Source organism: Heptranchias perlo, chromosome 26, assembly GCF_035084215.1.
Source record: "Heptranchias perlo isolate sHepPer1 chromosome 26, sHepPer1.hap1, whole genome shotgun sequence".
In the NCBI taxonomy this organism is placed as follows: domain Eukaryota; kingdom Metazoa; phylum Chordata; class Chondrichthyes; order Hexanchiformes; family Hexanchidae; genus Heptranchias; species Heptranchias perlo.
In genome coordinates this window covers 21,126,464-21,198,552 of record NC_090350.1, presented here as the reverse complement: position 1 = coordinate 21,198,552, position 72,089 = coordinate 21,126,464, and positions in this window count along the sequence as shown.

Sequence of the window (72,089 nt, the reverse complement as noted above, 5' to 3'; positions counted from 1 at the left end):
TACTGAGAATGTAGTCCTTTGACATCCTCAATTGCTCTACTATTGCTCAGATGGCCTCAAGATGGGGGGAGGGCCCCTCAGATTTTGAACTAATCTTATGATAAATAAAATAGTAGTTATAAATCTTATTTAAGTAGATGGACATTCACTGCAGATGAAGTACTATTTTTAATTATCTATTGACAAGTACATGGTGCATTAACTACAACAACGGCTTACATTTACATAGCGTCTTTAGTGTAGTAAAATGTCCCAAGGCCTGTCACAGGGACGTAAGCAGAAAATGGACACTGTCAAAGGAGGAGAGATTTGGGGTTGGGTCATCAAAAGAGATGGGTTTTAAGGAAGGTCTTAAAGGAGAAGAGGGAAGTGGAGAGGCAGAGAGGTTTAGGGAGAGAAATCCAGACCATGGAGCCTACGCAGCTGAAGGCATAGCTGCCAGTGGTGGGGCGATGGGGGAGGGAGTGTTCAAGAGGCTAGAGTCAGAGAAATGGTGAGTTCGGGGTGGGGGATGGACCCCTTGAGGAGGTTACAGAGATAGGGGTGAGACCAAGGAGAGATTTGAACACAAAGATGAGAATTTTAAATTGGAGGCTAAGGGGACTGGGAGTTAAGTTAGGTCAGTGGGGACAGAGGTGATGGATGAGTGGGACTCTCAGCCAGGAAACTAATGGCAGCAGCAGTGGTCTTGAAGAGGGTAATGGTGGACTTTGGGAGGGCAATGCTGGACAAAACTACTGGAAAGGATTAAAAAGCAGGACCTTAACAGTAGTTATCTCAGATTACTCCCAGTGGTGTACACTTAGCTAAATAGGGAGCTCCACATTAGACACATCAATACATGGTTTGGAAGATGATTTTCTGTTCAGAACACTCATTTTTCAGTTATAAAATGGTTATACTGATTGAAAAATTGGGCGGGAATCCAATACATCAGATCTCGGCCCATTTTGTATGTTGCAATTGTCCAATTAGACTTGGTGCAGGAAGCATCCACCAATTTGTGGGTGGAACGGTTTAAATTAGTGCATGATGACACCATTCATGCAATTCTATGTCTTTTCCACTCATTCCATGCTGCTTTCTTTTCCATCCCTATAAATTATTCAGGGTTGTTAGGTGCTGTGCTCCATGCAGAAATCAGTTTAAAGGAATGAGGAGATTGGAACTTTGTCAGCCGATTGCTGAAATTTTTCTCTTTTTTTCCCCCCCATTTGCCACTTGGGTGTTTGAAGACCCTTTGTGACCATTTCTGTGATGTTGCCTTCTTTCTGCTCCTGCTACCAGAATGTGTTTTCCACTGGGAATTCTCCTACATTTCTATTTTATCGGAGGAAGAAGAGGAGGAACCAATAGAGGGATGCTGGGCATTAGCTGCACTTGAGGCTAATGGAATGCTGGCCTTTATATCTAGAGGACTAGAGTACAAGGGGGCAGAAGTTATGCTGCAGCTATACAAAACCCTGGTTAGACCAGTACTGTGAGCAGCGTAGGTTTACTAGAATGATACCCAGACTTCAAGGGTTAAGTTACGAGGAGAGATTACACAAATTGGGGTTGTATTCTCTAGCGTTTCGAAGGTTAAGGGGTGATCTGATCGAAGTTTATAAGATATTAAGGGGAACAGATAGGGTGGATAGAGAGAAACTATTTCTGCTGGTTGGGGATTCTAGGAGTAGGGGGCACAGTCTAAAAATTAGAGCCAGACCTTTCAGGAGTGAGATTAGAAAACATTTCTACACACAAAGGGTGGTAGAAGTTTGGAACGCTCTTCCGCAAATGGCAATTGATACTAGCTCAATTGCTAAATTTATATCTGAGATAGATAGCTTTTTGGCAACCAAAGATATTAAGAGATATGGGCCAAAGGTGGGTATATGGAGTTAGATCACAGATCAGCCATGATCTTATCAAATGGCGGAGCAGGCATGAGGGGCTGAATGGCCTACTCCTGTTCCTATGTTCCTATCTGCAACTCTCTACCAGTACCCCCACCATAGAATATTCAGGCAGAGGTCCACCTAGTTCCACTTGTTCAAAGAACAGTACCTATGCAGGCTTTGATTCACCAGGTAAGCTGTGAAAGAGTTAGAAGACACATTGCAAGTAAAAGATAGAAGTTGTATTTATGTAGAGCTTTTCAGGGCATCCCAAAGTGCTTCACAGCCAATTAGGTATTTTTGAAGTGTAGTCACTGTTGTTATGTAGGGAAATGCAGCCACTAATTTGTGCACAGCAAGGTCCTACAAACAGCAATGAGGTAAATGACCAGATAATCTGTTTTAATAATGTTGGTTGAGGGATTAATGTTGGACTGGACACCGGAAGAACTCCCCTGCTCTTCTTCAAATAGTGCCCTGGGATCTTTTCCGAGCACCTGCGGGGCCTTGATTTAACATCTCATCCAAAAGGTAGCACTTCTGTCACTGCAGCACTCCCTCAGTACTGCGCTGAAGTGTCAGCCTAGATTATGTGCTTAAGTCACTGGAGTGGGGCTTGAACTGATGATCTTCTGACCCAGAGGCAAGAATGCTACCCACTGAGCCACAGCTAACACTTCCAAGCTCTACATAGGCGTGGTACTGTTATGTGGTTGTAAAAGTCACAAACTGCACTGAGTTTTTATGTGTCAACATTGTTTCAAGCTGTCATTAGGAACTTTGTAAATAACAGCCAATCAGCTGTGCACAGATGTGTGAAGCAAGTCACAGATGCATTTTTGCTTGAGCATTACAGCTGATCTCCTTCCCCATGGACAACTGACAGTAACATGAGAAAATTGAACAGTTTTAGAGAGTGGCAGAATACAAGATGCCGAGGTTACAGATTGCACCCACATGATCCTACATGCTTCATCACACAATGCCACTACCTAAATGAATCGGAAAGGATTCCACTCTCAATATTCAGCTCGTGTGCAGCCACCAGCACTGTTCTATGTAAGTACTTGTTCGTTTCCCTGACAGCTGTCACAATGCCTTCATTATAGGTCAGTCTACAATCCCACCAATATTTGACCCAAAAAACAAGTCTAGGGATGGCTCCTGAGGCTATAGCTCAGGATACCTCCACGGTTTCCCAGCTGAATATATGTTTCATGGAGACGTGCCGCCACCGGAATGATCATTGAGCACACCTTTGGTATGTTGAGGCAGTGCTTCAGATGCCTGGATTGATCTGGGGACATTCTGCAATACTATACATTGAGAGTGTCAAGGATTGTTGTTGTCTGATGCATGCTGCACAACTGTACCCTACAAAGAGGTATTAAGGAGGCTGCAGAGAAGGATGGTCCCCAGACACATTTAGGCCACCAGCAAGAGGAGCTGGAGCAGCACAAAGATGCAGCTCATTGCTGACTGCGAGAGAAATTCATACATCTCTCATACAGGAGAACTTCTTATCTCTAACTTGCAAATGTGCCCACTGCATTAAAGACCTGTCAACATCTTCTTTGTGCCATCTGCACATTTGCCTTTCCCAACATCCCTTTCCTTTTCTGTGCTACTCACAAATATGCCACTCATGCCACCTGATGAAACCTGTGCCCAACCCTTGGCAAGAATACTCACTGCACAAGCAAATATATAGTGTGACCATATTTTTACTGGTTGTGTGTGTGCTTATTGTTCTCTACCATGACACTTTATGCTGGTGACAATATGTGAAATAAGTCCACTTTACTTTAATCTGGTGCTAGTACATTGGCAGGGATATGTGAAGTGGCTGTCTGCTGTGTTAATAGGGCCTCTTGGAATTGAGGTAGCCGTTGGCGGCTCAGCGCTGAGAGGGACCTGCAGGCTGCAATAGTTACAGTACTGTGTGAACAGCCTGGGTCTGCACTGATTCCGCCACCTGCGCTGGTTTTGGAGGAATGGCTGAAGGGTCTAGTTTTCTCATTGTACCGAGGGACAGCAACAGCATCTTTTTTTTATTCGTTCATGGGATGTGGGCATCGCTGGTGAGGCCAGCATTTATTGCCCATCCCTAATTGCGCTTGAGAAGGTGGTGGTGAGCCGCCTTCTTGAACCGCCGCAGTCCGTGTGGTGACGGTTCTCCCACAGTGCTGTTAGGAAGGGAGTTCCAGGATTTTGACCCAGCGACGATGAAGGAACGGCGATATATTTCCAAGTCGGGATGGTGTGTGACTTGGAGGGGAACGTGCAGGTGGTTTTGTTCCCATGTGCCTGCTGCCCTTGTCCTTCTAGGTGGTAGAGGTCGTGGGTTTGGGAGGTGCTGTTGAAGATGCCTTGGCGAGTTGCTGCAGTGCATCCTGTGGATGGTACACACTGCAGCCACAGTGCGCCGGTGGTGGAGGGAGTGAATGTTTAGGGTGGTGGATGGGGTGCCAATCAAACGGGCTGCTTTGTCCTGGATGGTGTCAAGCTTCTTGAGTGTTGTTGGAGCTGCACTCATTCAGGCAAGTGGAGAGTGTTCCATCACACTCCTGACTTGTGCCTTGTAGATGGTGGAAAGGCTTTGGGGAGTCAAGAGGTGAGTCACTCGCTGCAGAATACCCAGCCTCTGACCTGCTCTTGTAGCCACAGTATTTATATGGCTGGTCCTCTGTGCCTATTTCAGCCTTGCCCCTGCTATTGGGCACTGCCTTATCATGGCAATGCACAGATCAGCATGACAATAGATTTAACAGTGAATGAGGTTCTCTTCCAGAGTTCTCTGTAGCATCACCAATCCTATCAAGGTCGATGGACATAGCCAGTTCCACGTGTATTTTGTGTTTTACCCTGTGCAGTCTCCTCTAGCTAAATATCTAAATCCTCAGGGATGGATTTATCTGAGTGCTTGGAGTGAGAGTGAGTGACACTGTGTGCTGTGATACACCAGCATAGCTGGGTACACTGGGGCTTGGATCACTGTTGTCTGGTACATCTAGAGAAAGAGAAGAGGATGACAGATTACAATGGTGTCCCAAAGAGCAACCTTCATCTACAGCCCTTTGAAGAAGGTGTGACCTAGCTTAGTATATGCTCTGCTAGCAGTTAACGAATAAGAGAATAGAAACAGCAGCAGAAGTTAAGCTTGAAAGCCTCCCTCTTACGTCTCTCCATCTCTGGCACCCTCCATGGTCTCCCAAGGATTTCGAGGACTTCTTCCTCATGCAGGAGATCCGCTGTCATTGATTTCTGCTGGTCATGTGGGCTGTCTTATCCCTTAAGAACAAGGCTACGAGAACTGAGAAATTGCAGTTGTTAAGATGACATGCAGTAACACCAATGTGTCAGCATACATCCCATAGTAAATATGATGACTTGTATATGCAACAATCGGTTAGACTATTAGATGGAAGGATTCTTTGGGGCTGAATACATGCAAGGCTGTGAGTGTAGGAACACTCTAGATGAAGGCTGGGGGTGTAAAGTGTATTCTGCTGCCTCATGAGAATTTATGGTAAGGTTTATAAATTCTTTGAGTCCCTATGTTAGGGAGAATTAATTGTAAGTGGGAAACATATTTAGTGTACTTGTTATGTGTTTGAGTCTTTTTTACTCTTATCCTAGATTATTTTGTTTCTCGTATCTTAAATCAGTCTCATGGATGAGTCCCAACTCCTCATACCTTCAAAGTGTCCACCCTTATAAGAACATAAGAAATGGGAACAGGAGTAGGCCATACGGCCTCTCGAGCCTGCTCCGCCATTCAATCAGATTATGGCTGATCTTCAACCTCAGCTCCACTTTCCCTGCCCGATCCCCATAAACCTTGATTCCCCTAGAGTCCAAAAATCTATCTATCTCAACCTTGAATATATTCAATGACTCTGTATCCACAGCCCTCTGGGGTAGAGAATTCCAAAGATTCACAACCCTCTGAGTGAAGAAATTCCTCCTCATCTCAGTCTTGAATGGCTGCCCCCTTATCCTGTGACAATGCCCCCTAGTTCTAGACTTTCCAGCCAGAGAAAACAATCTCTCAACATCTACTCTGTCAAGCCCCCTCATAATCTTATACGTTTCAATGATGTGGAGATGCCGGTGATGGACTGGGGTTGACAATTGTAAACAATTTTACAACACCAAGTTATAGTCCAACAATTTTATTTTTAATCCCACAAGCTTTCGGAGGCTTCCCCCTTCCTCAGGTGGTGTGGAAGGGGGAAGCCTCCGAAAGCTTGTGGGATTAAAAATAAAATTGTTGGACTATAACTTGGTGTTGTAAAATTGTTTACAAACGTTTCAATGAGATCACCTCTCATTCTTCTAAACTCCAGAGAATATAGGCCCATTCTACTCAACCTTTCTTCATAGGACAGCCCTATCATCCCAGGAATTAATCTAGTGAGCCTTCATTGCACCGCCTCCAAGGCAAGTATATCCTTCCTTAGATAAGGAGATCAAAACTTTATGCAGCACTCCAAGTAAGGTCTCACTAGAGCCCTGTACAACTGTAGTAAGACTTCCTTACTCTTGTACTCCAACCCTCTTGGAATAAAGGCCAACATGCCATTTGCTTTCCTAATTGCCTGCTATACCTTCATACTAACTTTGTGTGTTTCTTGTACGAGGACACCCAAGTCTCTCTGAACACCAACATTTTCTCACCATTAAAAAATATTCTGTTTTTCTATTCTTCCTACCAAAGTGAATAACCTTACATTTCCCCACATTATACTCCATCTGCCACCTTCTTGCCCACTCACTTAATCTGTCTATATCTATTTGCAGACTCTTTGTGTCCTCCTCACAGCTTACTTTCCCACTTAACTTTGTATCATCAGCAAACTTGGATACATTACACTTGCTCCCTTCATCTAAGTCATTAATATAGATTGTAAATGGCTGAAGCCCAAGCACCGATCCTTCCGGCACCCCACTAGTTACAGCCTACCAACCTGAGAATGACTCGTTAATCCCTACTCTCTGTTTTCTGTCCTTTAATCAATCCTCTATCTATGCTAATATATTACCCCCAACCCCATGAACCCTTACCTTATGTAACAACCTTTTTTGTGTCACCTTATTGAATGCCTTTTGAAAATCCAAATATACTACATCCACTGGTTCCCCTTTATCCACCCTGCTAGTTACATCCTCAAAAAACTCTAATAAATTTGTCAAACACGATTTCCCTTTCATAAAACCATGTCGACTTTGCCTAATCATATTATGATTTTCTAAGTGCCCTGTTAGCACTTCCTTAAATAATGGATTCCAGCATTTTCTTGGCGACCAATGTCAGGCTAACTGGCTTGTAGATTCCTGTTTTCTCTCTCCCTCCCTTCTTAAATAGCGGGGTAACATTTGCTACCTTCCAGTCCACGAGGACCATTCCAGAATCTAGAGAATTTTGGAAGATCATAACCAATGCATCCACTATCTCTGCATCCACCTCTTTTAGAACCCTAGGATGTTGGCCATCAGGTCCAGGGGATTTGTCGGCTTTTAGTCCCATTAGTTTGTCCTGTACTTTTTCTCTACTGACATCAATTGTTTTAAGTTCCTCACTCTCATTTACCCCTTGGGATCTAGATAAGCTTCCGGTAATGTTCCCTGGGAAACAGGGACGGAATTGCCATATAATTTATCTGACCCTGGAAATTCTGACAGTGCAAGGAGTTCACCCCATTTGGACCGGATTCTGGTTAAATTCTGGTTCAAGGGGGGGCCATTGATGGATTTATCACCTGCCCCTGCCAACTCGCCACCCCCCCCAAACCATGTCAATGGGGCATCTCATGGGAGTTCTCAGGCTACCTCAGGAATTGAAGGCCTCAATGGAACTCATCCCAGTTGCTTTAAGGCCTTTTAAAAGTTCCAAACCTTTACATTAATAGGGTAATCGATCCTAGAGGGAATCAATTACCTTCTCTAGCGTTGAGTGGTTCCAGTGGGAACTAAAGAGTTTTTTTGAAATAACATTTTCTTTAGCCTATTTAGGGGTTGGGGGTCTTCAAGCGGAGCAGGACTCAGGAATTTTGAGTATTGTATTTAAACCAATGCTTGGAGTATATCAAACAAACTAAAGGAATTAGAAGCATGAATCCTGCCCGAAGGTTAAATTGTGACCAGGCTGCAGCTTCAACAAGACTGGAAACTAAACATACAAAGACAGAAGGGTTGATTTTAACCTCCACCCCACAAGAACGGGGCGTATGAGGAGTAAAATAGAGGCAGCGTCCTGCCCTCCGGCTTGGTGCTGCACACGTGCTGGCCGGTATTTTAACTCCGGGTTTTTGGAGACGTGGGAGGCCCTCACCGCAGGCAGCCGAAGGCCTCATTAAATACAGAAGTTGGGTTCTGTTGACGGGTAATTCAGATTCTGACACCATTTTAACGTGCATTCGGTGTCTGATGCTGGCCTTGCCAGCAACACCGGGTGCCACAGAGCAGCAGGCCTGAAGAGGGCCGATAAGGTTAGTCAATTTTATTTTTTGAACGTTCCTGTGGGCCCCAGCGGTCTGCCGGCGCCATCCCGTTGACTCCGGGTTCAAGCGGGATTCAGGCCAAACTTATTTAAATGAGGCCTGGGAGTTAAAATGGCGTAGGCCTCAGGTTGGTGATCCAGAGTGAGCCTAACACTGGCCCCATGCTCGCCCCTCGCCCACAATCAAAATCGAGGATTCAGAATTCATAGGAAAGGAAAAATGGTAAAAGGAAAGGGCTGGGTGGCAGTATTAATGATCAACACCATCATGGCAGTAGAAAGAAGGGATCCATGTGTGTAATTAGCAGGTTGAATTATAATGGATAAAATTAAGGAACAGGAAAGGATGCAAAACACTGGTGGGAGTACTTTATAGTTATCCTAATTGCAATAATTTGATGGAGGAATGTTTGTATATGCTGATCAGGGAGCTGTAAGAAGAAAATGTGAGATTTTAATGTGTGCATAGATTGGGAGAGAAATAGTAACACAAATAGGAAAGGGAATAGATTAATAGAATGTATTCAAAATGGTTCCAAAAGGAATACGTCTTCACCCCGACAAGGGACCAGATGATGCTCAATTTAGTTACGATAACTGCCATGGCTAACAGAATGGCTGTCTCAGGAGGCTAATGTTATTCCTGAGGGATGGCAATGGTGGCCTCAGGGACATTGTGATGGCCCTGGAAGGGTAGTGCGGCCTTGAGAACATAGCAGTGGCTGTGGGAGGGTACTGATAACCTTGGAGAAGGTAATGGTGGGGAGCATCATCACAGTTTGAAATGGTTAGCAGCAATAGTTTATGGAGAATAGAGACAAAATGTGAGCTGAAACATTAGCAGAGAATCTGATCCTATTCAAATTAGCTTGTTTAGTTTCTAATATGAAATCTCCCCAGAAAAAAAGATAATCTCTCTCTGAATTTGCATTACACAAATTATTCCACCTAAATTTATTTTAATAACTGACAAATGATCAATTGCTCCCACTGAATAGACATGGAATATGTAAAACCATTTTCTTTTTAAGCCTATTTATTTTTCTTCCAAGTTCACTGACACAGGAGGTGGGTGGGAGTTGAAAATAGTTGTTTTTTTGGGTCGCAACCGCAACATTTTCAGACTTTGTATTCCCAGCGGGAAGCCTGTACTTTTATGCGCCGATGTTAAACCCGGAAATAAAGCCGGGTTGTGATCGTGACCCAGAAAACAACTATTTTCAACTCCAACCCGCCCCCAATTCACCCGTTCTTGGGGTTTTAAAATTACCCCCATGAAATTGGTGATTCTCCACAACTGTCGGTGTTACTTTGTGATCTCCTAACAGAAGGTGCAATTCAAGGAGAGTGAGATCCATCATCTGTGGAATTGGTGAGGAATATTCACTCCATGAAAGATACAGATGACTCACAGAGAACATGTTCAGTCAGGGTGTGAGCTACATGGCTGAGGGAGGTGATATAATGAATATCCACATTCTTTGAAGACGTTTCTTCACATCTCCCTTAAATCCAACCAACAAATAGCACCTTTGAATGGTGCCACTCTTATCTATTGATATTCTTAACCTCACTGCTTCCTCCATTATTGAAGTTGCCTTCATGTTTCCTCTTTTTTGGTATTTTCCTTTCAACAGCTCTTAAACAGACTTGGGCATTTAAAAAAAGTTAAGACTTGAATACTGGTTCCATATCTGGGGAGGGTCCTCTAACATCTCTCTTGTGCTCTGAACAGGACACAAGGAAAGCATTATCATCTGACAGTCGATTCTCCTCTCATCTCTAGCCTCCAACTTTTCTCTCTCTCTGTTACAGTCTTGGCATACATTTTCTGATTACCTGACTACCGGTGCTGGAGTGGAACATGTGTTGGGGGATTGGAAAACCGGAGAAGATAGGCCTCGTTGGATTTCCTCTTGTTCTAAGCCACATACTAATTTCCAGTTGGGCCTAAGAACTTCATTTTAATATGTGGTTGTATTATAACAGGATTAATACTAGATATTAACACAACTTCCTGTGATTCTTGCTGGGAATATGTTGCGTGCTAAGTTTCCCCTTGCAAAAGAGTGATGGGTAGAGACATGTTCTAAGCTGACATGAAGTTTGCATTCAGAGGTGGACCTGGTATGTTTTGAGAAGAATGTCAGAGAGTGGCATTTTTCTTGAGCTTAGGGAGGGGCGTTATTTTCAGTGTTCATTTTTGTCAAGTTATTTTCAAGGCTGCCATATTTTTAGTTGCTGGATTAAATTAAAGGAAGGGTCTGCAGCAGGTCACATTGCATCAGAAGTGGATTGCCTTTATCCAAAAAGCTGTATCTACAGGAAGACACATAACTATTTTGAAATGTCAGAGGAAAATAGCCTTCGCCAGGGCTGGCAGCAGAATGAAAGGGCTTTGCCATTTCGTTCGGATAGCAGGATTCTTCAAGGTTCAGGGCAGCATTGATGGCATCCTGCGCACATTCCCATGACCTCTATAAGCCACATAGGTTTTCACTCCATCAATGTACAGGTTGTCTGTGACATCAAAACAGGATCATATAAGTGAATGCCCACTTTCCGGGCAGAAGTCATGATGGCCCTGAAAATCCATGAGCCTTTTGGCACACTCCTGCTGTAACTCTAGTGGGAGCACACCAGAAGGCCTGAAAGTAGGCTGGGACCTGGATACATTGGGTGGAGGCTGGTATGCCCAGTGGGATGAGGTGTACTGACTTCCAGAAGGACATAAGAGTCCAGGACAAGGAAGCATCCTGGTCCCCCCAAAAATATTAATTATTTGCCCCTTTGTGAAGACAGCTTTTTTGGGATGTTGGAGGATGAGGTGCTAGCAGGTGAAAGGAAGTACTAGCAATTTCATGTGGTAAGCAGAACGTTCTCTTTCCTATGAAGCAAATACAACAAAATATACAGGGAATGAAAAGGCCCCTAGAAAAATATTCTACTAAATAAATATTTCAATAAACAGGATGCCCATTAACTGGATTGTTTTTGTATTCAGATAATCTTAAATTCATATTTGGCATATCCCCTGACCCTTTGAGGACAGTAGGAGCACTTTTGCATCAAAATCAAACGAAAGATTTTATTTCATGCCAAGAGCATTATGAATTGTTTAATTTGCTGCAGTTCTCCAACTCTGATTATAATCAGCATTAGAAATTGATTCGTTTTTGAAGATGAATGAAAGAAAAAGTACACACTTATTTTGAAGATTCAAATAGTCTAAGTACTCAGAGTGCTAATAAATAACCAGCACTTATCTTTTGAAATGTAAAACCATTCATTCTTTGAACATAGTGTTCCAACGTAATCAGGAAACAGCACTAGAGGTTTAAAAAGCTGCCTTTGTGAATAAAATTTTACAGCAGAACCAAAGGATCCAATACAATTTCTCTCTAAGTGTGGTAGACAATGATTTTAAAATGATTTTGTCATGGAGATTGGGAAGTGCCAATAGGGAATATTTTACTTATGGTCAAAGAGCATGAGTTTAGATAGCAGAGCAGCATGTAGGGATGAGTGCCAAACTGAACTGAAAACCCAAAGCAGTCTGAAGGTGATCCAACTAAGCCAGATAGCATAGTTTTGAGTTCTTTCAGATGCATCTGTCCCTAAAGAACACTGATGCACACAAGGGCACCGTTCTCTGTGCCCAGCCACTGAAGTGCCCATATGCAGAGGAGTGCCATTTCCTATCCTTACCATTTGAATCTTCATGGGAAGAGGGGGATGATTTTTTGTGCCCACCATTGCAACAATCAGCTCCAGGGAGACACTGTTTCCTGTGCCTACCATGTTCACATAGAGAAGGATAAAACATCTGGGTCCCGAAATTCACCAGGACGTAAATCAAGCGAAAGGGCCAGAAATAGGGGGCAGTACCCAGTTTCACAGGGTCTCTGCATTTTTTCATTAAGTTCTCTAATTCTAACAGGAAGGGAGGCTTCTTGGGCCTGCCAACTCTGTCATGACATCACTCAAAGAGCCGAGACTGGTGAGATGATGTCTCACCAACAAAATTCCTATCAGTTCTGCTTTCACTGTGGCCAAGGTAACGTACGCCTGCATGAAGCAGATGTACTTGCTGCATCAATATGGCGATGGGGTCCTATTAGCGAGCAATTGGAATTAAGAAACGACACCAGATAAATTCCAAGCACTTTTCTTTAGATATTAAAATCTTCAGCTGAAATTGCCATCCCCACCATAGGAGTGGCAAAATGCTGCTCCAAAATTCTTGGCACATCACAGGGTGGACGCCTAGAGAATGCCATAAATGGCATGGATGTTCACTATATTTATGCAAACGATACCATCCCTGTGATCTGGGATGCAGGCAGAGCGGACATCCAGGAATTTCAGGCCCTGAGTCATTAACTTTCATCGTGGCGGTTAGTGATTGAATAGAATGTATCTAGTGTCTGAGGCTGGACCCAAATCAACAAGTCCCCTCCAAGTCACACACCATCCCGACTTGACATCAAGGCAGCATTTGACCGAGTGTGGCACCAAGGAGCCCTAGTAAAATTGAAGTCAATGGGAATCAGGGGGAAAACTCTCCAATGGCTGGAGTCATACCTAGCACAAAGGAAGATGGTAGTGGTTGTTGAAGGCCAATCATCTCAGCCTCGGGACATTGCTGCAGGAGTTCCTCAGGGCAGTGTCCTAGGCCCAACCATCTTCAGCTGCTTCATCAATGACTTTCCTTTCATCATAAGGTCAGAAATGGGGATGCTCGCTGATGATTGCACAGTGTTCAGTTCCATTCGCAACCCCTCAGATAATGAAGCAGTCCGTGTCCGCATGCAGCAAGACCTGGACAACATCCAGGCTTGGGCTCATAAGTGGCAAGTAACATTTGCACCAGACAAGTGCCAGGCAATGACCATCTCCAACAAGAGAGAGTCTAACCACTTCCCCTTGAACTTCAACGGCATTATCGTCGCCGAATCCCCCACCATCAACATCCTGGGAGTCACCATTGACTAGAAACTTAACTGGACCAGCCATATAAATACTGTGGCTACAAGAGCAGGTCAGAGGCTGGGTATTCTGTGGCAAGTGACTCACCTCCTGACGCCCCAAAGCCTCTCCACCATCTACAAGGCGCAAGTCAGGAGTGTGATGGAATACTCTCCACTTGCCTGGATGAGTGCAGCTCCAACAACACTCAAGAAGCTCGACACCATCCAGAACAAAGCAGCCCGCTTGATTGGCACCCCATCCACCACCCTAAACATTCACTCCCTTCACCACCGGCGCACCATGGCTACATTGTGTACCATCCACAGGATGCACTGCAGCAACTCGCCAAGGCTTGTTCGACAGCACCTCCCAAACCTGCAACCTCTACCACCTAGAAGGACAAGGGTGGCAGGCATATGGGAACAGCACCACCTGCACGTTCCCCTCCAAGTCACACACCATCCCAACTTGGAAATATATCACCGGTCCTTCATCGTCACTGGGTCAAAATCCTGGAACTCCCTTCCTAACAGCACTGTGGGAGAACCTTCACCACACGGATTGCAGCGGTTCAAGAAGGCAGCTCACCACCACCTTCTCGAGGGCAATTAGGGATGGGCAATAAATTCTGGCCCATGAACGAATAAAAAGCTTTCTATTTCTGAAAGTAAAGTAATTTTTAAAACTGAACTCAGATGCTCTGGTGCTAAGTGTGCACTCAGAGCGCTTGGTAGTTTAAGAAATCTATTTGAGTTGGTATGAAACCTAGTTTGGACAAAAGGGAGAGCTCCTGTATGTTCTGGGAGGTCCAGCTTGGGTTTGGGGAAGGGGGGTGGGGAGAGGTTTCTGTACTCAATTGCGTTCGAGGATATCCAGTTCATGAGAGCACAGGGAGAGGATGGTGGGGTCTACGTTCCCAAGCAGGCTAGGAAATCTCATGCACTGGCTTGCATTAACCTTTGGTTTCACACAGACCTAAATTTTAGGGCGTCCAGATTTAAAACCCTAAAAGGTTTGAATGATTATCGCTAACTGCCGCCATATTACTTGAGTTCACGTACTGATATCTCAATCAGGTGAGCTATGAATGTTCAAAAGCAAAACACTGCAGATGCTGGAGATCTGGAATAAAAGCAGAAAATGCTGGAGATGCTCAGCAAGTCAGGTAGCAAATCTGTGGAGAAAGAAACAGAGATAACGTTTTAGGTCGAAGAAAAGGTTAACTCTGTTTCTTTCTCCACAGATGCTGCCTGACTTGCTGAGCTTCTCCAGCATTTTGAGCTTTGAACGTTCCCAGCTGACACTCAATGGGATGCTGGTGTGCATGAAAACAAAGAAATGGACATTGTCCGGAATTATGTCCCTGGCTAGCTAACTGGCTAAAGAATATAAACGCTACTCACAGAGATGTCTGCACTGTAGACTGCCCCTGTAGACTGTAGACTAAATACTGAAAACCTGGACTGTTATGCTAATGAAATAATAAAATGCCAGATTTCATTCAACAAAGAAGTATTGAAGAAGGTAAAATAAAGTTAGCAAAGTCTTATATCATTGCAAAAATATTCCCAGAATCATTTTAAAAACATTTCTATGTATTAGTCAAAGTTGCATTGAGTGACATTTCATTGCTATTATTATTAAAATGTTTGGGTAGTCTGAAACCATAAATAAATGGAATCCTCAAAATGTAAAGATTTCAGTAACTTCTAATTTACGTAGTTTGACACTTTATTTGATAAAAGAGCACTGAATTGTTCCCATACTGATTTTCAGGTCTGGAAAGGTTTTAATGTATGTTACATATTTTCAGAAAAAATGATTTACTCAGCAAAATTATTACTGCCCTGTGCTTCTGTGAAAAAGCACAGATATAAAAAAACATAATATAAGGCAATGGATTACCCAGCACAGACGTAGAATCCGAATGGGGTTTAGCTAAGGACTTTGTTAACTAGGGAGAAAGTTGGCTAATGTTATATTATAATCCACTGCACATATATCAGCCTCTCACCACTCTTAGACAGGACACACAATGTTCATAGAAGGAGTCTTGCCATCAGCAGCCTGTTAAAGTAAAAAATGTAAAAATGGTGATTATCATTAACATACTTTTTGTCCTTTATCTCTCCCTTTTTTTACTTAAACACAGTGCTGATGACAATGTAGGGCTAATTAGCTTGAAGGAGCTGCTAAATGTGACTATAACGAAGTTGAACAATCATTTGTAGTGGAACAACATTTAAACCCGGAGATGATTCAACATTTAACTTCTGCTCTCTCACACTGATGGGCTTAGTAAGTCTTCCAGGCAGGCACCCCAGTCCTTTCACCAGCTCTTATCGTTTAAAGAAAAAGATTTTAAAATATCAAGTTAAATGAACCGAACAGAACAAAAGGGTGTTAATCACAATTCTTTGTAAATATTTGATTTTTACAAGGTTCCCTGACAGTAAGGAGGGGTGTCTGTGCTCATTTGCGTTCGAAGATATCTAGTTCACGGGAACACAGGGAGAGGACGGTGGGGTCTACGTTCCCAAGCAGGCTAGGAAATCTCATGCACTGGCTTGCATTAGTCTTTGGTTTCACACAGACATAAATTTTAGGGCGTCCAGATTTAAAACCCTAAAAGGTTTGAACGATTATCGCTAACTGCCGCCATATCACTTAGGTTCACGTACTCATATCTCAATCAGGTGAGCTTCCTCCTTTTGCCTTCCTCACCAATGATAGGAAGGGAGTAGGCCCTAAGGATACGGCCCCCTGGACTTTTTCTTTTAACCATTAGATGATGGGACTGAAACTAACATACGAACATTTACTGAATTTGTCTGAATTAGTGTCTACACTATTTTAGTGGAGGGGGTTAACCCACTCATTCTAAACTGATTAATGCTGCTGTTAAAATAATAGAGAGGGACATCAGACACACACATTAATGGTTCATACACTAGTATCCCATGGTGCAATTTCATGGGAAATGTGCAATTTCATGCAATTTTGGATGGATATTTTCTGACAGAAAATATTTTGAAACTGAAACAGGTGAATAGGAAAGCAAAGATAGCACATACAGGATTGGGGAAAGGGACTGATGTGAGCAAAGCAATCACAACTGCACACCATGGGTTTCCGTTGGATTGGTAATGAGTTTGAATGTACATGGAGGAGTTGAGGCGAATTGCATAGATGCATTTAAAGGGAAGCAAGAGGGAGAAAGAATAGAAGGTTTTTCTGATTGGGTGAGAGCAAGTACGGTGGAAGGAGGCTCATGTGGAGCATAAACATCGAATGGCCTGTTTCTGTGCTGTAATTCTATGTACCGATTCACCCTCAAATCAGGTACAGTATCACGGGAATAGAGAGTTGTAGGGCTCATTTTGACTTATCTGAGGACAAAGGGCAGAAAAGACTGGCCAATTTTCTACCTGAAGATTTTTAAATGTTAAAAAAAACTTTAGCAAAATGACTAAGTGCTTTGGACACAAAAAAAGGAACAGAGTGCGGCACTCACTCTCCCTCCCCCAAAACTCTTGGTGAGCTGCTGCGTCAGTGCAGGGGCAGGTGCATAACTGGATTAAGAATTCTTGGAGCCCTGGGCCCTGAGAAAGTTTGGGGCCTCTCCGACATCCCTCCCCCCATGCATTAAAACACAAACGTGAAGTAAAATGCATGAAGAAATAGGCTCATACAATGTCTACACACTGCATTAATAATAAAGCAAATTATTTCACAATATAATATGCTTAAATGAAACTGATCCAGTGGTAATATGGAGCTTTTCTGCAGCATGGAGAGTTTTACTGGGGGGGCCCCAAGTTTGGCTGGGGCCTCTGGGCATGGGCCCCGTAGGCCTGTGCATAAATCAACCTTCGGCTGTCAGCCTGGTCCCAGCATTGACTCCCCTCTTAAATCCAGGGGATAGGGTAATTTACAACAAGGGGTGGTTGCCCATATCATTTACCTAGCCAGCCAATCAGGGAAGCAGGCCAATGCAACCAAGACAGAAAGAAATCTTTGAAAAAGGTATCCAGTGTTATGTGGCTGCTTTCCTAACAGCAATCAATGCTCTCCCCTACTTGTGCATTCCTGCAGCAAGCACATCTGAATCATGCAGGTATACTTTATGATGCCACAGGAAAGATGGAACTGGTAGGATATCTGGTAAACAATGTCATCCTGTCAGTCCCGCCTCTTTCAATGGCATCAGGATGAAGGCAGGCAGTCACAGGAAGAATCAGAATTTTGAATCTTTGGTAGAAAGAGCTCCCCCAAATTCCTCTCCCTCCGTCCAAATTGCATGATTTTCAAGCTCCAAAAGCCATGTTGTTTTGGGGCTAATAGTGTAGAGGGGTTAGGGAAGTGCAGGTACACAGGCTAGCTGTTAGAAAAGTTCTAAATCGAACTCTTCCAGTAATCTGTAAAATGGTCAACAGTGGTTTGAATTGTTTTGTTTGTTAGTTGTAGAGGAACCATCTACAGACTTAAAACCATCGACTGAAATCAGTAATCATTCCAGGAGGAGCAAAGGTGGCTGAACCTGATACTTGGATTAAACTATAAACTGAATGTGAAAATATTAATTTGATGTTACTGAGCTGTAAGAATAGCAGATATTTGTTGAATGAAATATTTGTGTGAATTAAACTCTTTTCCTATGCATTACGAATGGTATGGTTTTTTTTTTAATAGTTTTGATATTGGGTTCAGCTCAGGCTTTTGGGATTCTACACAAATAGATTCAAAAGAGATGCACAGTGAGACATTTTGGAATCTACAGATATGCACACAGATCTGTTTGGACTTAGATTTGGATTCTTTTTCACCCTGGCGTATCAAAGTAAAACGTTTGGCCTGTTCCCCACCTGAATTCATATCATTGAAACAATCCATTATTGGTATTCAAACAACTGATGAGAATACTCCTGTTTTCCACCTGGAAACTGATGACCGAGACAGATGTCCCTTCTCTGTCTCTCTTACCATCAGGCAAACTGGTCCGAACACAAGTGAAACCACCAACCCCTTTGCTCCGACCACCCTTGATAAACAGGCCCCAGGTCACTTGGGAAATAGAAGCCTCTGACCTGCAACAATATCAGAGAAACTGACCTATTAGTTAGACTCTGGATTTCTTAAACAGGTAGCCTCTCCCAGTTCACCAAGGAAACAGAAGGGAAAAATAAATACATTACCACCAGATCATCACGTGAATCAGATGGAATAGATGCATTGGACAGCCATATCAACACCAAACAAGTAGAAAAACATCTCTGCTTGTCAACTCTTCCATCCAACTGTGATATTAGAGACACATAATTGGCCCATTATTGCCAGTATGACAATGCATGTGCAGAATGGACTAAACAACTGCAAAATGTTTTGTTGTGCATGTAGACCATTTTATTAAAAGAAAAAGTTGCATCTGAATATTAATTGTGCAAATTGTGCCAAAATTTAGTTCTTCTGAACTAATTGGTCCAATTCAGTGTGGGTTGGATTCTCAACTCAGACTTTAGGATGATAGTGTAGCAAAAAGTGATTCCATTGCAAAATATAAGGCTATTGTTGTCGATTTACTCGTTATTCAACATTCACACTTCACACAGAAATGGGTAAAGATATAAATATTCTTAAATATTCTGTATCATAATGAAACAGAAAGGGCTTCAGAAATAAAAGCTTAAAAAGAACGGTTAAAAACATTTAGAATGGCAAATAAAAGCTATTTGGAAGATAACAGTTTTTTAAAAAAATTATTAATTGGTTGCTAACCTTTTAATCTGCACACCCATTCTCACGCTCAGATGTTTACACACAAAAGTCATTACTGGCAACGACATTGTGGCTCGATCTGTCTCCAAGGTAGCTGTCAATCACAGTCTTTCTCTTTCCCAGAGGAATTAATTTTGCCTGGAGACAGTTGCTGAATGTGTGCTCTCCGGCTGCAGTGCAGCAGATGGACCATACCTGTCAATCATTGTCACTAATTATTAACTTCTGCCACTTACCAGATCGCAATGTATTTTCCCCTGATCCTTGGCGATTTGATGTTATAAGCTGCCACAGAAATAGATACGTGATCGTTTTACTATGTGTCACACACAGCACTCCAGGAGGTCAGAACCCCGATCTCGCTGGGTGACTATAATTACTTTTTTGCTTCTAAGTAGAATACGAGAAACATTTTCTAACAAAAATGATGTGCAGTTAAGGTATAAAATAAAAGTTTTAATTAATTATTAGCTCCTTGAAAATTTGCAACATTTTTACAGTGGAGCTGTGATTTATTTTTCAACATGGTACTCTGCAAATTGATCCTGTATATATTAAAGGGGAGGTGTCAGCATATTAGTTTGCTTTGCTCTGGCACAGTTTCTGGAACAGCTATGGACCACCGCCTCAAAGAATTCTGTTGCAATGTTGCCACCTTGGTCACATACAAATTCTTGCTGCGGTTGATGTAACACCTGCAACACGATGAACATTTGCAGTGTGGTTTTCTGTCGTTTCAGCTTTTTCAAAGCAAAAACTCTGTTCAAAAGTAACAAATCCATGGTGTCATAATGTAATTGCATCAATGACCATCATGCTCACCGTGGTACATAAGTGCGTTACAATGTCTTGCAAGAACCACTACTTTAATAAGATTGATTATGTAGGCTGCTGAATGGGTGCACTTTCTTGGGTGGGGAGCTAAGGGGAAGAATTGAGACAAATATCTCGCCTTGCCTGGTCATTCTGGAAGCAGAGCACATGTCACCCAATCTTAGTGACACTGAGAATTGTGTAGAGAAGCATACAATACTCAGCATCGCCGCCTCCCTTCCAGCTAAAGGAAGCAGCAAGCAGTTCCCGTGGGGATAAAAAGGGAGAAACTGCATATATTAAGCAAGATTAATTTAAAAAATGGAGTCAAGAAAACTGTGCAGGTTTCTCAATCTTTTGTAAGCTGTCCATAGATCCAAGCACAACATTTCCTTTCAAACTAATGGGCCACTTATCAGAATTAATATTAGAGTTTAAAATAATTGATGAGAATAATTTAACTTTATAAATGATAAAATTTTCTCCATCTTCATAATTCTAAAATATTGCTTGATAAACAGTTTTGTAAAGACCAGAAAGTTAACTCATTTGATTCTAAGATGGACTTTCTGCAGAGATACTCTAGTTCGATTAAGCACTCAATTAAGTCACACTTTAATAACTCACTGCCGATGGTTTATTATCTGATTTATTACACCGATGGAACATCTCACCAACAGCACTGGTCAGAGAATAATCTTGCTCATATAGAACTGTATAACTAAGCTCCTGGGGTTATCTGGCATAGATTTTCTAATTCTACAGTTTTATATATATATTCCAAAGCAATTCAAATAGTTTTCTATCACAAAAAGAACTGTTTCTTACAGTACTGCTATAAATTGACAGTGCTTTTTATCACTTTCCCCCCCCCCCAACTGGTTATTAGCAAATTCTCCATTATACGTGTCATTGCTCTGTGCATAGTGCAACAGGAAGGAAATTACACATGCTGCTGGTGATAGAAAGAACCAAAGCTCACTCATACCACTGTTGATCATCTCCAAAGCTGATAGCTCAGCCAGCTGGACTGCAGGTAATTCGAATCTACTTTATGTTTTTGGTGAGAGACATGATGGTCCAGTCCTTGGACGTTATCAATGCTTCTCCTTAGTCATGCTGGCAGGAAGGATGGCTGAGCTGTGTGGTTTGGGGATTTTTCTTCCCTCTCTTCCACTAGATGACCCAGCTGAGACCAGCATTCTCGCTGTATGGGAAACCCATGTGTCATTGTTAATCAAAATGTGCATTTACACTCCATTGCCCTTTCACTTCACTGCAATGATGAAGTTGGTATGCAAACAGGGCCTGATGCAAACAATATCAGAGTGAATTGCACTGCAGTTGCTGAAGTGAAACTCCCTGGACTGCAGATCACAATGTAAATGCAGCCTTCCGCAGTTTGGGTTCAATTCTGGTCACTACACTACAAAATAGACATACATGTGTTGAGGGTGGAAAGAAGAGCAACAAGTGCATTGTAAAGCTTACAATCTCTGAGATCTCTATCTTCAATAGAGTCATCTCTGATCACTACTTTGTCTCTCTTAATACTCACATTGCTTTGCTTGCTTCAAATTTCCCCACAATCATCTTCTGCTCCAGAGGAAGCTATCACCCTGCTCCTTTTTCAACACCATCACAAACTTCCAACACCCTTTTCTCTGGCTGTCCACTTATCTCGACTTGCTTAACAGCTTCCTTACCTCTGCTTTTGATGCCTTTGTCTTCTCCAATTCCCTCACTATCTCCTATTCTCAAAGATCCCCTGCTACAATTTTCATCTCAGCACCCTTAAAGCAGATAGCTACAGATTACAGTGCACTTGGCTGGCCAGGTTGCTCAATACCAAATCTGGCTTGACCAGCTAAGGCAATATCATGTTTTGCTTTCTTCATTAAAATACTCCTATTATTCTATGATTATCTTAGCAGGTAGGGAAAATCCTAGGCTTCACTTCTCAATGATTAACCACCTCCCTTGACTGATGAGGAACTCATGGATTTTTTTTTCATCTCAAAGATTGAGATCATTTGCTCACCTACTTTATCTGTCTCCTACCCCACCTTGTATTCCCCTCAGCACTCCCAGATCTTTGCTCCCACCCCACGCCCTTAACTACCTCCTAACCCCTTATCTCACAACTATCCTGGCTTTCTGACATCATCAGCTACTTCCTCTTTTTAGAGTCTGCCCCACCACCTTTTATGATTGCTGTCATCACCTCACAAAACCCTCCCTCCAAATACTGCCTTATCTCCAAACTTCCCTCCCCCTTAAGTCATCGAACATGCAGTCACCGCCCAGCTCCATGCCCATCTCTCTCACCACTCCCTCTCTGAATCCCTTCAATCGTTTCTGCCCTGACCACAGTCTGAGACTGTCCACGTCTCCTGTAGTTTTCTTTATCCTGCAACCCATGCATTTACATTGGATATGCTCCAAAGCTTCAATCTTGGTCTCTTTCTTTTCCTTGTCTACATGTTGCCACTTGGTGACATTATTCATAGGCATGGGGCCAACTTTCACACATATACTGACGACACCCAACTTTAGCTTTCTGCCACCACTCTTGAGTCTATGTGCTGTTTGACTGCTTAGGTGATATCAAGTCCTGGATGAGCAAGAATTTTCTTCATATCAACACTGGCAAAACCAAAACCATCATGCTCAGTTTCTACCTAAAACTCTGCACCTTAGCACTAGACTCCCTTGCAAACTGTGGCTGCTCCCTCAGATTAAGCCAATTGATGTATCACCTCAATGTCCTGTTTGACTCTGAGCTAACACTTCTATGCAGTAATGAGGGAGCACTACATTATCAGAGATGCCATCATTCAGATGAGACATTAAACCGAAGCCCCAGCTACCTACTCACATGGATGTAAAAGATCCTATGGTACCATTCAAAGAAGAGCAGGGAGTTCTCCCAAGGGCATGATCAACATTTCTTCCTGAACCGTCATTACCAAAACATATCACCTGGTCATTCATTCATTTGATATTTGTGGGGTCTTACTGTGTGCAACCTGTCTCCCATGTCTGACTACATAGTAACAGTGACTATATTACAAAAAGTAATCCATTGGTTGTAAAGCTTCTGAGGTATCCTGAGGACATGATAAGGTGCTATATGAATGCAAGTTCTTTCTTTCAGAATAATATGATAGCTGTTAGCTTTGAGTTAGTTCAGCCCAGTTCAACCGAATGTCCAGGTCATTGTGGTGAGGTGGACCTCCATGAGTAGAAAGGCATGAATTTATGCAAAAAGCTCATTAAAGGGACTGCTGTGATTTTAGTATTAGAAAATGGTTTTAAAATATTTGTGAGAATTAAGAACTATATTGCTATTTTCACATGCCGTGCTTTTTTCTTCTATGCATACAGCTTTCTCGCAGTAAAGACAAATGAATAGTTTTATCTGGAGCTCCAAGGCCTATCAGCATGGAATTTTTCCATCTACCGGAGAGATCAGTAGAGTATAGTAGACAGCCATACTCTAATCGAAGAGTTCATTATTTTCCATAGAGCGTGCTATTCCATTCATTTCATCCCTACAATCAAGTTTTACTTAATAGGAAGTCCGAGCAGAAAGGAAAAAGCATTGGAAGAGTTGCCCAAATTATAATGACTACAACCTCAGAGGGAACACACGGTATGTATAGTTCCCTCATTAATAGAGTCTGTATTTAAAACACATTTACAGCTATAATAATATTGTTTGTACCGTTCTCATAGACAATGTTGCGGTGTAATTGGACTTCAGCCTCTGTAACCTTGTCCCACTTATTTGATTTTGGTGATTCCAACATCTTGGAAAAACTGCACAAGCTCTGTTTAATCATTGCCTAATTTGAATACTCAGTTAATGACAATTTGAATGATTCATGAAAAAATACTGATGGTAACACTGCTATGTGCTTGGGAGCCTCATTTCCACAATAGTGCAAGTTGTATTTCGATAAGTTGTCAAGCGTGTTAATTTTTTTAAATGATTAAAAATACATAGTATATTAAAATAATATGAAGCTGAAAGAAAATAATATTGGTACTTATTAGAACTCCTGGACCTTGACAAAAATATACAGCATCATTCATCCTCAGGCTATAAGCTTTGAGAAGCATAGTGCATAGGTTTTTATTATAAACATACTCTATTTCCTATCACCTTGAAAACCACAAAAACCTTGTGCTGGATTATGGATACTGATAGATGTCAACTCTCAGGAATTTGACTCCCATTATAAGGATTCCAGGATACTGTCAGTGATCTCGGCAATTTGGCAGTGATGGTACACACTCTTGACTCTCTGAATAATGTCACTTCAAGATCGATAAATTAGCATTGGCAGCAGAGCATAGAGCCTTGCATGCCTTCTAGTGCCATTTCCAGAACTCTAACAACAACACAAGCACATCATTTTTAATCTACATTATTTAACAAATTGTTTTAAATGTATTACATTAATGTTAGATTTATTTTTATTTATTTTTTCTTTATCAAGGTGAATGATATGAGACTAATAATGCTTGCATCCGAAAGCTGCAATTAATTTATGACAGTGGGTAATTTTGACAAAAAACAATTAGAAGTTGCCATTAATAAGGCAACCACACTTGGAATGTCCCGTTATTTCTTAATTGTTAACCACTTGGGCTACTTATTCCTGAAGTTGAGCAGCCCCATAACTTACAGTTTGTGCAAATATTTGTATTAAAGTCCTTTGTCCACTATTTAAACAAAGTGTTAATCCATTTATTTCCCTACAGTGTAATTTCAAGGACTATGTGTAGCCTGAATTGAATGATCATAAGCAACTCTGTTTAAATATCCTGGTCTCCCTCCGTCTGCTCTAAATGCTGTATTCATTTCCACCTGGAGAAAACATGACAAACTCCAGCAGATCTTGTCTGAAGATCTATTTCAATGATATACGGTAGTGAAACTCCATTCCCATGTCCCTCTGGTAAAAGCATGGTGTATTTCAGCAAATATGACATATGGATATCAGAGAAGACATTTGCTCTAACTGAGGATCTTTGTATGGTACAGACAGCTAACTGTACTCCTAACCTTTGAAATTGTGTAATACTTTTCTAATCAGGCCTGAGTTCTCCACAAAGTTACAGATATGTGGAATAGACTCCAAGCAAAGTGAATTAATATTATGATGAGTGGTAAAAATTGTGGCACTCTTCATTTTTTGTGGAGAAATTGCTATTACTGAACCAGATTGTAGGGTATTGTGAATACATTCCAGTGCTCTCTAATACTGAACCAGATTGCAGGTTATTGTGAATCTGGTTCATATCTGTATATTTCAAAAGGGAACTGGATAAGTACTTGAAAGGAAAAAATTTGCAGGGCTACGGGGATAGGGCGGGGGAGTGGAACTAGTTGGATTGCTCTTGCATAGAACCAGCGCAGACTCGATGGGCCAAATGGCCTCCTTCCGTGCTGTAACCTTTCTATGATTCTGTGATTCTATGAATAAATTCCGGTGCTCCCTAATACTGAACCAGATTGCAGGCTATTGGGAATATATTCCAGTGCTCACTGTTATAAACCAGATCGCAGGGTACTGGTGCTCGCTGTTACTGAAGCAGATTGTTAAGTTTGTTGTACCATTGGCACAGTGACATGGAGGAGCTGTTTTCTCTACTCCCTCAAGTTCATGGAGGCATTTGTCCTCTCCCCCTTGGCCCCGGTTTTCACTGGCACTCTTCAACCCATCCCCTCTATTGATGCTAGCACTCTTCTCCCTGAAGCTGCAGTAGGCCGGAGCTGGAAGCAGTGCTGAGGGGTGGAATTGGGAACCATCCCAGTGGATGAAAAGTGCGTGTGTGTCTGCAGACAATACAAAGACCTGACTATATCCTTAACATGGAGAGATCATTGACATGAATGTGCATGCTATACTGAAGGGGACAGCTGCACTCGCCATCTATCTTTGCTGCCACAGAGCACTGGGAATATTTTTTCCTTTTTCTTTTTTTGCCTCTTCTCTCATGCAAATTAGCTGAACCTGTTGGCCCAGCCAAGTCAGAAATAATATAACAGTCTGAAGTTGAAAGAGTTTAACTAAAATTAAAATTCAGCCGCTTCATTAAAAATTTATATCGACCATAGGCCACCTCCCTGTTGCAGTACCCTGAATGATCCTTATGCGCAGGTGCTATTCCCAAGCAGGTGGGATCCTGCACGTGAGTGCAAACCAGTCCATAGCAGTCTATATTAAGATAGGACCTTCTCTTTGCTACACTGAAGTGTGGGAATCTGGATCCTCCAAAGATGTGAGATTGCAGTCGTAGGCATGGAACTCTCACCAGGTGTGGCTTAGTGCCCAGAGAAGCAGCAGTAATCGCTCAGAGCTGGAATATTATTATTATATTAATATTTCAGGTGGAATCCCACATCAGAACTGTTAATCCACATTTCCAGCACTTATGGTTTGTCTTTTTATACTTTGAATTAATAAATATTACTCGCTGACTATTTTGCAGTTTTTCTCTTCACTGCCTCTGGAGTCAAGTATGAATTTTTCCTGTCTTGAATGTGTGTTTACTTTTCTTTGCTTTGCTCAAGAAATAACATCAATTGGGAGAGTCCATGACAGTTCACATTGTACATGGTGTTTCAGAAGGAATAGCCTTGATGGATTGCATGGCCAATCCTCAGGTCCTCTTTCTTATGTTCTTATAATAGCTTTTACAAACAATTTATTTTATCATAATGTCAAACATACGTTAACTACAGTTCACATTATATTAACAACAACAACTTGTATTTATATAGCTCCTTTAACGTAGTAAAACATCCCAAAGCGCTTCACAGGGGCAATTTTCAAACAAAATTTGACACCGAGCCACATGAGATATTAGGACAGGTGACCAAAATATTGGTCAAAGAGGTAGGTTTTAAGGAGCATATTAATGGAGGAGAGAGAGGTAGAGAGGCGGAGAGGCGGAGAGGTTTAGGGAGGGAATCCCAGAGCTTAGGACTTAGGCAGTATAATAGTATGGGGGCTGTACACCATTTATACAGGAGATAAACATCATGGGTGCAGCCATTTAGACAGAACTGTTGTACCTGTCTGAGATAGTGGACAAATGAATGGTTGCTCGGGAGGTAAGCAGGATCTCTCTCAAAGTTTACCAAGTTGGTAGACTTGGTAATCCAATACTTGAGTCAGACAGGTTTGCATGGCACTGTTCATGATTGACCAGCCAGCCTGGCTCACTAATGGGACCCGAAGGCTTGGATTCTTCCCACTGAGCTCCAAATAACAATGCCTTAACAGGGTAGTCTTAGCTTCACAAGCAACAGGAATCAGCACAGCTCGTCTCCAAGGTCAGATATTTTTCAATGATTGATAATTTAAAAAAAAACTTATCTGGTTTACACATCTACAGGAGCTGGTACAGAGACCTGAATGAGTTGTACAGTATGCGGGTCGAGGGGTTTGGCAGCTTTTACTTCATATATGAGCTGCACATGCTCAAATCTGCAGAAAAGAACAAGTTTAACCCTTTCAGGACTGAATATCCTGCAAATTTCCCTTTGAGAATAACATCAGCAGCAAGACTGATTATCATTACCTCTTAAAAAAAATCTGGGTTGTTATAAATTAGAAAGAAAAAGGGAGCTTTGAGGTGCCAATGTGCTGTACCACAATGTTAAACTGAAACTGGGTATCTAGTTGGTATCTAGTTGGGTGTGCCAACAGGGCAGATATTCAGCAGAGGGTGGATGTTTCCCAGCAGCAAGGAGAGGATATAGAAGGGCGAATTGCGCAAGGCTACTTTCATACACTTTCAAGTTGTTGGTCTTGAGGGCAACATTGATAAACTTGACAGTACATTCACCCTCAGCCACTCAGCCAGCAAATGGGCACCTATAAGGAAAAGAACTAATCCCGTCTGGGCCAGACTCTAGTATATTCTGGTCCTGGATTGTATGAAAAATCAAACTCTGAACAGCTGATTCTAATGTTTTTAGAAACCAGAAGACTCAAAACCCTGGCAGAGACACAATCATATAGCACTTTTTTTCAGGGCTAAAGGGGCAACAGGGGTGCACACTCCACCCTGCCAACACTACAGCATTTAAATTTCCTCCCTAACTCTGTCTCCACTTTGAACCATTGAAAATCATGGAAATTTCTCAAATGCTTAAAATTAATCTGTGGTTGAATATAGGATAACATTTCATTCACTTAAAATAAAGGCTTCTATCAGGAACTCTGAAGGATTTATTAGAGGTGAGGGCAAAGAATGAAAAGCTATCCTTGCTAATAAATTCCAGGAACTTATACATGGTATATCCCTGTACCATCTATCTTTCAGACCCCCGCCCCATTTCATAACTTCGCTCTCTGTAAGTTGTGGATTTATTTATAACTTTATGCTCATTATAAGATTGCATCACCCAAAAGATTCCTAATTTTATATTTTTTATTTAAAATTCCATAACTTTGAGTTACATCAAAGATTTTTTTCAGGTGTTGGCAGCTTTGGAGAATATTCCAGTTTATATTGCCTTACACAAATATATACTCATGCCTGTTAGCACTGGAAGCCAAGTCTTGTTAAGGTTCTGGTTGCAAGCACACTGGGAGTGCTTCATCAGTCTTTGAACAGTGCTTCTGTCATCCTAGCTGACAAGTACAAGCAGCGGCATGCCTCGCAGAAAAAGCGTGTGATAACTTCCCTGTACATGATATATTCTAGACATCAGGAGTCAGAACGCACCTCACCTCAGAACATTTCATCTCAGCTGTCCAAAGTGACACACTGTAACAGGATGAGACAGACGTGATCATTCGAGCACAGATGCGTCTATCCATCAGTTTGGGTCAATATTGGAATGGGGGGGGAGGGTTAAAACAAGACATTGTACCTTTTCTAATTTATCTTCCATTCCCACTTCCCCCCCCAACCTCGACACACACATTTTATCCGTGATACTGCTCATCAAGCTGAGGGATGACATTCCTGGGAGATTGAACGTCCACTTTGCATTCCCTTGACAGTATCATGTGCCTTTGCTTGGGCTATAGGAATAGGTCAGACATTTAACAAAACCCACTCAGCAATCCGATTCTTTTCCACAAGAGAGTGTTCCCCATAAGAGTTCAGACTCAGTGCCAATTCTGCCAAAGTTTCAGTGCCATGTGCGGTATGCTTAAAATGTTATTTCATTTCTAAAATAGTCTTTTTTGGGTAAAATTCCTGCATATCTGATTATCACAGTATTTAAATTAAGAAATGATCACAGGATGTGCAGCAAGGCCTTGGTATCAACATACTCTGCCAAGGAATGGTAGGACGTGGCTTATGCCAATCATTCTGTATGTGACAAATTCTTATACTTGGCCAGATTGGCATGGAGAGGCACAAAGCACATGGTGCAGAGTGGGAGAAAAAAAATCAGAGGACAAGTCAGTTTGGGCTGGTTACACAGCAGTGGAGCAAATTTCTCCCAGTTGTGGAATGATGTAGAGGGGGAAGCACAGTTAAGTAGGAATAATTGGAGGAGGAAAATACAAATTTATAACATGAGAGCTAAGGTTTCCTTAATGATCTTCTGGGTAAAGGCACCACCTATGTAGTACTATCCCATCAAGATCAGGCAGGCCTGGGGACAATCTCCAGTCTGGGTTGAGCTCAGTGATCTCAGCTGGGACTACAGTGGATGCTACAATTGGCTTCAGGGCCCTCGGGCTAGGGAGGGAGCAGGGGGGGGGGGGCAGTGGGAGGGTAGAGGGGGAGGGAGGAATCACCCAGGCTTTCTATTCTCAGATTCTATTGATCCCTGGCTGCAAAGTGTGTTTGTTGGAGTGTTGAATAAGTGTGGAATTGGACTCAAATTTGGTGCCCTCCAAAGTCAAATAGCTTGATGTCACTTACTGCCTAAGCTCACACGAAGAATGACTCATGGGTGAAGTATTGTATGCTAGTACCTTTACAACCATAACCCAGCAAGAGTCAGCACTGTCAGGAGAGGAAGGAGAAAAATGAGCAGAATGGTGTGCTGCAATCTGGTTGTTATGATCTGGAATGCACTGCCTGAAAGGGTGGTGGAAGCAGATTCAATAGTAACTTTCAAAAGAGAATTGGATAAATATTTGAAAAATAAAAATTTGCAGGGCTATGGAGAAAGAGCAGGGGAGTGGGACTAATTGGGTAGCTCTTGCAAAGAGTTGGTGCAGGCATGGTGGGCTGAATGGCCTCATTCTGTGCTGTAAGAGTCTATGATTTTATAAGAATATTTGAAACTGCTTAATATACATGATGATATGGAGCAGCAGTGAGGCAGCTCCTTTACTAATTTGTAACCGGCATCTTTGCAGTGAATGGCTAAAATCTGATTAAATTTAATTACAATGAGAATATTTAAAGATTATCTGGATTAACAAACATTAATATTTTTACTCAGAATCTAAATAGCAAATAATTTTAAAGCTTCTCTACCGTATCATCTATTTTCTTGTTTGCATGAAGGTTTGTAAATAGTTTAAGGGAGGTGATGATGCTTGCCACTGAGGTCATCATCAGGTTGGCTTGTGTGGATATTGTCATGTGAGATAAAGTTAAGCTCAACTGTCACTCAGCAGCAACAATACAATTACAGTGCACCAGCTCCCACAGCTTATGAACCCAAGTGTACAGTACAAAAACACTGCTATATAAATACATGAAAGCCAGACTCACTGCTTTCCCCCATAGCAGATCTGCATCAATCTGCACTGTGCTACATTGGGCTGGTTCTTGCTGGAAAAATGATACTGAGTTAATGATGCACGCCATTATTAATGTGTAAATCGGTTAACAAGTTCTGGGGATTAAGAGATATGCGAATTTCCAAAACTTGCTGGTCGATTTACACCGCCAACGATGTTCGCTTCGCACAAACAACATCTCGCCCTTAGCCTTCCTGTTATTTTTAAGAACTTGCTGGATTCGCACATTAATTATCCATTAAACTTGCTAAGTTAAGCCTAGTAATTAACAGCGCAAGTACCTTTTTAGCAACGTGCTAATTGTTAATGCATTGCTAATTAATCTCTCTGGCCCAGAAATTGAACAATTTAAACAGTGGAGTCTCATTCCTTCTGGTGGTAAATTGATCTTGGAGATTTTAAAAATGTTATATTTTAAATGTTTTTATTATTGTCTTACTTTTCCTTTCTGTCTCTTTTTTCTCTCTCTCTTAATTCAATCTTTATTTCACTCTCTTTATTTCTCTTTCTGTACCTGGTTTGACTTTAATTCAGCCTCCTCCTCTGTCGCTCCTCTATTTCTTTCTCAATCCTTCAATCTCACTGGTTAAGAAGATACACTGTGGATCCCACCGTTCACTGAGCTCCCAAATGCTCCATTGCCCTCCCCACGCTGTTATCAGCTCACACTTGCAGCAAGTTACAGCGCAAAAAATTTTGAGCTGAAGGATGCAGAAAAAAATCTGACAGGGCCACATCGCAAGATGCCCCACTCCAACAAGATCCAGCCCAATTATTCCACATCATCTTGCATTACGGTTGCACTACCCTGTAAGATGCCCTGTACCCATCATAAGAAAGCATGGGACAAGAGGTCAGCTTGCTCATCAGGATTGCTCTTTCTTACACAGCATGTACAAGATACCCTCTCATGACCTACACCCCAGCAATTTAATTTGCATAAATACTCCCTGAACTGTAGAGATCGATGCCTCAATTTAAACAATTGTAAACAATTTTACAACACCAAGTTATAGTCCAGCAATTTTATTTTAAATTCACAAGCTTTCGGAGGCTACCTCCTTCGTCGAAGGAGGTAGCCTCCGAAAGCTTGTGAATTTAAAATAAAATTGCTGGACTATAACTTGGTGTTGTAAAATTGTTTACAATTGTCAACCCCAGTCCATCACCGGCATCTCCACATCAATTTAAACAGACAATAGTTTACACAAAGGAGAGACTGGCTAATCACCTCGGCTATGGGGTCTATAGTATAAGCAGAATTACAACCGTTTGCCCAATTTTACAGGTTTTTCAAACAAAAAAATAGAATACAGTCGTTCTTTTCACCATTCTATACTTCCCATAGTTAAACCGCACAAATTTACATTCGATTAACTCGAGCAGAGAGAGGAACAGGCTGTTGCATCCTGTTCCTATCCATTTATAGCTTAGACCTATCTATTTCCATGGAAAGACTACCGAACGCTCGTTTTAGTAAAATTATCGTTCCCATTTATTAATGCAATATCGTAGAATGGATACCTGTAATGTTACAATCATTTTGCATACAGCTTCTTAATATGGTAAACCTAACACCGTGACCCTCTACTTAGCCCTATGCACTGCAAGTGTTTAAACTGATTATCCTCCAGTGTGTTCCTGTTCCATATTACCCATTTTATATTCCGTGTCATGGTCTCGGATATTGTTCCAGGTTCATCGTGTGTCGAGATTATCAAAGGCTAAAACGTACACCCCGAGCTCATTAGGAGACTCAGTTATAGAACCTCCCGACCTCTGCTACAAGGGTAGTGAACTGTAGCTTCCAACTTTCCCATGACCCACTTAATGCTGTTATTAGATGTTCACCACTGTACACGATTCTCCTGCAACTATTTGGCGCCCCCAGATTCCGTTTTAATGGGGGATTGTGTAGCTTTCGTTGTGCAGAAGTCGTTTTGCTGCAGTCGCTCCATTAAGTATTACACAGTAGAATCTCATTATAAAGCTATTTAATCAGGATCTGAGAGTCTGTCACTTGTGCTACGGAGAACAGATTTAGTGATATAAACGGGGGAAACCAGCTCACAGACATCCCCAAATCCGGATTAAATGAACAACACACAAGCAATTTAAAAGACCCAGTATAAATCCCTTATTAAAGCAAACCTCATTATAACCATCTCCTCGCCTTAACAAAGTCAGTTACTGCAATGCCCTCATTGTTGCTGGAAATCCCTCCTCATAACACTCAGTTACTGGAAATCCCTCACTATAACAAACTTAAATGTTGCAAATTCCTCATTATAACAAACCCAGTTATTGGAAACTACTTTGGCATGATCTGGTAATTGTAAAAAGTTCTTTTTGGAATGTGAAGATATCACCTGCAGTGATATCTGTGATAAGGTAATCTGTGGAGATGACATCATTACATGTGACAAATAAATAAGGAATAGTTGAATGCTGGGCAATTGGCTGAAATACATTCAGTGCTAAGGATGTCAAATTTAGGCTATATTGCGTTACTAGTCTGAGACTGGTAGGTGGGGAATGTGAAGTGCAGCCATATCGAGAGTAGGGATGGAAATGGTTTCTTATACCATTAAAAACTATTCTGCAGTAAGTTTATAAGTTGTCCAGAAGATCTAACAGATCTCATGAGCGCTCTATAAACTGGATGACACTGTGCTGGGATTATACTCCCCGCACTTGCAAGCGAGACAGCCTCCCTAAGAGGGATCCTTAATGCTGCATTTTGAAGTTTGAACAGAGCCTGGAGTAATGTTATAGTGTCAATGTAAAGCAGAAAGTGGCATTAAATTGCACTCTGAGATTATGTTTTTCTTGCAACCACAAAGAAATTAGTCAGCTCTGTACGGGTTTAGGATGTTTGATTTGTTTGACTGTAGATTTGGAATGTAAATCTGCACAACTTCTTCCCACCCATTGGTGCTGACTGCACAGCAGTTACCACAACCTGGGAATGGGGAGATGGAATCAGTCTGAGTCTCCACACAAAGACTCAATTTATATAGTTACTACAATTAAACACTGCAAATACACACTAATAAAGAGGGGGTGATTTATCATTACATTAAAATAGATTTTTCTAATTAACCAGTAGAAATGTGATATTCATAATTAGCACCTTGGAACAACTTAGTCAGATACAATTCAGCAGATTTATAGAAACCATGAATGTGTTTTTAAAGACACAGTGGGAACATTGTGCAGTCCAGTGGTTGCCCTTAACTCATACACAATTCAACAAGCATCACAGAGGGGTTGGTCAGTTCAAAATGCAGATTTATTCTCTAATAAGAACAGTATTGAAGATGCAGGAGTTTCCCTGATGCTTCAGATGGTACAACTGTGAGTAGTGGAGCCATGCAGACTAGGACTAGCCCAGATTTGATCCCCGGTCTGTGCTGTGTTACCTAATCTCAGCTGAGTAGTGGAAGGAACACTTGAATTAAGGAGAGGAAAGTTATCTAGGATTCCTACCCATGATTGCTATCCAGCTGGAAGTGGACATATGAAAACGTCAATTGAGGATATGATTGAGCTTGGCTGTACTGTTCCCATGAATAGGCTGCCAATACTCACTGCCTAGGATCAAACATGAAGAGCAACTTGGGAAAGGTAACAGCAGAGGGGGAGGGGGCATCACCTATTGAACAAAAAGGAGCCTTCAGGAGAAAAAGTAGTGAGGGGAGACTGGAAGCAGATAGCACAATAAAAGTAAGTGGAAGAGAATGTCATTTTAAATGGAGCCCATGTTAACAACATGGTGGAAATATTTCTCACCGGTTTATAAGTACAGTAAAGGTGCATCATCCAAGTTGCTGTGTCATATTTCATGTCTGAGAAACTTTGCTTTTGACTCTTCCTCCTATTAGTGGGATTTTTAAAATTCATTCTCGGGATGTGGGCCGGGGCAGCAATTATTGGCCATCCCTAGTTGTCCTTGAGAAGGTGGTGGTGAGCCGCCTTCTTGAACTGATACAGACCCACAGTGCTGTTAGGTTGGGAGTTCCAGGATTTTGACTCAGCAACCATGAAGGAACGGCGATATATGTCCAACTTAGGATGGTGTGTGACTTGAAAGGGAACTTGGAGGTGATGGTGTTCCCATACGCCTGCTGCCCTTGTCTTTCTAGGAGGCGGAGGTCGCGGGTTTGAGAGGTGCTGTCAAAGAAGCCGTAGCGAGTTGCTGCAGTGTATCTTGTTTGTATATTCATCAAAATCAGACCTTTGCAAAACTTAGAATGTATGAGGAAAACAGTGACTGAGACTGGCTGCCAAACCATTGATATTTGTAAACAATTTTACAACACCAAGTTATAGTCCAGCAATTTTATTTTAAATTCACAAGCTTTCGGAGGCTTCCCCCTTCGTCAGGTGAACCATTGATATGCATAGGGATGTATTTATTTTATTTAAATTCTCTTAAACCAGTGATCTGCATTGAAAGTAAAGCAGCTTTTATATATTGGCTTTATGCTGTGTTGGTGCTGCTGGATCCCGACATGAATATCTTGTGCAGCTGGCAGCAATCCCAATGTATACTTGCTGAATTTGCTAATGCCAGCAGCCAGGAAGATCCAATTTTTACTGCGTATTCCTAGCCACCAACCTTTGTTACCAACCTGGTAAGTTTACTATGGGGGTTGTTGCCTACTGTGCAAAACCTGTGCACGTGGACACCAGCACAGCAGAAAACTAATATAAAAGCAGTTTAAATGAGCCCCAGCTTTGTTCAGGCACATAAAGTATAGGAGTTCAGCAAACCAAGAAAAGGGACCTCAAATGGAGGCAGGTGATGGGCAGCTTTTCTTCACGTTTCTGGAGGAAGGTTTACATTTCCCTGAGGTTTGTATACAAACTCAATATCCTGAGGAAATTAGGACAGCCTTGAAACTCCAAATGAACCCCAGAATATGATCCTATTTTAACATTTACAAATAGCTAATGCTTGTTTTGTTGCAACATTTTCAGTAAAACAAGAGCCGTATAACTAGATTAAAAGGGTATACAATACAGAATGAAGCCTGGCATAATCCCCAGTCCTGTGTCGGCACAATCCCTAGTCCTGCCTGCATAATCCCAATTCTATTTTTGCACAAATCAGATGCTGCTTTGGCACAAATCCCAGTCCTATTGTGGCACAAACCAAATTTGATCCTAGCACAACCCGAGTCCCGTCCTGATAGGATCCTGATTTTATTCGAGCATAATTGCCATCCTATCCTGGCACATGCCCGCATTGGTTGGCTCAGTGATATTCGGATTACTTTATGCTGTGTTGGTGACACTTATAATTGATCAGTTAGTAGAACCCTAGATATGGGGTAGAATTGGACTATGTAAATCCACAGACCATCTCTTCTGTAACAATAGACCGAGTAAACCAAAACAAAACTGTAACTTTTTTTCTTTATTTTGGCTAATTTTTTTTCGAATAAAGGAAAGGGATGACGTACTTTGCAAATTGCACGAATACATAATTAATCAACGGCTTGTATAATATATTTATGTTTAAAGCTAATGTACTGCCTGTTTGTTCCTTTTAATAAGAGTTTTGAATTGCAGGTGAATGCAATCTGCATCCCTGTTCCTATAAGTCTGCAAAGAGCCAGATACTTCATTTCTGTGTATTATGCAAAACTCAACATCAGGTCCATGCTTCGTTTGATCACGATACCCCAAAAACAAAAGGCTTCTTTTTTTTTCAGTCGAGGCCGACTGATAAAAGATCATTTATTAAAAATAAAAGCCCAAATCTTCCATGTAACGGAGATATTAACCTTGTGTGTGTGCTTATTTATATGGAGATGAAAGCTCGTCCGCCCTCCACAACAGCAACTCTGCGAGCGAACAAAGCATCAAATGGAGCACATCAAAGGTGCTGCCCAGATTGTTAGCCTTTCCTATCAGGAAAACGGTCTCATTAATGGGCGCAAAGGTACACTGTTTGTGTTCGCTGCCCTTGATTAACGGTGCGCTGTGACCGCTGTATTTATGTCACTTTTACGCTTTGCTACAGCACAAAGCCACTCGAGTCCCTTTGAAGTGCGAACACTGCCGATAGGTAGCACACTGAAAGTGTTTCTCCCCAGCTTTTTTTCTAAATCCGTATTTCGATTTTCGCTAATTAGAGCCGAGCAAGGAATAATTTCCCTTGCAATCATTTGGGCCGTGATTATCTTAATTAAGAGGATGAAAGCAGCACTAAAAAACACCCTAGTAACTGATCGCTTTTTTTTCCCGGCTGCTGAGACTTAAAGGTACAATGTCCCTGGCACCAGTTATATTTGTCTTTAGAACTGAATCATATATACTTTTACCTGAGCCTGGCATATGCAGAAATCAGAATGTTTTAGACAATATGTATTGTACACCTAAAATTTGTACTGGTAGGAGGGAAGTGTGGGGTCAGTTCAGAGAGGCTACATTGGCCAAACTCTTGATTCTGACATTTTTCTATAGCTCAGTGCATCTGATGCTCCTGTGTATGTTCCATGGAATTTTAGAATTATATTAAAGTTACAAAAATTGATTTCATAGAAGGAAGATCCCAGATCTGATCCCCAATCTATGTCAATTAGCTGATCTCTTCTGAAGCATTGGCTTCAGCCCTCCATGGGCTAGGAAATCAGCCAGGACCCCACGCCTGATTGATATTCAGTGATCCCAGGAAATGGGTGTGTGTGGATGTTGGATAGGACAGGAATTGGTTGGGCTGTGATGCTCCACAACCAGTCAAGGTTCATACATAAAGAATGATCATTGAGTGAGGAATCACAGTGTGATTGCTGTCCATTGAATTGTAACCCAACAAGGGGCCAACATCTAGAGTGGAGAGAGTTAAAAGTAAAAACTTGGTGATTATAAATAATGATCAACATTATATCTTGCCAGTATTAAATTATTTTACGTGTACACGTAGACTGACACTGTATGTGATTATATTCCATCCACAACGTGAGACACTGAGAGCATCCCACCCTCCTCACTCTGCTCTGGAACTAGTTGACTGATTTTCCCACTTCCTTCTGTGTAACTTTCATTCACGATTCTTTTCCATCCACTTCTTTCATTTCCTCCTGAACTGCTGCTCACTTCAAAATATTTATTTAATCAGGAATTCAATGAGCTGACACATTTGTTTTATGTTGAGGCCCCTGGAGAATGGTACCTTGAATTATTTGGAGGAAGGAGGGCTTTGGTTGGATACAGGGATGATCTGGATAACGATGTGATATCTTTATCCTCTGCCAGATCAGACAATTGGGATCATGGTTTAATATCAAATTTGAAGGGAAAAAACCCATGCCTGTTCCTCTCCACTGATTCTAAAGTGCAGTTTTCTCCCTTTTCTTGGTGCCCTATTCATCTAGATAATTTCCAAAACAAAAGCCTGTTCTCAGACCTCTTCCAAAGGCAGTGTGTAAGCATCTGTTAAGATAATATGAATCGACTCACCCTGTGGGGTAGCGTCACACCAGACATCCTGGCTGAGATCAGAAACTCGCTGGGTGGGAAACATGTCTGTAAGCTGGAGTCTTATTGCTACCATTTTGTTTCAAATACAAACAGAAGTAGCTTCGTCCCTGAGTCAGATAATGAAGGTACTTGAGTGTGAGTGTGAGAGTGCAATCTCAATTCTTTCAGTTGGAGCTTAAACCCAAAGTCAAGAGCATTGCTGTCCAACCCAACAGAGCTGCTTTAGCTGAAGAGAGGGATGGGCCAGTCCTCAGCATTTGCCATAATTGTTATCAATGCCACGGTTTCATTATTTGTCAGTTGACCACTTTACTGTCCTGAAATATGTCTCCTAGAATTGGCATATTAGAGCTGGGGCAGGGAGATTGCAAAATATGGTGACCACAGAAGTCAAATGTAAAGAACGTGGACTCATTGCTACATCATTTAGAAACTGCTGCCTTCTAATGAACACAACAAGGTAAACTAAAATTTCCTGCAGTAATGAATAAGACAGGAAAATAAAGTGAAACTCTAATAAATATACCCTAAGATCAATATTTTTCACCCAGATAAAAAGTAAAACATTTATTCACCTAAATTTTAAAAAAAGGGTTTTGAGTTATACTTGCACTATTTTAAACCTAGATTATTGTGTCTGTGACAAAATATTTTTTCAAAAATCTGTCTTTAGCTTCAATAAATCCTCACTTCCTAATCTACCTATAAACCACGGCCACACAATACAGGGTGGATGGCTTTACGTTACAAGAGCATTATGCCCCCAAAACAATAACTCGCTGGCAATATGATTTCTGAAGGGGGCCTGGGGCATTTCTTTCATAATTTTAATAACCTTCTTGGAATTAGATCGCTTGACATTCATCACATTTCTGTGTCATTTATCTTCTGGTCAGGTCATTACATTACCTCACACGCTCCCAGATCCTGTGACATAATATTTACATATTCTTTTGACAGCCATGCTGAGGATAGTAAATTTAGCGATTTAAGGAAGGAGTGAAGAGGGCGATTGAGGATCAATGACTTATTTAATGGTATGGTGAGAAAAATAAGGGAGGAGATTTGCCGGAACCTTGAAAGATCCAACAGTGTTTTAACCATTCTGATTGGCTTTGATGCTTTTAAAAATGTCACAGCTAGTACTTTGAAAAGGCTTCTGAGCAGTCCCACAGACATCCAGCTGGGCACCGATGTTATAATATTTCAGTTAACTAATAGTTACTTATTTCTTCCAAACATTTCAATGTATCTTTTTAACTCCCTTCTTGAGGTCTCCTTGTGCCCGGTCCCATTTCCTATTGGAGAAAACTTGTCCACATCTGCCCATGTTACTCTGAAACCTGCTGTTTGGAGCCCCTCAAGGGTGGTTCTGGGTTACATGCTCTTGGTTTGGTGACTCTTATCCATGGTATGAGTGTGGAATCATGGACTCAAACCTACATTTGACCTCTTATTTGATAGTGTGTCTAATTTGTTATTTTCTTTTGTTGTATGAATATAAGCCTAAAGTTAAACAGGCAATATTAATGTACATTAAATCCTTATGACATTTTAGCAGACACATGTTTTAACAATTTTTAAAATTTTAAACAGGTTAACAACCCATTAAAATAGTGAACAAAGTAATGTCATGTGAATGCATTAAACATTTGCATGCTAATATTACACACAATCATTTCCAGGTTCTAATATCCTAGGTGATTTGTCAGTGTAGTGTGTTGGCTCATTAACTCACTACAATAACAATTGGTATGCTGGTAGTTCTCCCTGTGAGGTACTGGTCTCAGTCGCATGTTGTGGGGAGGTGTGACACAGAGGTGGGCACATCCCTGAAACAGGCTAGAGCAGGGAATTCAGAGGGTGAGTCCTATCCATGAGCTCAAGAACGACACAGGTGTGGCCAGGCCCTACCTCCCCAGCGAACGGCAGATTAAGTCAGAAGACTTTGGAAGGTGGAAAAATTTGCTCATACCATGGACTGTTCAACAGATGACATAACATTCATAAGACAAGGTACAGTTTTAACAGGGTTCATTTCTCTCCTTATATGGGCATAGCAGCATGTGTGGAACATTAGCTGAGTGTTACAGAAAATAGCACCATAAACAACAAATGTTCCCTTAGCAACTAGGATGCCACCAAGGATAAGAAATCTCGAATAACCAAGTATCTTGTTACATTTTTGGGGTTCATCGTGGTGAGGGATGCTAGTGCTGGGGAATTTAAATATTCCCATTTCAGGTATCAAATGTCAGCACTCCTAGATCAGGTATAGCACAACTAGATGCAGAGGTCAGTTGCCTCTACTCAGCCACTGCCCAAACCTCATAAGAGCAGGCCCTAGAGCATCAGTGTGACATTTTATCCGTTTCCCACAGCAGCCATCTGTGGCCTCTCTGAATGAGATTGACAACTTGTACCAACTTAGGGGGTAGTTTTTGCTGTAGGCCAATGCCCACTAGGAATTGATTGAGACCGTACAAACCCATTTGATAAATGACCCCTATAGCCAGCAGACAGAGGATAGATACTTTCATTCCATCGGATTTGAACTCAGGTCCCTGAGGAGAAAGTGCTGCTTCTATTTCACTACTTAGTTCCCCATAAATAAGGAATTAAAACAAATTCTAGTTTTTTGTTGCTATAAAAATGTGTCACATCTTCTAGAACAACACAATACTTCCGTGCGGCAGAGCACCTTAATCTGAGGTAACTCCACTGCCTTTTTATGATTATTTACTAATGTATTCTAAGTTCTATGGACCAGAAATTTCATGAGGGTTTTACTGGTTTCCCACCATAACTCTAGCAGTTTATCTCTTTATACATCCATGATATAATCACACACTGGGTGAATTATTGGATACTATACTTACCCAAAGGACAAACCCAATGAACATACGGACATGTGGAAACAAAGGACAGAAAAAGATCTGCTGGTCCATTGAGCCTGTCCTAAACTGTCATGGTGTAACTTCTGCTCACCGAGCGAGTGCGAGGACGGGGTGATTTTAACTCCCGTGCCTCATTTTAATATGATTGATGGGCTGCCCACCCGACCGCGCTGAGAAACGGGCAGCCCACCCACTTTCACTGCACCATTTCCGGCAAGCCACCCGAGGCCTATTTAAAGTGATAATGCACCTCTTAAAGCAAGATTTCATTCCCTGAGCAGGCCTGGGCAGAGGTGGCTGACAGGTTCAGTCCAGTGCCAGTACAGTTCTTCATCTCTCCATCTCTCTCAATAACAGTCCTTTCACCCCCTCCTCCAACACTCTCAATATTTCCCTTCCCTCCATCACATCCTTCAACATACAATCATCAGGCCAGAGTGCAACACCTCTCTCATTCCAAACACACTCAACTCTTTCTTTGCTCTCTTCACACCACACAATAACAACATTCTCTTCTCACACCATAGCGCTTGCACAATCACCAACTCCTCCCACTCCTTCTTCACTTCACATTTCACATGCTTGGCTTTACATATATCACCTCCCCATCTTCATTCCATCTTGCTTCTTCTCCAGCTCTCAGCACATGCACCATATTCACAAGCCCTACACATCTCCACTTACCTTTTCAACAGCCACTCATTTACTCTCACCCTCTCTTTCTGCAGGACAAAACGGCACATAATGCCAGAAAGAGGACCCAACATCGTAGTCCTCACTCATGGAGCATGAAGCCCTAGAGATTAATGGCCTGGGTAAAGCCATGAGCATCGGGGAAGGCGATGCTGCCGGCTTATCTCTGCATGGTGTTTGTATATTACTTGTAACCCTTCATGTATCTTGGCAAATATTCAGAAATCTTCAAGCTGCATTCTCCAGACTGTCACCTGCTAATGTCCAGGCTCCCAGTGCCATACTAAATCTTGTCCATTTTCTCTTTCCTCTAGGTCACTCTCAGCACCTGGACCCCACAGAAGAAGACACCTCAGAGGAGAACAATCCTCCTGAAGATGCATCATCGCATGCTTCATTTCTCCCAAGCACCAGCACAGACACACTCCATGTCAGTTGTTAGGCAGAGGGGTCTGCACATGGTAAAACACCCAGCACGAGTGAGCAGCAGATAGTATTGGTGGAAGGGACAGTCCAGGAGAGAGCTCACCGGAGCCGAAGTACAGCAGCCCGCAGTCAGGCTTGAGCACCATAAGTCATCTACCACGAGCATCTCATGGGTCTCACCATGAGCAACAGCAGCCTTCCACCAGCTTTGCTGAGGCCACTGGGGAGCACTTCGTAAGAATGGTAGAGTTAGGGATCCCACTTATAAGAAAGGCACCATGGGTTGACACTTGGGGGAGAAATGAATGGAATGCAAATATTGTGTTGGGATTTAAATTCATCACCTTTATCATATTTGGCACCTTGGTCTGCAGTGTGCTGTTATAGCAGCTTCTGATTCTCTACTGTCAGTATGTCATAGATATAGAAGTTGGCTGATTGGTTTCAATGTTCTTCAATGCAGGATTAAAGGAGCGGTGGAGGATGTAACAAGGATTACTAAAGTGGTGTAAGAGGAATTGTGGAGTGGCGTCAGGAGCCACATCTGTGGGGGGTATTCCTTGTCCCCCAGCAGCCATCCTGCCACGTTCCTGGAAGGGTCAAATATTGGGGGGAATCATTGATCGTCGCAGGATAAATGAATTGTGACTCTCTGCATGGGAGGGAAGCCAGCCACTGCTGCAAATCCCCCAGCTCTCTCGTGTTAACTGTTGAGGTCAATGGGGAGGGAGATGTGCTGGTTAGACATGGTGAACAGGGCATCGGTGACCTGCTTAATACAGCCGAGTACTGCAGACTGGGAGATGTGGGTGATGCCCCCCTGTAGCAGACTGGAAGGAGCCAGTGGCAAAGACATGGTGACTTTGAGGGGCACTGGCAAAGCATGACCCCCTGGTCCAGCAGGCAGCAGGTTCTGTTGCTGGAGGCTGCCTTCTGATGCACTGCTCTTCAAGAAAGTGACCCTTGGCCCATACATCCCGTGTGCTGGGTACGGCCAGGAGGCAGCCCCCTCACCTGCTGTCTTTTTAGGCCCAGCTGCTGCTGGTGCTCATTGCTGTTGCTCCTGTTCCTCTTCCTCCAACTGTTGCTTGTTAGCTGCTTATCCTGGATCAAAATAGCACCCATGATAAGCAGCTAAAGCTTACTGAGGGTAAGTAAGGCAGAAAATATCAGAAAGAAATGACCTGGAAGCTGGAAACACTCCTGACAATCTAAACTGCACAATGACACACAGCTCATATGATCTACCTACCTGCAGGTTGGTGTCACTTTAAATACTGCTTCAGTGGCTCTGACAGACCAGTTCCGCTAGGTTTCACTGGCGGTTTGGGCACTGGGTGGGACTTCTGCGATCTCATGTTAAAATGGCATTGGGGTCCTAGCTGCATCATAGCACCCTGATTTGCATGTATTTATGAGGCCCCCACCTGCCTCTGGCAAGCGCCTGGGACGACTCAGAAAACTGTGCGGTTAAGATGGCGGCAGGTGGGCGAGCATCGGGAAAACAGCGGTAGGTAATCTACCATGGATTTAACCATTCGCCCGACCCATACCCGTCGGGTGCAGTGAGTTAAAGTCAGTCCTATGGATATCATTACCAAGTCCCAATCTTAACACACTCTCAATATTATTAATAGTTGGACCCAGTTATGAGTTCAGTTATATATAACTTTTTCTGTTCCTTAGCTATTCAATTTAGATCACAGCTTAAAGGTAAATATTTGGGTAATAGCTATGAAGTGGAGTGCAGGTACATGTTAATACAAAAGTTGCCACATTACCAGAGAATTTACAAGATGCTGACACAAAATGGCTATAAAATATTTATGATAAGTAATACATTTTTAACTAAATGTCTCAGAGCTTGCAGTTATTGAAACTGTGTTGAAATGATGCATTCTGTAAAATTGGGTTTTCTATTACAGGCTGTAATGTGGAACAATCACCAAAGCACAGGGCTAGAATTTTCAAAAAATGGACAAAATATTCGCTTTTCATCATAACTTACTTGCCACTAACGCAATTACAGGAACATGTGCTTTTGAAATGATCACATTGTAAAAATGTGATTCTGTTAGAAGTAAAGAAAATAGTACCCATCCCCAATGTACCTGCAGTAACAATCATTTGACAGTTATTGAAACCACTTAATCAGTGTTAATGTCTGCAAGTTGTTGGTGCAGCTGTGGGGTGCACAATATTAGTGGTTAATATCTTAACAACAATTGAGAATAGCCTAATTTACCAACCAACTCCTTCATGTATTGGTAACCTCATCAATGGAGCACTGCAGTCTGATTTTTGCCTGGAATGGAGATAGACAGATGACCCCTAAATATACCAAGGAGACAACAAGCATGACAATTTGTCACTGAAAGATGAACTGCTTTCCACCTACTTGGGAAGTCTTGGCAGAAGGTCCAGGAAAAAAATGTATAACTTAAAGAAGAGCGTAAGGGCACAACATGAACTTTACTGTAAAGTGGCAGCACAAGGGCCTATATGGACATGGTGGAAAGTACTAGCTGTTAAAAATGTATTCAAAAACAGTGCACTAACACAGAGAAAGTTACTAAGGAAGTAGCAAGTGAGGTGGTAGAAGTGAATATAGTAGAGTTATGCAAATTGCATTATTTATGCTCTGATGGAAAAGAGACTGTATTGTAGGGAGGAACTTTCACAGGTCAAATCACCATGTCTCAATCCCCTCTGCTCTTATGTTTAAAGGGAAAACTGACTCACAAAAGGAGGATGCAGCGTTCCATATGACTGGATGGAGCTTATTCTTAATAATCAAGTTCATCAATTTGGGAGGGAGAGTCTCAAAGGTGCTGGGGCTGTGCAGATGAGAGGTGTGCACACTATATATATATATATATATATACACATTAGATGAAACGTGCTGCTCACACTCTCATCTGCACAGAAGTCGCAGCAAGTTTCATCTAATGTATATATATATATGTCACTTTTCAGACTGCTTTGATACTTCAAAATGTCAAAACTTTATTTTAAAAAAATCCAGTTATTTCACACTTTTTTTTTCTCCTTTTGATAGCCTGGCCACACCCTAAGGGCAGCAACTGGAGATCTATAAGAAGCTGCCAATCTACAGAATCTTCCCTCAACAATTAACTGCTAAATGACCTCAGGATTTGCCTATTTAGACCACTTCTCCACTTGGTACACCTGTGCAGTGACCTTACCGGGACAGGTCAGTTTAAACATAGTTTCATCTTAGTAGCAAAACATCATAACAGTGCTCCAGACACCAGATTGCATGTAAGCAGTGAGATGGGAGATTGACTTGTATTGATCAGTTGACTTCTAGATTTACACAATAAATGTGTCACATCAATGCATCCATACAACATGTGCACAAGCTTACAATAGTGCATGTAACAATTGCTGCTATGGAGTCCAAACTCTAAGGTGCAATCATGGCTGGCTCCAACTCACTCGGTGAACAGTTACAGACAACCATGTGGAAAGAATTGTGAAGCCTCATAGTGACCACTGTTATATGCTCACACAGATCATTGGGCATCCTGAGAAGATGCCCTCCAGGAGTGACATGCATGGAGCAGCACAGTTGCAGCTGGTTCAACCCTCATCATTTAGCCCTGCATGAATGATAGACATTGCCTCTGAAAGAAATGAGTCCACAGCAAAGGAGACCCATGGCACCGAAGAGGACCAATCGTGAATACAGATAGCCGGTCTTCTGTATTCCCTGTAGCTTGCCAGCTGGCTATGCTGTCATCCATCAGTGCAATTCCCTCAACTGAGGAAGTACTTAGTAATAATAAGTCATATCCACAGGCAACATGGAGAAGGCGCAAACATAGCAGCAAAAACACATGGAACACGTACTCCACAAGCTATGAAGAACTTAATAGAATGAATATATCTTGAATATATCATGAATCATCTTTTCACTAAGGGTCAGTTGTCCAAAAGTCAATGAAGTTGCTGACTTCTGAGATGTCCCTGCTGGGTGCCTGGAAAGTTCCTGTGACAAAAAGGGTTGAGGACAGTGGTCACCTGCACTACCACCAGTAGTGAATTGTTTATGATTGACCATCCCTGACACACCTCAGTCACAGCCTCCCTGGTAAGCTGAGACTCCTCAATCATTGCTTCTTTGCCATACTCGGGTAGCTGACTCTATTGTGGCATACCTGGGGTAGTACCTGCTGTGAGTCACACACTTCTGTGCTCCCAGGTCACCCGCTCCTCCTTTATTTCTACTGCGATATACCTGCCAACGACCTGCTAAGCACATGCTCTAAGCCAGAAAACCCCTCTGAACCATGCACTTCTTTCACTGCTGCGGTGATGCTCCAAAATCTTTCCTTTTCTTAAACTCACTATTGCCTAATGTGGAGTAAAATACCCACTTTTTGATTTGCCTGTGCACTTGTGGAATGCTGCATGAGCTTATCGTCAACTACTTTAACAATGACTGAACAGACGAAAGTTGACTTTTTTGTCTCTTTTTGTTTATGTTTAATAACCTAGTTTTGGAGGGATAAGTCCTCAAAGCAGTGTTGATTAGTCCATTAGCATTTTCTACTACTTTCTAATCGTCTATTTTTTTGGTGAAGTCAGTGAAGACAAAAAAAAGACCCTGAAAATGCTATCTTATAGCTCGTGGCCAGGCACACATTATACTGACTTGTCATACTGACTTACATTGCACAGACCAGTGTGACCAATGGGCTGCTGCAGGTCACTGTAAATATTTTTTTAAACTTTCAATAAAGTAAGTTAACTTATAAGAAGGGAGGGTACTTAATTTTATTATACACAAAAATATTTAAAATTGAGATTGAGTTTTTTATTATTTTATTTGATCTGTTACAACTGTGGCCTAGTTTTTCCATTTTTTGGATCAATTTTGTGGCTTCCTATTTTTCATCTGTGGCTTGTTCACTGGCGCAATTTAAGTTGCCACAACTACAATTCTGAGATGGGCATTGGCTGGATATACTTCTCTAACTGCTTACTTTGGAGCCTAGGTGGTATAAAAATGAGCTGCTTTTACACCTTCTCCAACCACCATACTGACAGTTAAAGGAGTAACTAATTTGACATATTTTAGAAGTTCTACCATTGCCACTTATGTTTCAGTATGGAGGCAGCCATAGAAATGTGCCACCTTCTCAAGCTAGATATTCAGACTAGTTCCAGGACAGGGACAAGTCTACAGGTGGCTGTCAAGCTGATTGTAGTCTTGAACTCATACAATACTGGATTGTTTCAAGCAACATCAGGGGATATATGCAGGATTTCACAAGCAGCAGTGCGCTGATGCATTATGTAGGTAACAGATGCCTTGTTTACCTGGGTTAACTCATCACTTTCCCCATGAAAAGTAGCCAGAAGCACAAGAGAAGCACATTTTTGCTCCACATGAGGCCACCTCAATTAGGTGGCTATTAATTTTCCCAACATAGAACCATAGAAGTTTACAGCACAGAAGAAGACTCCCATTTGGACCACCATGTCTGTATTGACAATCCTTTAAGTGCTGTTGGTCTTCCCAACCCTTCTATTGGGTGAGCTCAGTGCGAGATGTAGACCTGAGCTTTTAATGATCTGACCTTGCCATGTCCGTCAATACCAGCCTTTAAAAAACGTACACAGAGGGTGTAGTGACCGTATCCTGCCAATTATGTGCCAGGACAGGAATATCTATCTCTGATTGCAAGGCAGGAAGCTCACTGAGGGTTCAGGTAAGGGAGCCTGCTTTTTAAGCTTTCAAGATGGTAATGGTCAGTTTGTGATCTGTAAGTCTCTAAAGCATCCCTTTCTGTAAAACTTGTTTGATATGAAGATAGGTTTGGAGGTCACAAAATATTCATCTCACTATGGTTTGGGTCATGCTGACTACTAACATCTGAAAAATAATTGAGAAGCTGGTAATAATTTTTCAGGATGGCCACTCTGTGTGAAGCTTCTGTGTTATTTACTGAATTCTGCATGTCACTGCTGCCTTAAGCAGTTGGTAAAACTTCCCTCAATCGTCCTTCATTCCTATTTTACCCTTGCAACATTATCCTGCCTTAATGCTATGACCACTGAAGACTTTCATTACGATTCAGACCATGCACCCAGGCCGAACTGATGTGGTGTGTCTGAAGACCCAGGAAGAGCATGGTGCTTCAATGATATCATAGGAACAATAGGAAGAGGAGTAGGCCATTCAGGCTGCTCTGCCAATCAATTAGAGCATGGCTGATCTGGATCTCAACTCCATTTTCCCACCTTTGTTCCATACCCTTACCTAACAGAAATTTATCTCTCTCAGTCTTGAAGGTTCTAATTGACCCAACAACCACAGCCTTTTTGGGGAGAGAGTTCCAAATTTCTACTACCCTTTGTGTGAAAATGTGCTTCCTGATTTCGCTCCTGAATCGCCTGGCTCTAATCTTAAGATTATGGGGGTGATTTTAAACCCCAAGAACGGGGGGGTTGGGGGTGGGTGGGAGTTGAAAATAGTTGTTTTTTTGGGTCGCAACCGCAAAATATTTGGACTTGGCATTCTCAGTGGGAAGCCTGGACTTCTATACGCCAACGTTAAACCCGTAAATAAAGCCGGGTTGCAGTTGCGACCCAAAAAACAACTATTTTCAACTCCCACCCGCCCCCAACCCACCCGTTTTTGGGGTTTAAAATCACCCCCTATGTCTCCTTGTTCTTGATTCCCCCACTGAACAACTGCCATGAGTCTTTGTCGATCGCAGACTGCAGGGCAGTCCTGAGCAGAGCTGTGGGAAAGGCTGACAGCTCTACTGTGAGATGCTGGAGTCAGGGAATTTGGGGATCAGCTCTAATTCCTTAGTTAGAAAAGACACTTGCTGCTTACAGGGCATCTCAATGGACTGCTGATAAAGCAAAGACTGACCTAACAAAGTGCAGCTGCCTCAGGCCGCAGGAACACTGGATATTTCTATATCTTTCTGCATAAGCTATACAAAAAGAAACTTTCTCACAAAACATTAGGTCAATTTGGTATTGGCTTCTATATCTGAAAATGATATTATGGGAAATTATGGTTATAAGTAATGAAAAAAATAATAAAAAATCCTGTAGCAGGAACATTTTTATAATAATGCATTAGGATTTTATGAGTAAGATGAAAAGGACTAATCTTGTTATAATTTGGTAGTCAACAGCAGAAATACTCAAAGGGGTTAAAGTAATAAGACTTAAAGGATTCATTTAATAAAGCTTTGGAATTTAGTGTCATCAACTGAACCTTTAAGTATTGAGGTTCAATATTGCTATGAGTAAAAAACAGTTTGTACTTCAGGTGAAATTGGATTTTTGTCAAAATTGTCAATGCTTTATTTATAACTAGCTTTGAAAAACACTTTGCGGCCCCGTAGCTAGGAGAAGGAAGCCTGACGGCTCCATACACTTGGTGCCGTCCTCTACTTGTTGCAAGCAGCCTTATTCCTAAATCTGGATTGTCAGCTCAGCTAATACTAATGTCAAATATTTCCAACACATTTTTATATAAACATGTAATTAAACCTCATTATAACAAACTCTGATTTGACTAACCTCCCTTTATAGCAAACCTTTTTTTGATGATCCTGTCCGAACCTACGGTGCAGTAAGTCCAAGAACACAAGCCTTGATAAGATGAAATCTTCATTAATTAAATGCAAATTAATTCTGTACTTTTCAGCCACTTGTGCTGATAATGACAAGTTTAATGCAGATTTTTTTTTGCTTGAAATCATTTATTTTACGAGACTGTTCAGCACACGATGAATGCCAGGCCAATGTGATGCCGGCAAGGCTCCTTACGAGGTACAGAGAGATGGCACACCCAAACATTCATGGATCTTATGATAATAGCCTCAGTTTTGTGAGCCAGGCAAAAATGGAGTTGTGCTGTCCGGATGCTCAGACACACTTTGTTATGAGTTTGGGCCCATTTGAGGCTCACGGCCACCCTCCAGCAAAAGCACAGGTACTAGCTGCGTGAAGAAGTGGGCTTGTATTAGATGCAATTGCACTCCTGAAATGTAATCACTGTTGTTATGTAGATAATGCAGTTGCCAGTTCATGCACAGCAAGATCTCACAAAGGTGAATGAAAATAATGACCAGGTAATTTTTTTTTGATGCTGCTTGTTTGACAGTAGATGAGAACACCACTGCTCTCCTTTGAATAGTGCTATGGGGTCTTTTATGGCCACTTGAACAGGCAGGCAGGGCCTCCGTTTAACATTTCATCTGAAATATGGCATCTCTGACATCTCCCTCAGAACTGCACCAAAGTGCCAGCCTAGATTATGAGCTTGTCCTGCAGTGGGACTTGACCTTCTGACTCACAGCCGACAGTGATACCACTGAGCTAAGTTGGCACTTAATGCTCCGATGATATCTAGCTACAAATCACTCTGCGCCTCTGGTCATTATCCAGGAAGCAGCCTTCAATGTGTGGCATTCCACAGTGCTTGCTTTATTTGAACTGGAAGAAACAAAGGGTGGATACCTCTCAGGAGACTACAGCTGTACTCTGCACTCAAGGCTACTGATTCCACTGAGAAACCCCCTAACTTGTGCCATGCTTGATGGATCCCACATGAAAAGTGAGCAAAACTGAGGAGCATGGTTACCTTCACATTGCTCCAAGAACCAGCAAACGTCTTCCCCATTTGCAGCCAGGTTGAAGGGAGATGAGTGATTACACCGACTCGGTTAGCAACCTCCCTCCATCAGCTGGTGCCGGTGCTTTTATTGGAGGATGGCTGTCGACCATAATTGGCCCACCTACTTTGGTGCATATGCTGCCACTGGGCCTCCAGCATGAAAAGTATTGTATAGAATTTACAGCACAGAAGCCGGCCATTCGACCCAACAGATCTATGTCGGTGTTTATGTTCCACACGAGCCTCCTCCCACTCTACTTCATCTAACCCTATCAGCATATCCTTCTATTCCTTTCTCCCTCATGTACGTATCTAGCTTCCCCTTAAAGGCATCTATACTATTCACCTCAACTACGCCTTGTGGTAGTGAGTTCCACATTCTAACCACTCTCTGGGTAAAGAAGTTCCTCCTGAATTCCCTATTGGATTTATTAGTGACTATCTTATATTTATGACACCTAGTTTTGGACTCTCCCACAAGTGGAAACAAGTAGCAATGTTGCCTATAAGTCTCCAATGTATCCTTGTGAACACTTAGTCCACTTTTCTGTCAACACGACAACTTCCACTTTTTTGGTGGGCTCTAGTTCTTTAAGAGCTGCTCTGTTGCCAGATTTTTCATCCTCCAGCCAAAGTGGTGTTACAGCCTAAGCTTTCTGGGCAAGCTTTTCCTTTGCTCATAGCCTAGTGAAATGAGGGAGCAGGCCAAATAGCGCAGATCCAACACAGCCTGCCACCCTCAGATGAGCAAACATTCAAAACAATCAATATCACAAAATTGGGGTTATAATGATTATTAACCCATTAAGGTAGATCATGAAGCGAACTTTTGCTGCACGTTATATCACAGTGCAACGCAAATCTATTAAATATTAAAATCTTTTGTCTGAGTGTACTTTCTGTCTACAAAACCTTATTTCCTGTTGTCAGCTTTTCCCATATCCAAATTTATAATGGAAACTGCCTATGTAAACTTGCCATGCTCGACTTACACCTTCCCACCAGTGGTGGTGCTGTGGTACTCAGTTTTGCATCTCCCAGCTTCCTAGCCTGTATTGCAGAGAAACTCCTATGCTCCAACAAACTCTACGGGGGGTAACTTTCAACTTCAGCGGGAGCGTAAAACTGGCAGTAACGGATCAGTTACCCCTTTATACATCCTGCCTGATTTTTCCTTTGAGAGAGCCAATCTGATACTGCCAGATTTACACCCCTGCTAAAGTTGAAAGTTACCCCCTACTTCTCTGCATCTTACATTCATGTAAAATTAGTTATTTAACTATAAATTATCACACAAAACCAAAGCATTATAGAATACAAGGACAGAATGTATGATTTTAAAATCAGGACTGAATTAAGTCCTGATCCGATTATTCCCCGCTCTCTAACCCCACTCCACCTGAAAACTACATTTGCTCTTGACTCTCCCTGTGCAAGGCTATAAAAGATTAACTAGCACATAATAAAACTACTTGCACAATGTTTCTATATTTAAATGAACTGCTGAAACTGCAAATAAAAATTGTCTTTTGATCTGTAGTAGGAGGCCACTGACCTCAATATTGCAGCACTAAGTGGATATAATTTTACAATAATGGCAAAGCTAATAAGTAGCATATATTAGAAAAATAATGTGTTGGTTTTCCACATCATTTACAGTGTCACTTTCAAATAATGTTTAAATAGTTCCAGCATCCACATACATATTTAACTATGTGTGTGTCTGTGCATGTGCATGCATAATATATACCATAGATTGTCTAGTGTCACAAATAGTACAACCGTTGTCAATTGATCCAAGATAACTTCAGCTCTTACATTGTGAAATCTGTGGCCCCCTTTGGCCTAAGTCACACAGTTCATCTTCAGGCACCTCCATACCAACCAAATGTATTGCCTGTATCAATATTGGTATAGTTTTGTCCATAATTAAGGACAGGACGTTCCCTGGCTGTTCCTTCTGACCTGGAAGTGTTTGTGTGATTGACATTTGCAGATAGTCTACTTAAAATGACATATCAATAAATAGCAATCGTTTTGGAGCTCTGATGACTTTTCTAGTTTGTTATCAACTAAACTTAATAACAAACACTACACCACTGAACTTCACTGAATTGCAAAAAAAAAATCCAAAAGTAAAGTAATAGATTCAATAAATTACTAGATACCAATGCAGAGATTACTCAAAGGCACTCACTCATATGGTTCATGATGTCATCTGGATGTTTCTGTTGAATTATTATATTGCAATTCACGGAGGCCTTGAAATTATATTGTTCATTCCAGTGTTTTAAGATTGATATGCTAATAATCTACTTAGAGATTTCTACTATATTGTGTATATCACCTCTCCTACTACAGTAGATACTTAATTTAAATGTATACGGAAGCAGATATTTAAATATTCATGAGACAAACAATTGTAGATGTGAATGAACTAACAGTATTTACCTAGTGTGTAGGTAATTATATTGGTGGCATGAAGATTTTAATAAAGTCCATTTAGCACAGTGTCATTCTTTGAGGTTGACATTTGAGCTGAATGTTACTTGATTCTTTATTGGATCAGGAATGAAAATCTACACAAAGAATCGAACGGAAGAGAAATGGTTAAATGAGCAGTAGTTCCATAAATATTAAAAATGGCAAAATATGATTAGCAACAAGGGAACGATGTGAGGACACATCTGTTGAAGAACACTGTAAAGCTGGCATGTAACATCTTTACCAATAGAATCTTAAACCCTGATTATAGTAGCAAGCAAAGATTCAACTTCCATTTGTTTCTATAAACTACTCAAAGTAACAGATTCTAACTTTCTCCAGACCAAGGTGTTCCTCCAGAAGAGGTGGTCTCAGGAGTGGGAACATTTGGAAAAGTGTAGCCTGGATGTTAAAACCAAGCTTTCAATCTCCACCGTTGAATTCTTGATGCGAACCATTTGAATCCTACTATAGCTGACTCACCTTCACTCCTAGCAGTTTTTCTTCGATTTACCAGAGCAACAACTTCTGCTCCCTCATTAAATGTCAGATATTTTAAAATAGTCGTGGATATCCTGTGTTATTGCTCATGGTGAGTCAGAGATTATGTTGTTGCAAGGGTTCGGAGGGGGGGACAATAATTGAGTGTAAAAGTGGGAAAGGGGAACACATATTCAGTAAGAGAATTTAAACATTAGTTTGTAAGAGAGTTCCTCAGAGGAACATAGGAACAAGAGTAGGCCATTCAGCTCCTCAAACCTGTCCCGCCATTCAATTAGATTCTGGCTGATCTGTATCTTAACTCCATTTACCTGCTTTGGTTCTGTAACCCTTAATACCTTTGTCTAACAAAAATTTATCAATCTGAGTTTTGAAATTTTCAATTGACCAAGCCTCAACAGCTTTTTGGGGGAAGAGTTAGATAATCATTTTTTGATTGACTTCTGGGATTAAATAAATAGTAATTCCCTTACTCACTGCAAATAGATAAATAAACATGTTCCTTCACATATCACACTTACATAATGAAGAGATCTGCTACAAGAAAAATGGGGGAAGTAATTCTTAACCTTTATTACCATCTGTTTAAGGGATTTTTAAAAAAAAGCACAGGCCAAAAAATAAAAAACTTAAGAAAAGATTTAACTACAGGTAGTTTGTGTTCTTCCTTTTCACCAATCATCACTGCAACAACACTTGGCGTTAGCAAAATGTTCTGCAAAAATAAATGCTTCAATTTAGGACTTTTATTCAGAGCCTCCACCTGAACCTTCAGTCCTTCCAGAACTTGCTGCAACTCTGCTTTAAGGTGAACAGTTGTTTTCGAGTTCTGAAAGTGAAAGTAAAAGCACAATGAGAGAGAATGAAGTGTTTATAGGACAATGGGACAGCCGTGGAAATAGGCAGTGTTTCCATTTCTAGTTCAACGAAACCCGCCCACAATATAAATAAAGTGATTTTCTTTTGGATAGCAGCTGGTAAATGTGGATGCTGAGCCCCAGACTCCAACCCAGGGGTCTGAGCATAATTAGAGGTTGATGTTACAAGGATTAGGCCAAGAGGCAAACTCCATAAAACACTGATAAGATCACACAAGATATACGGCCTGGGAAAGAAATTAACAATTCTGAGGAGACGGTAAGTAGAACTTTAAACAGCAATGCTTGCAGAATTTATGGTCAGTGCTCCTATCCTATCGAAGGGATTGACCCTTGAATTCAGACTGGTCCTTCTACTGGTAATCAGGATGAGATTAAGCTGCATTAAGTCAAATAAAATTAATTATTAGCTTTGCAGGAGTTCCGTAGTTATTTCTGAAAGTGCAAAGGGAGACATTCTCCAGACACAATAACCATGAAGTTTGTACCATCATAGTCTCTAATAATTTAATCATACTTCAATAGAAAAAGAGCATGACTTTTTTGCTAACTTTAAATGTCATTTAAAAAAAGGCTGACATGCTCATTTATAACAGAGCTCCGGTAATAGGGTTGCCAACTCTGGTTGGACATATTCCTGGAGGTTTCAACCTCTCACCTCCAACCACCTTATCCAGTCAAACAGCCTTTTATTCCCATCTCCAATATTTTTGTAACTAATAAATGAAAGTGTTCAAAGAAAATGAAGGAAATGCATAATTGTTTTAAATGTCCGTACGATTTTTCTCCTGAGTTGCTCGCAGCAGTGTCCAGGAGATTAATCTTTAATTCTTGGAGACTTCGAGACAATGCTGGAGGGTTGGCAGCTCTATCCAGGAGCAGCCAATTGTTTTTAGTGCCCTTAACCTGGGCAGTGTCAGAAGAGTAGAGACCTGGGCCTAAATTTTAATCCCACGAACGGGTGGGCTGGGGACGGGTGGGAAGGTAAGAATTGTAAAAAACTAGAACCTGACCCCAGGTCTCCTCCAACCCACCCTCTTCCAGTTTAAAAGGAGGCAGGATGAGGAGCAGGCGACCAACCTGCTCTTAGGAGGCGGGTCGGTCGGTACAAGCTTTCAAGGTGGCTGTGTGCCTCCATTTTAACAGTTTTTTATTTTTAACTGCTGGGGGCCGGGATTCCCGGGCCTTCTGCTTCACGCTACGTGAGAGGAGGTGAGAAGACCCAGCTCAGCAGGTAAGTGCCTTTATCGCACTGCTTGTGTGCCCGGAGGAGCAGGAGTGCTTCCCCAACAAGCCTACCTGCAGCAACCACCACCCCCGCCCAAGATCTCTGACACCCCCCCACAATCTCTGACCCCACGACCTCTGACTCCCCCGATGACCGACCCCCCGATGACCCCCGACCTCCCAATGACCGACCCACAATGACCGACCCCCCCCCCAGCAACTCCCGACCCCTGCGACTCCTGATCCCCCAATGACACCCCGACCCTGAACCCCCACCCCCCCATGACCTCCCCCCTCCCCCCACCCTCACATCTAAGACTTATCTGCTGGCATTCATTTCCTGGCTATTCTCCCGTCAATCAATCGGGCCGGCCTGTCGGGCAGGAAACCGACAAAAAAAACTAAAAGACGCTCTTACATCAAAATCGTAAGGACGTCCGGGAAACCCGTACTTCTGGGTTTCCCCTCAGGAAATCCTCCCCCCCCCCAACCCTCGGCCCTCTTCCTGGCTCCGGGTTAAAATTTGCCCCCTGCTCTTGGAACGAGGACTGCTTCGGTTGGCTACCTTTTCTGAAGTCCCGAACCAGAGAGTGGGCAGGATGGGAAGAGGAGCCTGGGGGACATTGTGGTTTGAGTTCCAGTGTTTGCTTTTCTGGTGAAGAAAATTCATCAAAAATCTTAACGATCTCATCACAAGACACATCTGGGGAGATTTTCCTCTTTGGTGCTCCTGGCACAGGCCTGGACCGTATTTTACGCATCTCTAGCCCATGAATTTATGTCCAGTAAAATTAATGGTCGGAAAATCATAGACCACGGGGAACACTGAAGTCGAAAATCTTCTCTAATAGAAGGTGGAACAACTAGTTTTTATTTTTAAAGCTTAGATTCCCAGTTGTAGATGTGAATGAACTAATAGTATTTACCTAGTGTGTAAGGTAATTACATTGGTGGCATGAAGAATTTAATAAACTCCATTTAGCACAGTGCCGTTCTTTGAGGTTGACACTTGAGCTGAATGTTACTTGATTTGCAGTGTTGCTTTTGCACTGGCTCCTGTCTAGTTTGGAGTGAGGATCGGCAGCATCTGTGCACTCGTGCCTCACTTTTAAGCTGCTGAAACTGGCTCGCTTATCCTGACAGCAGAATTATAGACGCACAAATTAAAGCAATGCCAATGTAAAACACCTTCAAAAAGTCAGATATGTGGCAACCCAAGGAATCCTGCAAACCAGTGAAATATTCCACTCTCTGATACTGGTACCAGTCTGCCGTAACAGACATCAATGCTGTACTGATGTCTCACTGTACATTGAACATTACAAAGAAAAAAATAAAAATGTACAATTCCTTTATATAAAAAATTTCAAAAATGCTAATTGGATTCCGACTATGGTACGAAACAAAAAAATAACAATCAAAATATACTGGATCCTTACAGTCACTTCAGGCTATTTATATGCTAATAGTATTCCCTAAGCTTAACAAATTGCCTAAAGCCTGATACTGCCACTAATGATCAGTACTTTATAACTCTTTGAGATCAAATAGAAGTAATTGTTGAAGAAAACAATCCAGTTCCTTTCAGTTAAAATGCAATTATCTGTTATTAAGTGTCTGCTAAACCGCAGGACACATTGTGCCATTGATGAATAACACTGACACTCAAATGCTGCATTGATTAGTACATCATTCCTTTGTGCAAAGACATTTTGTAAAATAAATGTCTTATACTTTATTTTAAATATTTACCGATTCTACTTTAAATAGGGGGTGTGCCAGGCCTGAGTAAATTAGAACTACCATCTCTATGATGTGGAGATGCCGGTGATGGACTGGGGTGGACAAATGTAAGGAATCTTACAACACCAGGTTATAGTCCAACAGTTTTATTTGAAAATCACAAGCTTTCGGAGGAAGCTTGTGATTTTCAAATTTTACCATCTCTATAAGTGAGGCTGATTGGATGACTAATGAGTGACAAAGTCATGAGAAGATTATGATCAGTTTTTCTCTAAACCCAAGAGAATCCGTGTAAACTGTTCCATGGCACCTCTTTGTCTTTATGATTCCATATTAGTGGAACCACAAGTTTGTATTTCCATTGGTATGTCTTCAAATATTATTAAAAAGTGTTTGACATGTCAGTAAGGTATAATTAGTTATAGCTCAACTTTTAAAAGCACATTTTGTTTTTTAAATATAGTTTTGTTCATTCAATTCACTTTTTGCTTAATGACAACATAACTGTCAAGTCTATATTGATTCCTCAAATTATCTACATGACCAACATGCTTTCCAAACCCCCCCCCCCCTCCGAAAAGTGTCAAAACAATTCAATATAGAGAATAAATCTATCAATACAATTATCTCAAAAAGTCGCCACCTTTGCCGAGTCTAAAACTTGACAGGGGCAAAACAGTTGTTGGGGCAGGGAGGGGATCACAGCCTGAGATCTGAAGTTTTCTTTGCCGCTGATGAAAATTCATTGAAAACCCTGATAAGTGATGCACCACAAGATACAGAAACAGAGCACAAAGAAACACATTACATAATTTTTGGTGTCTGATTTGCATTTAGACATTTTCTGACATGCCAGCCAAAAACCCAAAAGTGACACTTTCCTATGAATATATCCTAGAATGATATGTTGATAGGGTGAGATGAAGAAGGGTGAGAGGAGGCTCATGTGGAGCATTAACACCAGCATGGGCCATTTGGGCTAAATGACCTGTTTCTGTGCTGTACATTCTATGTAATTCTGTGTAACATCCTCTCACCTCTTTTCAGATGTGACTGGCATTGGCTCCCATCTTGAAAAACCAATTTGCTAAGCAAAAAAAAAATGATTATGATGAGTATAGCCCCAAATATATTGTATTTGTCACAGAGTTAGTTTAACAATAACAAAAACAACTTGCTTTTAAAATATTTAGCTCAGTGTGTCATTGTATTTTTAAGTATCTTTTGAGCAAAGTGATTGCCACTAATTGCACTTGTACGTTATGAACAGAGCCTCTAAGATACAGAGCTCGAACCTGAGGTGCTATCAGTAAGATCATGATTCTTCACTCTTCAACTTTGGTCTCATTCTGCATAAAATATGTAAGAGGGACAATTTCAGGTTCAATTAGTAATATTGGGAGGATGAATTTTTGATCAGAGCAATTTCCTTTGAAAGAAAAAGACATCGGCCAGACATTTCTATTCTTTGATGCACCAAATTGAGTGTAAACAAAGCTCTTGGTTAGATTTGATGGTTTTGAAACTGGACGTCACAAAGCAACAAACAGAAGCAGCACAGTTTGATTATAATAGCACAGTAGCTGGCTATTAGCTGATTTATCCACTAATTATGGGACCCCTGACAAATGTCTGTAGTAGGTGACATTCAATTAATCCCTGGTTATTTGTAGCCTGAATAGCATAGTGGCTGCAGCATCGTGTCTGAGCCCTTTGCAACAACCTATTTAAGCCCAATCACCTCCCTCTTAACTGAGAAGTAATATGCAGCACTTGATGCAGGCCTGAGCCCCCAGGGTGTCATTTATCAAGCAGAAATAGAAGGTCTGAATGAATGATAACCACCCATCTACAGAAGGAGAGCTTGGATGTTGTTGTGAATATGAAAATGTTGCTGCTTGAGCTAACTGCTTGATACGCTATTCATGAGCATACAACCTAATGACAACAACATAAACATCGACTATAAAATCCTCCGATCCATTTGCTAATTGGAGATGTTAGTTTTCAGTAAAACTGCTCCTCTCCTGTCACATGATGAGATTGTAGCTCTGATTTTACCTCAGGACGGGAATCGGAGGTGTGGGGGCTGAAGTGAGTGGCGATCTGTCGCCCCCCCCCCCCCCACTCTGGGAGATTTAAACTCCCGGGCCTCATTTGAAAGGCCTAAAAGTGACTCCTGCGGGTGGGAGTAGAAGTTCACGGAGGGGGTGGGGTGGGAAAGGGGTCAGGCCACCGCTGGGGATTCACGGAATCGGTCCTCAGCAAGTTAAATGGGAAGAGGGGGGGATTCAGTAAAATTTGCGATCAGGGGAGAAGGGAAGCCTGGGGTAGGGGGAAGGGAAGCCTGGGGTAGGGGGAAGGGAAGCCTGGGGTAGGGGGAAGGGAAGCCTGGGATAGGGGGAAGGGAAGCCTGGGGTAGGGGAGGCCCAAGGTAATCTTGTGGGGCCAGGAAGACCTTTTCTGCTGCTCTGGACCCACACAGAACCTTTAACAAGTAAGAAAATAACTTACCTGGGCCAGCAGTGGCCAGGATACATTCGCTGGTTGGTCTGAGACTGAGGGCTTTAGTCGGCCCATAGTTAAAATGGCGTGCGTGTCCCGATGACATCGCCATTTAAACTAGGCTTCCACTCCTCTGGGGCGGGCGGCCTTCTTGTGCCTGATTTTAGGTAAGCTAAGATGGCGGGGCACTTGAATGTGTCAGGAAAGCGGCGAGAGCCCCCCGTCATCTTAACCTCCCGCTCGCACCGTTCCAACCGGGAGGAGTATTTAAAATATTCCCTTGTGTTTAATTTTCTTGAAAAATCTCCCTCTGCCCAGCACATGATGTGAAATCACACAGCAAAGCTTAACAACCACAATGGCAGACAGTGAGAGCCATTTTTAAAAATTGAGACGTTTAGTTGCTCACAGCAAAGGACATTAGCAAGGTTGAAAAGAATAGGCCAGAGATTAGATAAATCAGGTAGTGATTAGGTAACTCCAAGTTTGGGTTTTAAAAGCCTGTAGATTTTAGAGGAAAGGCAAGAGTGAAGGAGTTAAGGAGTTCCATCATTTACAGGAAAGATCAAGCTAGAAAAGGTCTCAATTTCATCGTAGTGAGGATGCAGGAAAGTTGGACAGCATCTACTCAGCTCAGGAATGTTTTCTTCAATTTTCTTTTCAGGATTTTTTCACCAATGGAAAAAAAAAATCCATTTTTGTTTAGTTATTGGGTAGACTTATTGCAATATACAAACCCAGAGTTATGGTTTGTAACTGTAAATTTTTTGCTTAAAACATTAATAACTAGAGGTTGTAAAAGTTGAGAGATGGTTTAGTAACCTGGAATCAGATGCTATGATTCAGCACATAGAGGGTTAAACCTTTTAACAAATGTTCTTTTAGAGAACAGTTTCCTGAGACAATTATTGGTTATGGCCCATCGTAAAGTGTTTTGACTTTTCCCACCTTTACCTTTTAGTAACTATGGCAACAAAAGATTGGCCTAAGAAAGAATAAATTCTGTCAGAGTGGATAATGAAGAATCAAGTGATCAGCTTGAGAGAAAACAGCTTTCCTCCTTAACCCACTGCAACCCTTGTGTAAACCAGGTTGTGCCCATTTATTTTAAATGCTTTAACGTCCCTGTTAAAATAGTGGACAGAGTAATGTCATTGGAACACATGAAGCATTTATCTGTTCACACTGGCAATTTGGTTATTTATTACTAGCTTTAGAAATTCCAAGGTGAATCTGCGTGCATTCCATGTTATTTAAACTGTACTAATAAAGTAAAGAACAGTCAGGAAGTATTTTTAAAGGAGCTATTGTAACTGATGAGAAATACACAACACAGAACAGCTGGGACAAGAATGGTTTTGGAACATTCAGATGCTTAAAACAGTGTGAGGGAGAGAGGAAAGGAAGCAGATGACAACACCTGATCTGTAAAGGCCCATGTTGGAAAGAAAGGTTGATTTAATTAAAGCACTAGTATAAGGCTAAGGAGGAGTAACGCACTCAGAGGAGCTGACACACATTAAAGATACTGGAACTACTGAGGCAGAGCAGTGGGACTGGGGCAGAAAGTTAGCACAGATAATGGGTACTAAAGAATTCATTAAGGAGCTCAACTGAAAAAATACTTCAAATTGTTTTGTGCTGCGCAGTACGAGTACAAGCAGCATAGAATTATGGGCTAGATAAAGAGATGGTATTCTGAGCACAGAATCAATCACTTACCTAAACACGGCCAGACGAAGATGAAAATCTATAAACTTGATAATTTTCTCCATTCCTTCATGGATAAAATTCCCTCCACTGAAACTCAATCCCAGGTTATAAGAAAGTATGTGCACCAGTTTAGTAACTAAACAGAATTTAACTCCCAAGAAAATAAAAACCTGTTAATGATTTTATTAGACAAATGCATGTGTGACATTCCACTGCCCAATATTTTAGCCGAGATGTTCACCAATTTAAAACAGAGGGCAGAGGAATATTATACAAACATATTAATTGTTTATCTGTTGATATTGCTGATAGTAGCTTCTAAGCTAATAAGTTCACAAAAATCTACAGAGTCTGGAATGAGAAAGAGGGAAAGGTCAGTCCTGTGTTAAATGTGCTTGAGATCAAGGGGGTAATTTTAACCGCCAAGAACTTTTTCAAAAATGGTGTCTGTCTCTCACCACATTTTGGTGAAATGTCCAGGATTACTGGGCTAGAAATTGAGCCCTGTAGTGCCCGTTTTTCAGATGCTATGTGGCCTCCTAAGGTCCCAAAATGGCGTCTGGTGTGCGCGCACGTGCGCCGGATGCCATCTTGGTAAAGATGTTTGCGTACGCGCAGATAATGAACACCAGTACCATGTAAAGTAAGGAGAATATGTGTTAGATGTGCAACACTGATTTAAAGGGATAGATACCATTTTGGCACTCAATGTTCCAGCCAACACTTTGTCTTACCCACGAACATCTGAACATGTCTTAGACGTCCTGGAGGACCCCCACCAGCGCTATTTAAAGGGACCATGCAGGATTTACAGGTTAGTTGCTGGATTATTGCTTCTGGCTGCTGATGCATTTGTACCTGTTTTTGGAGGTCTCCTATACTTGAATACTAGGACTAGGGGACATAGCCTAAAATTTAGAGCCAGGACTTGCAGGAGTGAAGTTAGGAAATGCTTCTACAAGCAAAGGGTGATAGAAGTCTGGACCGCTCTTCTGCAAATGGCAGTTGATGCTAGCTCAATTGTTAATTTTAAATTTGAGATTGATAGATTTTTGTTAACCAAAGGTATTAAGGGATTATGGGGCTAAGGTGGATATATAGAGTTAGGTCACAGATCAACCATGATCTCATTGAATGGCGGAACAGGCTCAAGGAGCTAAGTGCTACTACCACTTGCTGCCTCCTGTTACACGCCATCTTCTTCTGCAGGAAAGCGATATGAGTGTCGGTGAGTGACCTTCAGGATGTTTGGGTGATGTGCCTGTCATGGTTGAATAGCTGCTAGTGTGTGTGACCTGTGAGTTGTGGGTGTGCGGCTTGCAACAGTGGTAATGTGCGAGGGTGAGAGGGAGCATCTGATTGGAAGAGTTGAATACTGATTGAAAGAGTTTGTTGGTAGGTGGGTGATGGGGGGTGTAGTGCATGAAGCAGTGGATGTGGTTAGTAGTGCAGTTGGTAGGAGACGCCACTTGACAGTTGACCTTACCTTGACCACTCGTGTCAAAGCATTGAACTTCTTCCTGCACTGCATCCATGTTTGTGGTGCTATGCACCTGGAATTGACTTTGTCACCTACTGCCTCCCGCTGCCTCTTCAGCATACGTCTGGAGTGCCTTTTGCCCCCCTGCAGATATAGGATGCCCCTCCTGCTGTCCACCTCTTGCACCAAGGCCTCTAGCGCATCATCAGAGAACCGTGGTGCATGCTCACTCGCAGGCCTGATACAAACTCAGATAGGTGAGGTCTGACGTGCAGATTGGAGGATGTAGGAATTAGCAGTGCGCAACCTTTATTCAATGTTTTAATATAACTCAACAGTTTGTGAACATAGGGGACAGGACCTGCATCTGTGTTTTACATGTGCGATGTTTGATCTCCGTTCAGACTCTGTACGGACCCGTATCTTATTTTTTGCAAATAAGAGGTGCAGGCTGCCTTTAAGCAGTGCAGGCTGCCTTTAAGAAGTGCGAGCAACTCACGCGGTATCTGGGCACCCCCCTCCCTGCTGGTGAGAACACTGAACAATGCCGACAGGCCTGGCTCTTGTGCTGCGATCAGGTAAATGAGGGGCCAGCACGAATCTCACATGCTGCCTGCATCGGAACAACCAGGTGTTGGTTATTCGTGCACTACGAATTTAACCCCCATTTTTCTGTGTTACAAGCACTTTAGAAATGCAAGTTGTTGTTGGTTAAGGGGTCGAAGCAACCTGGATAAATATCACCTGTAAGGACAAATATAATTGAGTGAATGGACCCAACAAAGGAAATTGATGTGTTATGTGTTACTTTATAGTCCTGTGCTACTGAAGGACGATCTGTTCTCTATAACTGAGGTTGGTGCAAACTGATTTTTGATAACATGGTTGAGTCCTTAATTTGGGGCCTTGCTGATTTTAAAAATTCGGTCAGATTGCTCTGTAATTTTTACATATGTTTATCTTTTATGCTTCCAAATCTTTTACTTTGTGAAAACCATCACAATATTGCTTTAATATATGTCAGTGAACCTTTAAAAGTATTGGGAAGAATATCAAATCAATTACCATTAGCTCCTCCACTACACAAAAAGAAATACATTAACCCAGTCACAATCTGTTGGTTTTCCAATCTCCTCTCTTTTGTACACTGACAGACTTCAATTCTATTCTTCTTCCAATTTAGTCCCTTCTTCTCATGAACGTGTTGACTCTTGCTAGGGATATGGTTCTGTGGGTCCCACCAGCTAAGATTATCTTACCAAAGTGGCCAATCTTCATGTGTGACTATAGACAGCAGGGGAGCATCAACAGGCTCTTCTATCATCGAAGGCATCACACCTAGCTTGATCCTGTACTTGGTGTCAGTCCATGTGCACTTTGCAGCAGGCATTACTGGGTAGCAATCAGGGTTGAGAAGCCTAGCACTATCTACTTCTCTGATTGAGAGAAGCTTCTCAGCACCAACCAGGGATTGAACCCTCTGATCTGTATGGCTGAATTCTACACCGCATTGTGCATTTATCTATTAAACCATTGGGAGTTGTTGGACTCAAGCTGAATAAACTAGATCCTTCTTAGTTGAATATGCTTTGAACCTGTCATTCTGGATGGTATCCTGTTCAACATATGTGCTCCTCTATGGATCCCCTTACAAACTACAAGCTGGAGAACATTGTACTCTAATATATACAAGATGATGCAGTCAGTATGATTCACCATCTAAAAAAGCTGAAATTCTGTCAAGTGCGCGGTCATACTGTGTCAAAATAAAATATTCTATAATGTCTAGCATCTTTCTATGCCGCAAACTCAATATCCTGATGTCCTCATGGGTAGCATGTACAACTATTTGCACTGAAGGAACCCTGCTATCTGGTGAAAGTTGTGCGTCCTGTCCAATTGATTCTTTTCCACAGGACACCGCGCAACAATCGCCAGACAGGAGGGTTCCCTCCCAGTCGGGGAACACTTCAGCAGTCATGGACATTCATCCACCGACCTTCGGGTAAGTGTACTCCAAGGCGGCCTTCGAGACACACGACAACGCAAAATCGTCGAGCAGAAATTGATAGCCAAGTTCCGCACCCATGAGGACGGCCTCAACCGGGATCTTGGGTTCATGTCACGCTACACGTTACCCCACCAGCGAACAAATGTTATCTGTTTTTAATATAACGGGTCAGTTGCTGTCTTTTCTATGTTTCTACCTCTCTATCTCTGTTTTTTTTTGTTTGTTGTTTTTTTTTTTGGTGATTTGTATATTCTGAGACCTTGCAGGTAACACCTGTCTGTCTGCACACTGATTGCCTTGGCAACGGGCAGTTGAAAAAACTGTCTGTAATCACCAAGCATTGTTCTGTGAATTATAAATGCGATTTCATGTGAAGCAGAGACAGAGCTTCTCTGACATGTCCAGGTGCAGGTGCAGGGGTAGTGAAGTTGTGGCCAGAATGCTATTGGACCTGCAAATTTTTTAGCCCTTCATGAATTGCTCTTCCTTATTTCAATTATGTAACACATTGGGCCAGATTTTGCTGAAAAAATAATAGCATCTGAACGATGCATGCCGTTATTAATGCGCAAATCAGCCGGCAATGTTTGGCGAGGAAGAGATACCCCGTGAATTTTGAATTGCCATAAGTTGCTGGCCAATTTGCGTTGCTCCGCCGTTGGCTTTACGAAAATGGAAAACGTGCTTAATCTCCCCATGATTTTCATGAAGTTGCTGCATTTGCACATTAATTGCCCATTAAACTCACCATAAAAAGTTAAGTCTAGTAATTATCAGTGTAAGTACTCTTTTAACGATGTGATAATTGTTGATGATTGCCAATCAACCTCTTTTGCCCAGAAAATAAACAATTATGGAGTCTCATTCCTTCAGAGTGTGAATTTTTTTGGGAGATTTTAAAAATGTCAAATTTTAAACTTTAATTTTTTTTCTTACTTTTTCTTTCTGTCTCTTTTCCTCCCTCTCTTAATCCAATCTTTCTTTCCTTCTCTTTCTCTTTTTGTACCTGATTTGACATTGAATTCATCCACTCTAATTCACCCTCCTTCTCAGTCCTTCCTCTGTTTATTTCTCAATCCTTTAATCTCGTTGGTTAAGGAGATACAGTGTTTGCCCTGTTTTTTTTTTATTCGTTCATGGGATGTGGGCATCGCTGGCGAGGCCGGCATTTATTGCCCATCCCTAATTGCCCTTGAGAAGGTGGTGGTGAGCCGTCTTCTTGAACCGCGGCAGTCCGTGTGGTGAAGGTTCTCCCACAGTGCTGTTAGGAAGGGAGTTCCAGGATTTTGATCCAGCGACGATGAAGGAACGGCGATATATTTCCAAGTCGGGATGGTGTGTGACTTGGAGGGGAACGTGCAGGTGGTGTTGTTCCCATGTGCCTACTGCTCTTGTCCTTCTAGGTGGTAGAGGTCGCGGGTTTGGGAGGTGCTGTCAAAGAAGCCTTGGCGAGTTGCTGCAGTGCATACTGTGGATGGTACACACTGCAGCCACTGTGCGCCGGTGGTGAAGGGAGTGAATGTTTAGGGTGGTGGATGGGGTACCAATCAAGTGGGCTGCTTTGTCCTGGATGGTTTCGAGCTTCTTGAGTGTTGTTGGAGCTGCACTCATCCAGGCAAGTGGAGAGTATTCCATCACAGTCCTGACTTGTGCCTTGTAGATGGTGGAAAGGCTTTGGGGAGTCAGGAAGTGAGTCACTCGCCGTAGAATACCCAGCCTCTGACCTGCTCTTGCAGCCACAGTATTTATATGGCTGGTCCAGTTAAGTTTCTGGTCAATGGTGACCCCCAGGATGTTGATGGTGGGAGATTCGGTGATGGTAATGCCATTGAATGTCAAGGGGAGGTGAGACTCTCTCTTGTTGGAGATGGTCATTGCCTGGCACTTGTCTGGCATGAATGTTACTTGCCACTTATGAGCCCAAGCCTGGATGTTGTCCAGGTCTTGCTGCATGTGGGCTCGGACTGCTTCATTATTTGAGGGGTTGCGAATGGAACTGAACACTGTGCAGTCATCAGCGAACATCCCCATTTCTGACCTTATGATGGAGGAAAGGTCATTGATGAAGCAGCTGAAGATGGTTGTTCACCAAGGTCCCAGATGCCCTGTTGTCCACTGCGCTGTTATCAGCTCACACTTCCAGTAACTTTGTGGGCAAAAGATTTTTAAACCTAAATGTGCAATTGAAAGTCTAACTAACGGGGCACGCTGCGAGATGCCCCACTCCAGCAAAATCTGGTCCATTGAGAACCACAGAGGAATACTCACCCATGCTAAAACTGGCAATAGGCAAAAGTAATGCAGAAAACTCGTGCTGGAGAAAAAAGCAAAAAAGTTCCTTCTCTCTTTAAGTGGCCTGACTGGTGAGCTTAATCAAGAATATCCCAAATATTCCCATGTGCCCAGTTTTCCTGGGCGAGGCCCACACAGTGGGCAGAGCCTTATTTGAAATTGTAAATTTCCAGCCTGAGCCATCTAAACAGTGGTTTAAATATTTTAATGAGGGCGTGCATATTGGTAGCATGGCCTCATTTTTTGACCCTAAATTACTGCTTGCAAAATTGGGAACCTCACAACTGAAGCATGAAAGGCCTGCCATTTTGCCTCATTGAGCTTTGCCAATTACTGTTATAATCTTTACCATAGTCAATTGCCAAGCTGACAGATTCAGAGGTTTATGCAGAATAAACCCTAGATCTCCTTCATAGTATAACTGCTACCTACTATAAGTAAACACTTAACGTGTAAGGATTACTGTTTGAGATGTTTGTTATTTTCATTTACTTTCTTTTACTATTAATATGTACATTATTTAAATGTACAAAATCTTAGTCTGAGAGCTATAAGAGTCACTAATGTGGTCCTAGCAATGTGGTACCTTTTGGGTGCTGCATGTGCCTGTTATATTATGAACTGATGTTGTGCTTTAATGCAAGATCACCTCCTTTGCATCATATTGTAATGCCCTAGTGTTCATTACATGAAGCAAAGGGGTGTGTTATCTGGTGCCAGCAGCTTTTAAAGGGCTGCTGATCACTTTACAGCTATATGGCTAATAAAGGGTAGAAACGGCTGCAGCAAGACCAGAATAATGAATGGTTTCTAAGATGCAGGAGGTTCTGGAGGAATGAGTGGTCTTTTTTTGGAATTGAAGGGCATCTCTTGAAGAGTAGTATGAGAGCAGCCTGGATGGAGGTAGCAGAAAAAGTGAATGTTGTCTCACCTTTGACCAGGTTCTGGGAGCAGTTGGGGAAGAAATGTCCTGGCCTCGCAATGGTTGCTAAGGTAAGTGTGCTCACATTTTGTTTAATTTTACAATGTTGCCTTACAATGCATCTTTACCACACATCGAGCGTCCGGTGGAGAGGGAGCATGCATAGCACTCTGGCAATTGTTCACCTACTGCCCAAATGCACAGACATGCCCATATTTGAGTCATGTCAATGTGTCTGCTCTATGTTCGAGAAACGAGGCAAGACAACATTATGGGACAAAGACCTCATCAACATTTATTTGTCAGGTGCCAAATATTGCATTATCAATCGGCTTACTGCAACATCACATAGCCTCTCTTTTATTTTACTGAAAAGGTGCAGCTTTTTCTCAAGCGGTTTGGAACCAAATCTCTATTTTATGGCTTCAAAAAAATAAAGAGAGTTTAATATATCAATACCAAATCAGATCCAAAGTAATTCCGTGTGATTCTGTTGTGTAGCTTCAACACAGGGACCTTTTACTGAGAACAATCTTTCTGTGAGGCAGGGTTAATTTCCCTTAGTTTTATTAAGGTGTATTTATCACATTTTGTTTAGAATATTCTAGTTTACAGTTTAATAGTATATTGCATTTATGATAATAGCAAATTAAAGCTGGAATAGTTTGTTCCCTGGTGTCTTGGGTTACTTTGAAACAATGTGCAATGCTGTGCACAACAATAATTCCTCCTCCTCCTTCAGGAAGGAAGTAACTGTAGAGAAACAATTCTCAAGTGAAATTGAACCAAATTTGCAAATTATGATATCATAGTAGTTAAAGTACCGGAGGAGGCCATTTGGCCCATCGTGCCTGTGCCGGCTCTTTGAAAGCTATCTAATTAATCCCATTCCCCTGCTCTTTCCCCATAGCCCTGTAAATGTTTTCCCTTCAAGTATTTATCTAATTCCCTTTTGAAAGTCACTAGTGAATCTGCTTCCACCACCCTTTCATGCACTGCATTCCAAATCATTACAGTTCGCTGCGTAAAAAAATGTTTCCTCATGTTGCCTCTGGCTCTTTTGCCGATCACCTTAAATTTGTGTCCTCTGGTTACCGACCCTTCTGCCACTGGAAACAGTTTCTCCTTATTTACTCTATCAAAACCGTTCATGATCTTGAACATCTCTATCAAATCTCTCCTCAAACTCCCAGGTCTCTCTGTTCCTGCACCCTGTTTAAAATTGTACCATTTAGTTTATATTGCGTCTCCTCATTCTTCCTACCAAAATGCATCACTTCACACTTCTCTGCATTAAATTTAATCTGCCACGTGTCGTATGTCTGCCCATTTCACCAGTCTGTCTATTGCCTCCTGAAGTCTGTTACTATCCTCCACATTGTTTACTACATTTCTGAGTTTCATGTCATCTGCAAACTTTGAAATTATACCCTCTATACCCAAATCCAGGTCATTAATATATATCAAAAAGAGCAGTGGTCCTAATACGACCCCTGGGGAACACCACTGTATACTTCCCTCCAGTTTGAAAAAACAACCGTTCACCACTACTCTCTGCTTTCTGTCCTTTAGCCAATTTTATATCCGTGCTGCCACTGTCCCTTTTATCCCATTGACTTTAATTTTGCTAATAGGTCTATTAAGTCGTACTTTATCAAACGCCTTTTGAAAGTCCATTTACACAACATCAACTGCACTACCCTCATCAACCCTCTCCATTACTTCATCAAAGAACTCAATCAAGTCAGTCAAACACGGTTTTCCTTTAACAAATCCGTGCTGACTTTCATTTATTAGTCCATACTTTTCCAAGTGCCGATTAATTTTGTCCCAGATTATTGTCTCTAAGGGCACAATTTTAGGGGGCAATTGCGGGTATGTTGGGAGCAGGGGGCTCCAAAAATTGTGGAAATCCCATTCGGGTTCGGGCGCTGGCTCCAACCCGCCAACTTCCGAGTTTCCCAGGGACCCACCTGTGTGCGCGCTGGCGGCCCGAAAACGGAAGTCCTGCTGGACAGTTAAAGAGCCAAATGTACCTCACTGAGGTACTTAAGGCACTTTACCTGTGACAGAGGAAGTAACTGCAACGATTTTTAACTTACCTGGGTGGCTTGTCCACCGCTTCTGATTCACGCTTGAAAGGACCAGATCAGAGAACAAGAAACTAAATAAATTACATAAAACACCATAGAAGGAAATTAAAACACAAAATGTCCGATCTTCCCCTCTTCACCCCTCCCAATGTTTTCCCGATGTCCACCTCTTCACCCCTCCCAATGTTTTCCTGATGTCCACCTCTTCACCCCTCCCAATGTTTTCCCGATGTCCACCTCTTCACCCCTCCCGATGTTCTCCCGATGTCCCCCTCTTCACTCCCCCCGATGTGCCCCTCTTCACTCCCCCCGATGTGCCCCTCTTCACTCCCCCCCGATGTGCCCCTCTTCACCCCCCCCCGATGTGCCCCTCTTCACTCCCCCCGATGTGCCCCTCTTCACTCCCCCCCGATGTGCCCCTCTTCACCCCCCCCCCGATGTGCCCCTCTTCACCCCCCCCACCCCCGATGTCCTCCCGATCTTCCCCTCACCGCCCCGATCTTCCATTCTCCACCCCCGGTCTTCCACTCCAGCGCTGGATGACATCTCACTCTCTCTCTTTCACTCCCCCACACCCCTCGCTTTCCAGCCCCTGATGGCAGCCAGCCTATCAATCAGGCCGGCTGCTGGGCGCGAAACCCGGAGAGCACATTAATCATCAGCAATCCACATGCGATCCCGTCGGAAACGGTAAGTTTTGTTCATGCGGGTTTGCCACGCGCACCCTCACCCCCCCTCCGGCTGTCAACCCGCCACCATTGCAAAATTGACTCCTAAAAGTTTCCCCACCACCGATGTCAGGCTGATATTCCTGTAATTGCCAGGTTTATCCCTCTCCCCTTTTTTGAACAGGGGTGTAACATTTGCAATCCTCCAGTCCCACTGTCCCCCTGTCCCCCTATTAGCGACCGATTATGGACAAAAAAAGGAGATCTTCTTGTGGAGGCAGAGGGCATAGCTGAGGTATTAAATGGATACTTTGCATCCGTCTTCGCTGGAGAGGAGGATGCTGCCATTGTGGCAGTGGAGAAGGAGGTAGTCGCGATATTGGATAGGGTAAAAATAGATAATGAGGAGGTACTTAAAAGATTGGCAGTACTCAAATTAGAAAATTCACCCGGTCCAGATGGGATGTATCCTAGGTTACTGAGGGAAATAAGGGGCGAAATTATGGAGGCTCTGGCCACAATCTTCCAATCCTCCTTAGATATGTTAAGGTAATACTCCAACACAGCCAAACCATTAAGACTAGTGAAAACTAAATGCAGCAGTTTTTTTGTCTTTACTTATATGCTCCAAAGCAGGCCGACACAAAATTTAAGAGCTAATCCTTGCTGTGTTTATTAAATGCTATATTACAGAAAAAAGATTTATTTGCT